The 72,089-nt window shown below is 44.0% G+C and overlaps 1 protein-coding gene across 1 annotated transcript; it reads left to right on the forward strand.

Annotated features, from left to right (window-relative positions):
• Positions 1 to 9,456: 9,456 nt before the first annotated feature.
• LOC308523769 (zinc finger protein 296-like) lies at positions 9,457 to 10,914 on the forward strand (the record flags this gene model as incomplete). Its single annotated transcript, XM_081097789.1, has 1 exon — positions 9,457 to 10,914. One exon carries the CDS (start codon positions 9,457 to 9,459, stop codon positions 10,912 to 10,914), a length of 1,458 nt encoding a protein of 485 aa, XP_080953915.1.
• Between the last annotated feature and the right edge of the window lie 61,175 nt (positions 10,915 to 72,089).

Genomic DNA, 72,089 nt, shown 5'->3' on the forward strand with positions numbered 1-72,089 from the left:
GGTTAGGGTGAGAGTCAGGTGAGCGTTCAAACACTGACTCCACTTTGGGGTTACCTTGAACAGCTTTTTGAGCTCCAGTTCCCTGACCATATTAGAGGTGATAATTATAGGGACTTCATAGTTGGGGTGCAGCTAAAGTGGGATGATAGATACTTAAAAGGACCTGACTTAGTATCAGCCCATAGGGAATGTTCAATAATTATTAGCTGTTGTAATTATGATGGGTGGACATTACTTATATTTCCTCTTTGAATACTAACTCAATAAATGTATATAGGTGCACTGGTTTGAGATGTTCACAAGGGAAGTTGAGTAATGCAATTTAATGGATGGGTTACTCAGGTTTTACTCCTTGACAATCTTTGGAGGCAGAGATGTGTGACCCAGAGTCCTCATTTAAGAAACCTCGAAATGGGCAAGATCGGAGAGTGGGAGGAAGGGAAAATATCCTCCTGAGAACCCTGCCTCCATTGGTGTGAAATTATTTTCTTAAATCAGACTTGCAAATGGTTTTTAAAAATCATTGCTCCCATACAGCCAAGCCTGCAGAACTGGCTCTACCCTCCCCTCAGTTACCAAGAAACCACACCTTCTCCTATCTCTTCTTCCCATTTCTTCTGTGCTCAGCAGCACTTGCACCTGCACCTGCAGAAAAAGGCAAGGGTGACCAGCACATATGATTGCGGAGGGATTTTTGTGACTGTCAGAGCTGTGAGGTTGGGAGTACAATTTCTCACGCTGAAAGAAATCTAAAGGGGATGTCAAACTTTTTATAAAAGTTGCTCCTTCAGACATATTTATTTCTTAAAGCACTCTGTAGAATATAAGATACTGAGGGAAATGGGCAAAAGCCAAGTTATATTTGATTTCTAGGAAGTATTTGATGAACTCAATGATGATTTTGGTAATTGATATTTGGTTAAAGTTTTGGATCCTGATTCCTAAAGTCCAGTTACTTTTTCAGCAATCCAAGTAGCTGTCCCCACATGGCCCCCTTAGAATCTGAGACCCTGACTAGCCCTCATTGAAAAACTTCAGCACCTTGGACAGGACCCGAGCCAGCGTGGTGACTAAATGGTGAGAGACCCTTATTAAGAAAACACATTCCTTGGTCAAAGTGAAATCTTTCTGATTTTAACTTAAGTTCAAGTATTCCCTTTTGTTTCTTTCCCAGCTAGCCAATAACTTTACTATTAAAAATATGAAGGCAGTAACTTAGAAATTCCATAGACATCTCTATGCTAATTCATCCCTGATTCCTTTTATCTTATTTTTTCTTTGAATCAGCTTTAAACTCCATTCTTGACAGGTGTTGGGCTACACACCCCCTTCCCCTGCAGGAGAGCTCCTGGGATAAATGGGGGTAATAGTCCCAGACTCACTGCAGATAATCTGCAAGGCAGAAAATCTAATTGTAGGTAATTAGGAGTTACCCCAAGATTCTTTAGACAGGAGCTTGGTATTGTCTATGGTCATAAGCAACGGAATCTGAATAAAAACTAATTTGAAATAGATTGACTACTAATTTCTATCATTATTTGTACATTTTCAATGAGTTTATTACTATTGCCACGTGTTTAACTGTAGCGTCCTCAAATATGATAGTTACAGATGTCAGAATGTGTTTCATGGGTACTGGGTACCCCGTCTGGAACTATACTGAGATTCTCTCCATACTATTCATATGGTGTTGAGACTCATTAAGACTTTCTAATGGCAAATGGGATGAATGAGCCCTTTATATCTGGAGTAATAATTTATTACTCACCCTCATTTCTGTCTCTTTTCATCCATGCTTTCTTTTTCAAAGCAGAAATAGCTTTTTGTTTTTTATTATGAAAATCTCTCTTACACACATTGAAAAACTCCAGAAAATTGCAAAAAATAAACCACCTTGAACTCACCACCTAGAGACGATCCAAAAAAAATTTTTGGAACAGATCTTTTGTCGATTGACCTGTCTTTGTATATCTCATTGTCTCCTATTCTATTTAGAAACATGAAATTATCCCATATATTCTGTTTTGTAATATGATTTTTATCACTTTGTTAAGTGGTGCTTCATTAAGTATCTTTTAATCATCAATAAATATAGACCTTTATAATCATTTTAAATAACTGTGGAGTAGGACTTTAATAAGATGTGTATTGAACACATCTATCATTACTTTATAATCATTTCATTGCCACCTCTTTCTGTAGCTACTACTGTGGAGACCATTTACCTGGAGGCTTTAACCAGCTTTCTGCAGAAACAGTTCAATGGGAAAATGATAATCTTTTCAATGGATGGTGCTGGAATAACTGAATATTTATATGCAAAAATGAACTTCAATCCTCACCTCATTTCATACACAAATACCAAAGTGAAATAGATCATAGACCTAAATGTAAGATCTGACAATATATAATTTACAGGAAAAATTCCTTTTGATCTTAGGTTAGGCAAAGATTTATTAGATAGGACACAAGAATGATGAACCATAAAATAAATAAGTGATGAATTGGACTTTATCAAAATGAAAGACTTTTCCTTTTCAAAAGATGCCACTAGAAAATGAACAGTTTAGCCATGGAAAGAGAGAAAATATTTCCAAAATATCTGATAAAGAATGTGTATGCCAAGTAAATAAAGAACTCTTACAACTCAATAAAAAAGATGACCCACTAAAATATTGGCAAAATATTAAATAGACATGTCACCAAATAATATATATGAATAGCAAATAAGCACATGAAAAGTTGCTTAACATCATTGGTCCTTAGGGAAATGCAAATTAAAATCACAATGATACCACTTGACATCCCCTAGAAAGGCTAAAATTAAAGACGGACAGTATTAAGTGTTGACAAGGATGGGAATGCAAAATGATATAGCCTTTTTAGAAAACATATAGGCAGTTCTTATAAATATAAAGAGTTCTTACCATATGGCCAAGCAATCTTATCCTTGGATATTTTCCTAAAAGAATTAACAATATATATTCACACAGAGATGTGTATTTGAATGTTCCTAGCAGATTTACTCATATTAACAGCAAGCTGGAAACAACCCAGATGTCCATGGATAAACAACTGGTGTGTCCATACAATTGAATAATATTGTGCAAAAAAAAAAAATAAAGCTGAACAACAAATATATACTCTAAACATGACTAAGCCTCAAAGGCATTATTATAGGTGATATAAGCCAGGGACGAGAAAAGGCAGAAATTATATTGACAGAAAGTAGTTCGGTCATTGCAAAGACCTGGGGTGGGAGTAAGGATTAACTACACAGGGTCATGAGAGATCTTTTTGGGGTGATGAAAATTTTCTGTCATGATTCTGGTAGTGGATTCATGGCAGAACCCATTCAAAATACAACAGTTTCTACTTTTTAAATGATTAAAGTGTACTGTATATAAATTATATGTCAGTAAAGGATATTTAAAAAATAAGGTTTTTATGGGAAACCAAATAGAGGAATGTGCCACAGTTTCTGCTCTTGTAAAATGATTCACACCAGCTTGCAGGTTCAGGGTTCTAGGATCATCCTGCAGCAGCAGCAACACTTTAATAGGCACATCTATAAAACCCACAGATCCACATTGCTGTCAGGACTGGCGATCCTCCTTATGTTAACTCGTCAAGGGGAAAATGTCTTACCAAGAGCACCCTGGGCCTTCTGTCTGCAGGATTAGCACATGGTGAGTGGTGCAGCAAGGGGTCTCTGCTCCACCTCTGAGTGTGTATCTTATTATCTCCTATTTGCAATCTTGTCCATCCTGGTTCATGAAGGATTTTGAGGAGTTGGGAGCAAGCATTTTTCCCTTGACATGCCCCAGCACAGCCAATATTTTAAACAGTGTTGGAACTGTCCTTCCTTTTAGCCTTCTCTTTTTATTCTCCCCGCTTGTCCCCACCCTGCCTCCACCATGGATTTAACTCCATTTTTCTACCATCACCAGCCAACAATCTCCATGTAAAATATTCAGATGTAACTAACAAATTCTGAGATGTTTCGCTCTCTTGGACTGGGACCTTATTTCCCCCAACAATTTATCCTCCATATAGCTTGATACGCATCGTTGGCACTAAATAAATAAGCTGTAATTAATACATATTTGGCTCTTGTGCTGTTTATATTCCTCTTCTGAAAACCAGATTAGAACATGCACCCCTAAATCAAGGGGACTTTTCTACCCCTTCCTTCTTTTGTACTATAGTAAACTAATTATTTTAATGGGGGGAAGGGTGATATTTTCCCAGATCCCTTCCATTTGGATGCTTAACAATTTGACTACTAAAACAATATTCTTGTAGAAGCGAGTGGTTAATGAACAAACCACAATTATGTGCGGAAAGCAAAGAAACAGGAAGTGCCTAGAATCCCAATTTGACTTTAGAAAAGGATCCCCCACAATCAGGGTGTACAGTAGATCCACATCCGTGTGTTGAAGAGCCACACCCAGAAAGAACAACAATATGTCGGGAAGCATCATGAAACAACCCACCACAGTGTATTCTGGCAAGTGGAAGGGAATTGTGTTGTTTATCAGAACAGAAATAGTTGTTCAGTGCTTACTATATACCAACAGCTAAGTACACGTTATATTACCTAATCTTTATAATAACTCTACAACACAGGAACTAACATTATCTTCATTTCACAGATGGGGAGATGGCGCCCCATAGAAGTGAAATAATTTGCCCAACATAAGTGCAGGAGGGTGTGAACCCAGGACTACTTCCTAAGTCTGGGTCCTCAGCTGTCGCTCTTCTGTGACTGGTCCTGTAGAAATTTGCCACCATCATCAAACAGTAGTGTTGGGGTTCACCATCAGGGCTGGCAAAGACTTTCCAGCGGCCAACAATGAGTGGCAGTCGGATAATTAACTCGTATTCCCCGGAGCTCTGTTCATGGGACAGTCTTCAAATGGGGCATGAAAAGGCACTTGGCAAATTGCAAGAGGAAATAACACTTCAAAAATGAAAAATTGATGCCCATTTATCAACCGTGGGTAACAAGAGAGCAGGCACCATCCGTTTGGGGCTATTGCTGGGATCAGTTATGAAGTTGGACTGATGATGGAAATGGTTGCATTCCTGGATGCTAATCTTCTGCCAAAGCAGAGACCATTTCCCAATCATATTGTTCAGGCCTCACTCAGGTTTTCTCTTTCTTTGATTTAGTTGGGTTATTTTGGCTGCTGTTTTAACAGTGGTGAAATTCACTGAGTGTCCTAGCAGGCACTTTCGGTGTGCAATGACAGGATTTTAAAATGCTTTCTTTCAGATCGATTTGAATGTAAAAGCCATTCTTTAATTCGGAGAGAGGGGTTGTCAAAAAGCAGTTTGCGGAGAAACCAAGATGGAGGCATAGGTAAACACTGGAGTTTGCTGCCTCCAACAACCACTTCAAAAATACAACTAAAAGACAGAACGGACATCATCCAGAATCACAGGAAGGCTGGCTGAGTGGAAATTCTACAACTAGATGGAAAGAGAAAAGCATACTGAGACTCAGAGGAGGCGCAGTGCGGAAGTAAAATACTAAGGTACAGAGGTGCACATGGAGTGGGATGGTGGCTGAGGGCCTGGTTGTCGTTTTCAATTGGGAGGGAGTCTCAGGCTCTGAGCTCCAGTTCTGGGCGAGTCTCTGGGGACCCAGACTCATATGGGAGAAGCGGGACTGTCCGGCATCAGTCGGAACTCGAGGGCAGCTTTCTCTCGGAGGGGCTTGCAGCGATTGCCGAGACACTGAGAAGCGGGGCCTCTGAGAGCAGCCATAACTGCTAGCCCTACCCTGTTGATCCCATGAGACCCTCCCCAGCCAAGCCCTGCAGGGAGGCTTTTGCTGGATAGCCTAAGGCAGAGGCTAGATTAGCACCTCCCTAGAGATCCAGGAGCCAATGTACCCAGAGGTCATAGTGGGACCATCCAGTTTTCAGCTCCATGGAACCATAAAGGACACACTCAGTGGGCAGACTCAATGAGCACCAAAGCCCCATTGAAGCAAGTCTTGCCCCGGAGGGGTGTCTCCAGCACAGAAGTTCTCCCACTGCAGACACAGCATATTCTCACAGCCAATTGGCCTGGAGGTCAATTCCTCCCAGTGATACCTACAACAATCAAGGCTTAACTACAACAAGACTGTGCACAAAGACCACAAGGGGGTGCACCAAGAGTGTCCTCCTCAGGTAACTGGGGAGGCTGAACCACTGGGCCCTAGAGGACACTTAGCACAGAAAACCACTGTATCAACACAGGGAAGCATAAAAAGTGCGGAGACAAAGAAAAAGGACACAAATGACAGAAATGGAGGAAAGCAAACTACTGGATATAGAGTTCAAAACCATACTTTTAAGGTTTTTCAAGAATTTTCTAGAAACTGCCGATAAACTTAATGAGATCTACAAGAAATCTAATGAGACCCTCGAGGTTGTGATAAAGGACCAACTAGAAATTAAGCATACACTGACTGAAATAAAGAATATTATACAGACTCCCAACAGTAGACTAGAGGATCGCAAGAATCAAGTCAATGATTTGAAATGCGAGGAAGCAAAAAACACCCAACCGGAAAAGCAAAATGAAAAAAGAATCCAAAAATACGAAGATAGTGTAAGGAGCCTCTGGGACAGCTTCAAGAGTACCAACATCCGAATCATAGGGGTGCCAGAAGAAGAGAGAGAGCAAGATATTGAAAACCTATTTGAAGAAATAATGACAGAAAACTTCCCCTACCTGGTGAAAGAAATAGACTTACAAGTCCAGGAAGTGCAGAGAACCCCAAACAAAAGGAATCCAAAGAGGACCACACCAAGACACATCATAATTAAAATGCCAAGAGCAAAAGATAAAGAGAGAATCTTAAAAGCAGCAAGAGAAAGACAGTCAGTTACCTACAAGGGAGTACCCATACGACTGTCAGCTGATTTCTCAACAGAAACTTTGCAGGCCAGAAGGGAATGGCAAGAAATATTCAAAGTGATGAATGCCAAGAACCTTTAAGAAGAGGGTGAAGAAGAAAAAGGTAAAGATACAAATTATGAACAACAAATACACATCTATCAACAAGTGAATCTGAAAATCAAGTGAATAATCTGATGAACAGAATGAACTGGTGATTATAATAGAATCAGGGGCATAGAAAGGGAGTGGACTGACTATTCTTGGGGGGGAAAGGGGTGAGGGGGATGCAGGAAGAGACTGGACAAAAATCATGCACCTATGGATGAGGACAGTGGGTAGGGAGTGAGGGAGGAGGGTGGGGTGGGAACTGGGTAGAGGGGAGTTATGGGGGAAAAAAGAGGAACAAATGTAATAATAAAGATTTAACTAATAAAGATTTAACTAATCAAAAGAAAAAAAAGCAGTTTGCTCACCTATGTAAATTCGAGTATGGTAATGATTTTTCAGATACAGCACCAAAGGCACTATATATGAAGAAACAATTAATGAGCTGGACTTCATTAAAAGCAAAACCTTTTGGAGTGCTGGAGTGCTGGGCTTGGGGGTCGGGGGGAGGGCAGACTCCGGCCCTGACCTTAAGGAGCCTTGTATAGGGTGGGGGAAGGGAGAGCACAGTCAAGAAAGCCTTCTGTATTATGATGTGGTTGGTGTCTGGAAGAAAAGAAAACTTGTAAAGGTTGGAGGGTGGGGCAGGGTGTTGATGCCACTTCAAACGGTGATCTGAAAGAGCTGCTTTGAGGAGGGAAGTTCAAGGAGGCTGAGTGGAGAGAGGCAAGACAGTTGGCCATTTATTTGGCTTTCATGGCTATTCCCGGTGTAGGAGCAGAGTAGATATGTACACCTGCTGGGGTCCAGCCCCAGTGGGTCCAGGGGTTCCCAAAGGTGTGGACAGAGTCGGAGAAGAATGAATGACACGGAGGCAGTGTTCAGGTGATCATCATAGCCAGGTTCCTCTCTTTATTTTCCTTTTACATCTGTATTTATACTATTTGATCTTAATCCTATCCATTCTATTCCAAAGTTTAGGGCATTTCTTATCTCCATTCCAAGGTTACTCTATTGTTCTATTAAGCTACAAGGAAGTAAGTGAAGGAGGCTATTCTATGTAAAGATTATGTAGCTTAAGGTGATTGTTCGTAGTTAAAGTGATTAACTACCCCTCTGGCACTTAGTTAAAGGGTTTACTGATAAAAATCCTCACCTGGGGAAACAACCTTTCTCAGAAGCGTTAAGAGGGGGAGCAAACATATTAAGAACAGTATGCCATATATGCCATGTCCCTTGAAACATCCCTGCAGCGACTGCATCAAGCAGCCAGGGTGGATCCGCTTCCAGCATACACCATCATAATCCTCTTCTGCTCAAACCCGCCCCCCCCCCCCCGCCCCCAGCAAGACTCACCTCTCCAAAAACCAAGACTTTCAAGTGGTCAAAAGACCCTCTCACAGCTGATTCCATTTTCTCAGAGCTCAACCCCCCCTCCTGTCCGTCTCCTCCCTCCTTGTTATTTTTATTTATTTATTATTATCATTGTTATTATTATTATTATTATTTTGTCTAGCGAAGGTGGAAATTTATTGAAGAACAAGTACAGACTCCCACGTGGGGAGGGGGAAAGAGTCCCCCCTCCTTGTTATTCTTGAACAGAGACTGGCTGACTCCCTCACATCCCTCAGGTCTCAACGCCACCATACTTTGCTTGGTGCAGGGAGAAATTTGAGACCCCCCCCCCCCCCCCACCCCCAACTCACACTGCCCCATTTGTAACCCTTCCTAGCCTTGTTTGGCTCCAGGTGACACAGGTCACCCAGGAAGGCACTCTCTTTTACATAGTTATCTTGTTGAGCATAGTCTCCCTGAACCCGTCAACTCGGGGGCCAGGGATTATGGTCTGTTGGGTTCGCTGCAGTGTCCCCAGTGCTTAGAACAGTGCCTGGTGCACCATAGGCACACAATAGAGGTTTGCCCAGTGAATTTTTATTATGTATTTACTGAAAGAGTCCAAGATACTGATGGGGCACGGTTAGAAACGCAGCCCCTACCATTGTCTCCCTCCTGGGTGTTTGTGGGGTGCTGTGCCTCAGTTTCACCAGCCCTAAAACGGGGTCTGAAGTCGCCGTTCCTATGCTGGCCGCGTGAGCTCGGTGCCCTTAGGTGTAGTCCTTAAGCCAACTGGCCTGGGCAAGGCTCAGACTGAGTTTGACTCCAGCCAGGCCCCTGCGGGTCGCCCCTTCTGCTCCCCTCAGGCCCCGCCCCTGTGGGCGGAGCCACGGCTGGGCTAGCGCGTATAAAAGTTCAAGGCCAGTCACTGCAGTCACTCACCTGAGCATCTCCACAGGAGCGCACAGGCCTCGCGCCTTCGGACCTCCAGCCCCCAGCCCCCAGCCCCCAGCCCGCCAGCCCGCCAGCCCCCCAGCCCACCAGCCCACCAGCCCCCTAGCCCACCAGCCCACCAGCCCCCTAGCCCACCAGCCCGCCGGATCGTCTGCACCAGGACCCATGTCTCGCCGCAAGGCCGGCTGCAAGCCCCGCCGAGTAGACCCCGAGTCCGCCACCCACACCGAGAATGAGACGGAGATGGGGGACCTGGTCATCGACGTGAAGCCCAAGCCACATCCGTGGCCCCTACAGGCCGCGGGGCTGCAGCGGGGTTCTCCAAAGGAAATGCCCGCTCCAGGCGGCCTCGAGGGCGCACCCCGATCCTGCCCTACCCCGGTGCCCGCCGCCGCCCGTTCCCTCCCCGCCCTAGGCTTGCAGAACCAGTCTGCACCATGGACTTCTCTGGTCCCTAATCCTCACTACCGCCAGCCCTGGACTAACAAACACCCAGATACATTGACCTGCGGCCTCTGCCTGCAGACCTTCCCGCTGGAGGCCATCACGGCTTTCATGGACCACAAGAAGCAGGGCTGTCAGCCCTCTCGAGGCCCCAGCCCTGGTCAGGACTCAGAACTTGAGAACCTGAAGGCGTTGACTTGCCTCCGCTGTGGCCGACAGTTTACCGAGGCCTGGACACTGCTGCGCCGTGCCCAGTGGGACCATGGACTGTCCATCTACCGGACGGAATCTGAGGCCCCAGAGACTCCGCTGCTGGGCCCGGCAGAGGTGGCTGCAGCCAGGTCAGCAGTGGTGGGGCAGCAAGTGGAGGCCAAGGGCTCCCGGGCCAACAGGAGCCCCACCTGCCTTGTGTGCATGAAGACCCTCAGCACCTTCAGCAACCTCAAGGTGCACATGCGCTCACACACGGGCCAGCGGCCCTACGCCTGTGACCAGTGTCCTTACGCCTGTGCCCACAGCAGCAGGCTCAACCGCCACAAGAAGACCCACCAGCAGCTGCAACCTCAGAGCCCCTACACGGCCAAGGCCAGTCAGGAACAGGCCTCAGCTGCCCCTCCAGAGCCAGCCGCCCATGACGCTGCCCTAGCCAGGACTCTCCTGTGCAGCCCTGAAGGGGCTGGAGCTGCTGACACAGCAGGTGTGCAGGAACCGGGGGCTCCAGGTGGTGGAGCTCAGGCTGGTCCTGGTGGGGACAGCTGGGGCGACGCCATCAAGGAAGAGGGAATCAACTCTGCCCAGATCCCAGGGAAATTGCCTAAGAAGACTCCAAAGACAGTGGGCAAGAGCCATGGGCCCCGGGGCAGCTGTGAGTTCTGTGGGAAACGTTTCACCGACAGCAGCAATCTGACTGTGCACCGGCGCTCACACACCGGGGAGCGACCCTATACCTGCGACCTCTGCTCCTTTGCCTGTGCCCAGAGGAGCAAGTTTAGCCGCCACCGCCTCATACACGGTCTGGGGCCTGGCGGTGCCCGCTTTGAGTGCCCCCACTGCCGTGTGCCCTTCCGCCTGCGGGCCACCCTGGACAAACACCTGTGGCAGAAGCACCCCAAAGTGCCCTTCCCCCCTGCTGTCCCTGGTACCACTGCTCATGTATCTGTTGATCATGTCCTGCTGTGAATAAATCCTCCCTCCCTCCCTCCCTCCCTTTAGATTGTAAAATATTAAAAAAAAAAAGAAAAGTAAAAAAAAGCAGCTGTTTGCATTTTTCGTTATTTAACTATTATGATAGTGAGATGGGGCCTGATACAATGCCAGGTGCTGTGGGTGCTAGGATGACATAAAGGTGACATCCCGAGGAACTAAGAAAAGGGAGTTTGAGAAGTTTGAGGTGACTGTTGTTTTCCTGTTTGATTTATCTGGGTATCCAGTTGAGCAAACTGAACAATTGCTTCTCCTTTTCTTTCCCCACCTCCTCCACACAGACTTCCCACCTTGTGGGTTTAGGACAGGGGTGGGCAAACTTTTTGACTCGAGGGCCACAATGGGTTCTTAAACTGGACCGGAGGGCCGGAACAAAAGCATGGATGGAGTGTTTGTGTGAACTAATATAAATTCAAAGTAAACATCATTACATAAAAGGGTACGGTCTTTTTTTTTTTTAGTTTTATTCATTTCAAACGGCAGGAGGCCCGCGGGCCGTAGTTTGCCCACGGCTGGTTTAGGACCTAAGTGTGAGGTAAACAGGTCCCAATCCATGAAACTCCGTAGCAGACACGAGCACGGCACGATATTGCCGAGCGGCTGAGACAAGTGTAAGCCTCTGCCTGGTCTCCTTAGCAGGGCAGGAGAATAGGGTGTATTATGCACATTTTAATTAAAGGAAGTAAAAACTGGCCTTAATAATGAAAAGTGAAACTGAACCTTTCTCCCTCAGTAATTAAACACCAACCAACAGCACTCTTAGGGACTGGGAAGAGTTCCGTTTTCTCTTTCCTCCGACGGTTGAATTCAGAGAGGGCTAAGTCTACAAGTGGCCCACTCGACAGTTTTTAAAAATGCCCACCTGGACTCTAAGAGGCTGATCTGAGATTTCCCACTGGATTTCCGTAACTTTTCAGCATTTTCAGTGGTAGAGTTCTCTGTTGCTGTGAATTCCGTGCCAGCACTTGGCATTATGTTGAGTATACACAGCTTTGCCACAAGCTGCTGTGATCGAGAGAAAATAACACGTTTCTAAGTTCTACACACAGAAATACATCTGGTAAATACATGTCTATTTGTGTATAAATGGGATGGAGGAGATTAGCCTATAATATTTTCAGTCTTTCCTTTGCTCTCGCCTTGTAAAAGGAAGTGAATTTTGCTTGGGCATCAGGCCCCGGCTTTCCTCAGTTAAGTAGAATCTGTATAACGAGAAGGGAAAGCAAAAATGAAAGAAGTCAGAGAGGCCCAAGGGAACTACCCAGTGAAACAAACAAACAAACAAAAATGGGCAAAGAGGAGGAAGAAGAACATCAGAAGAACCATGGTGGCTGGGTTGCCAGGGAAGATTTCAGGAGAAGTTTAAGTTTGGGGAACAGTTATTTTCCACGTGGAGGATGGTGAGGGGCAGAAATGGGTACACAGTGTTTTAGATAATGTTTGATATATGAGGATAATATCCTATGTCTTATGAAGACTCATGAGAATGGGGTAAAGATTTGGATCCCTATTGGTTGTATGTTTTGTTGTACTGTTATTTTTTTTTGGATAGACAGGGAAATAGAGTGTCAGCCATGATGACGTGGGCCTCTGGATATATTCATTCATTCACTCACTCACTCATCTTTTTTGGTTTAGTTAGCGTCTTCCGCCTCTTTTGTGTGAAGCATTAAAATGTAGATTTAAAACATAAGATCAGCCGAGACCGGTTTGGCTCAGTGGATAGAGCGTCGGCCTGCGGACTGAGAGGTCCCGGGTTCAATTCCGGTCAAGGGCATGTACCTGGGTTGCGGGCACTTCCCCGGTGGGGGATGTGCAGGAGGCAGCTGATCGATGTTTCTCTCTCATCGATGTTTCTAACTCTCTATCTCTCTCCCTTCCTCCCTGTAAAAAATCAATAAAATATAAAAAAACAACAACAACAAAAAAAACAACAACATAAGATCATCAATTATATGACCTCAGGTGATACCCAAACCCTCCAGAACCCCTCTCTGCACTCTCTCCTGTCTTACAGCTGATTTCCCTTCTGAATAAGAGGGAAGAAGTAGCCTGGGAGTAGCCCAATCTCAGAGTAGGATATGAAGATTTGCTGGACCTGGAGCAGGACGCTGCCCAGAGGATGAAGTGGGATGACCCCTCCCTCCCGGTACGGCTCCTACAGAGGCTCCCATGTAGAACCCAGCTCTGTTGCTGTAGTCTTGGGTATCCAGTCAGTGACGGGAAAGCCTCTCTGGATTAGACTGGACAACCTCCAAGGTCTTTCCAACTTAACAATGCCATGGTTCTGTAATAGAAAAGATTCCTAAAATTATAGATACCATGATTTCCTGAGATTAATGGCGGGAATGAGCAAAGAGCACCTATTAGCTCCACCTGCCAGCTCAGGTGTTGACCTGGGGCATAGCTGATTCAGCTGACATTATTGTAGAGTGTGCTTTTATAGCTCTCATACTGGGTTGTGTTTCGACTGACATTTAGTCAGGATGGCAGAAGTTAAAGGAAGCTTTGTAATTTTTTCCTTACCATTGGAAAGTAAGGACATTTCTCTGTGTACACATGTTCCAACCTTCTCTTGAAGCAGTTTGATGTGTAGTAATAACAACAGAAGAGGGATCTGAATCACGATGGCCATTCAAACCACAGAGCAGAAAATGGTAAACTGGAGTAACTCTGAGACCAACTTAAAGCAAAATCAAGTGGTAAATTATCTTTGTTCTGATAATGCTAACTCTGCATGCTAAGCTTGGATGTTATTATTCTGTAGTTTGTGGATGATATTTGATGCAACACTTTTTAGAAAAAGTTGTCAATACTTAAAACAAGCATATTTTACATAAAGATCTGGAATCCTGGCTTCTCTTAAAAGTGGATCAGTTGCAGTGGAGTAGCTGCTGCTGTTTTTCCTGGGACATGCACTCTCCTGGTCCCCCTGCAAACCCCTCCCCTCCCCTCCCCCCCACGGCCACTCCACTCATGTCCCGCCCTTGTCCTCCACTCAGTCTTGCCCTGCCCTCTGGGGAGCACCTGTCTGGCTCTTTGCTTGGACACCGCTGCTCTCCTCCCCAGCCCGGCTCAAGCTGCCCCTTCCTGGGAGCCTGGCCTGAGTGACTTGATCTTCCTCTTCTCGCGGTGCACCTGAGACAAGGGCTGGTGAGAGGGGGCTGTCCAGGGAGGGAGGAGCACTTTATTAATACTGGTGTTTACAACTTCCAGCATAAGGTGATAAAAAAGCACCGATGGGCTGACTTTTATTTTTTATAATTTTTAATTAATTAATTAATTTAAAGAAAACCTTTACGAACTGACTTTTAACCCCCCACAGACAACGCTCCCACTTCCGAGTGCCCCTGAAGGGGCTCCCCTCCCACTGCCCCGACTTGGCCACCAGACTTCTCACCCAATGTCAGCGCAGTACGTTCACCCAGATGTGTGATCACCTGACTCACACCTGTCTCCCCACCCGCCTGAGGCCTGTGCACTGCTGTGTGCGGAGCTCAGCACGCTGCCCGACTGTCACAGTGCTCGGTGAGCATCTGCTGACTCGATGACAAGGCGAAGGGATAAGTTAGCTTGTCCACTTGAGACATCACGCTGCATCACTGGCCAAGCTGATTGGAAACCAAGTTTCTGAATCTTCCTGTTCCTCCCAGAGAAGATGGACGGTATCAAGCAACTTCTACCTCCTCCTCCTCAAGAGGTAATTAGAAACCAGGAGCCAAATTTGCACCCCTGGATCAATATGTGGCAAAATCTCAGCTCTATCACCTTAAAACCCAGGCAATTAACTAGGTTTGAAAAGGTCAGTGGTGACTGAGCGCTTCTCTGACAGGCTGAGCTGTCCAACAGAACTCCGCTCCAATGAGAAAAGCCTCCGGCACAGTGAGTCAGAGCTCTGTGGAGGTGTCGCTGTCCGGGCTCCGAGCTGCTCTGGGGCGCAGGGAGGGCTCCCTTTTGCCGGTAAATTCTGAATACAGCATGGGACTCTGCCACTACCCATCCCAGAACCTACCCTTCGAAGAAGCTGCTCTTTTTTGAGTGTCTGCACTGGGACAGACAATATAAACCCTTTCATGTGTATTTCCTCCAAACTTGCCATCACCTATGAGGTCAATATCATTAATATTCTTACTTCAAGCAGATGAAACTGAGGCTCAGAGAGGTTAAGCCATTTTCCCAAAGCAACACAGTAAGCGATGGTGGTAAAACCTGGAATGCCTGGTTCTTCCACTTGCCATCTCTTGAATTCTGGATGAGTGTGGTGCATGGTGGTGCAGAAGCCCACCTGAGCCATACCGAGGGCTTCACAGGGGGGCACGGAGCTCCGAGGAGGGGCACAGGGCACTGGCCTGTTGGCTGGGGACCCATTGCCTGGGGCCCTTCACCAGGACTAGAGACCCGATTTACTCCAGCTTCCTTTCTGCATGATCTCTGGAGCACAAAGTCTCTCCGACATTGCTCCAGCCCTGATGCTCTCCCCAGCCCCCCAGCAACAGGAGGGGTGGGGTCCTCTCACTGGGTAGTGGCTCTGCACAGCGAGGCAGGGGTTTCCATGGGCTCCCGACCATGGGACTTGAAGTTCAGCGTATCCTGGCATTTCCCAAAGGGTGGCATCTGTCCCCTGGAGAGCAGACCAGATGCGCTCAGGCGGTACTTGGAAGAGATTAATTGCAATAATTATTTCTTTTAATGAGCATGAGCCCCACGGACCAGGATTTATGGTGGTTATTGCTCAGGGTGAGGCCTCAGCAGCGGAGAGCTTGGGGTCCCACAGATGGGCAACCCTGGCTGATGTAAAGAGATGATTGTGGATGCATTCGAGGTGATTTTAGCATAAAATAAAATGGAGTAACACAGACAGTTATTCTCTTTTCCATTCTCTTCTAATGTTCCTGATTATAGGAGAAAAAAACCATCTCGTTTGGTGCTTGAACAACGGCCAGCGTCCCTTTTGTCAGGGAGACCACAAGAGCGGATGGGAGCCTTCCCTTCCCAGGAGCCGCACCCAGCCAGGGACCAGCATCCAGCCGGAACCCAGGGGCCATGCCGTTTCCACTGCATTTCGTTGTCATGGTTGCTCTCTCTTGATGGCAAGGGATGCTGGCTTCCATTGGCGGTCAGGATTTAACATTTCAATGGAAATGAACTTACTTTGGGAAGACATTGAATTGACTTAGGAAAATTAAGTAAATAATAGAAGAGCCGGGTGTGAGCAGGCAAAGTGAGGAGGTGGCGCCCGGAGGCCGGCGCTGGGGAGCTTGGTCCGCCTCTCCCCGCAGGGAGGGTGTGGACGGTCACGCCGAGCTGCCCCCGGTTGGGTTGTGCCATCCACGGGGGACCGCCTGCTCCTGGACCGTGTGTCCAGCCCACTAGCACTTCCCAGTGACTTTGAATCGGACCCACCAGCCTCTTCTCTCCGGATTCAGATCCCGCAGCCGGCAGCAGCTTCCTGGGGAAACTGTGGTGACCCAATTCCTCCATCTCAGCGGGCTGCTGCCAGCACCCAGGGCCTCATTAACACATGGTCGGAACGGCTGTAAACGTGGCATACAGCGCTGCCCTTTCTAAGAACCGGGATCTGAAGTCAAAACATGTTCCCGGGAATGTCACCAGGTGCAGGTTCGTTTTCGTCTTTCCCTCTCGTGCTCGCACACATTCAGAGACCTGACCCGCCATGCGCGACCTCTGGGGAGAACATCCTGTGACCGGAGGCCACCAGCTCCATCGCCAAGCACCGTGGAGATGCCGGGCAGTGGCAGCGCTGGAAGGAGCCCAGGGGTTGGTTGGTGAGTGGTGCTCCCACAGCTCTGCGGGGCTGGGGCATAACCAGCGGGTCAGGCGATGGCTCTGCTGATGTTTCCGGTTCTCCTGAGTCTCACCATTGGCCTGAGGATCACTGTACACGGCACTTTGGGTCAGGTCGGTTTGGTAAAATGGGGTATTTTCTGATGGAGTTGTAGTGACCATTTACGTTCCTGCACTATTGTATATAGTGCTGGTCGGTAATGTTCCCATTTTGCTGATGAAGAAACTGAGGCCCAAAGAGGTTAAGTCACTTTCCATAGAGCTTGTAATTGGCAGAGCTGGGCTCTGGACCCGTGTTGGTCTGAGTCTATCTCCAGGGCATTTCTCCAGTCCTTTGCTTATGCTCCTGGTGTGTGTGTGTGTGTGTGTGTGGGGGGGGGGGGGGGTACTCTAGGTTTTTAAGAAAACAATTCCAAGGTCCTGAACCTGAGTGTCTGAGGAGTTGCATTTGTGAGCCAGAATCCTAAGGAGCACTCTAAGGAGATGGGTAAAGAGCCAGAGACAGGATTGCTTCTAAGGGCGCAGGCAGGATCACACACGGAAAGAAACAAGGGTTGGTGAAGGGGCCCAGGGGCACCAACAGCCAGAAGCCATTGATTCCTGGGGGCCTGAAGGGGCACAGGAGGGAGTGGACCCTGGAGCCCAGAGAGGCCTGAGGCTACAGGAAGGGGACCTCTCACCTGGAGCTGTGGCCTTGGGTAGAGGAATGCAGTCAGTGTCAAATTGCATTGTAGCTGAGAGGGTTGATAGCAAATCTCCCCTGCCTCCCATTCTCCAGCTTTCTCCTGCTGCCCCCACTGGTCAACCCAAGTAGGAGCCAGAGGGCAAAGGAGCCCGGTGGATGCAGCTCATAAACTTCATGTCCAGGGAAAAAGCAGGGTGGAAAATGGTGGGGATTGAATCTGGAAGGGTCAAGGGTAGCATGTCCAGCCAGAAATCTTAACCTCTCTGACTCAGTGACTGTATTAGTCAGCTATTGGTGCGTAACAAGTCACCACAACACTTAGAGCCTTAAACAATAAACAGCAGTGTGGAAGCCCCTACTTCCAGCCCTTTAGGCCCCATTTCCATTCTGTATATCTGCCATGCTCCCTCCTGCTATAGGACTTAAAAGGGGCATACAAGGGACATGAGGTAAATTGTTTCCTCTTCTGGGTTCCCAGCAGCCCCCCGGCCCTATGCATTGTGTCATATTACATCTTCCTAATGCTTTACTTCTCAACTCATTTCTTAGCTTTTTCTCATCTCCTTGACCAGGCTGTTTGCTTTATGGTGTCTTTTGTATATATTTCTCCCTTGTAATGAATTTTGTACTTGTAATTTTACACTCTCTGTGGGATTATTGGTTTAACGCCTGTCTTCTCTACCACCCTGTACACTCCATGAGGGTAGAATCTGCTCATTTTTGCTCCTATTACACTCCCAGATCCTGGCTCAGTGCCTGCACTACAGTGGGTGTGCAATGAGTATCTGTGGAATGATCGAATCTATGAGTGGATTCTAGGATGTTTTCAATTTTTTGATTATCTTACTGAGTTCCTGATAACAGCTGTGCTAACTTCTAGGAAGAGACGGTGCATGGTATCTAGTCTCCTCTAGTAATGAAATCTGTTTAACATCCTAAATGGAACATTTCCCAACTGATTTTTTGAGCATAAAACTTTTTAACAGCATGACACAGCTATTAACATCTATGGAGTTAGTGTTCTGTGAGAGACAACTTTAGAAATTTCTGTATTATAATTTCCTTGAGGGCATGGATTACATACCATCCATCCATTCATCCATCACCCAAATGTCCATCTATCCAACCACCCATCATCCCACGCAACAAAAGATATCAGAAAACCTGTGATGTATCTGGCTCTAGGGACTCAGAGGTCAACAATACCTGTGTTCATGCTTCTGCCCCTGTCAGAGCCATCCAGGAGGTCCTACCTGAACCTTTTCCACGAGAACCTAGTGGGGTTTCTGAAGGGAAGCCCAGGAAATTGTGGGGCCCCCCTAATATTGCAGCCCCCCTGCTAGTCCATACTCAGCCTCCAACAATCCGTCAAAGTTACCATCTGAGTGTTTCTTCTAATAACGGGTCCAGTGGCCTGTGCTCCTCCAGGTGAGCAGACACTGGCCACAACCCTCTGACGTCCCCGCTGTGTTCAGATGATTAGGATGGCACTGTGCCCTGCAGTCTCAGTTCTTTCGTGGGTCCCATACCAGACATGGACTTTCAGTTTGTTGAGCTTTGTTGTTATAGGAATGGGAGTGACACCTTCCACATTCTTTCCTTGTGGGGGCGGGGCCCAGAGTCAACACATTAACAGCACACATTTACACAGACGAAGACAGTGCAGCTCTGTCCCAGCCACTGCGCAGGACTCCTTGTTCCTGGAGGTCTCTAGGTGCTCCTGGAGAGTTGGGGACATTGACTAGATGGCAAGAAGCTTGTCTTCTCCTGCCTAATCCCATCCTCTGAGCAGGGCTTACCCAGGCTGTGCCAAGGTCTTTAGATTTTGTGCTAGTGTTTGGGAGGTGGGGGTCTGCACTGAACCATATTTCCCTTGGTAACCAGGGCCCAGAGAAAATACCAGCTAGAAATACTAAGTCTATTTGCATCAAAATTAGACCTCCTTAAATTTGCCCAGCCCTTTAGCTACAGAATAAGTGTGAATTTCTGCTCGCAGAGCTAGTTCCTGCTAAGTGGGTCCACTTGGACGCACACAGCAGAGCACTGTGGGTGTAGAAAATTGCGAGAGTTCTTTCTGCTAAACATCTGTGCGGTGGCGGATGATTCTAGAAAGCATCCAGGAAGTCTCTTAAAGGCCCCACACCAGCCTGTTGCAAGGCCGGAACTCTTAGCTATTCCTCCCCTCTCAGCCCCATGGGCTGGATCTTACCCACTCCAGTTGTTCCAACACATGGGGATCCCAGCCTGTGGGCAGAGGGGACCACCAGGCCTGACACCTTCCAAATAGCAGATTGGAAGAGGTCTCACCTTGAGGCCTCTCTGGTGACAAACTACTTGTCAGTCACATGAAAGCCCAGAGGAAGGCTAGAGCTGAGATGACCCCTCCCTCCCCCAGCTAAAAAAATGGCTCCACAGCGCCCTGCTGACCCCTGCGTGTTTGATGATGGGAAGGTCTTTCAATTATTAGGCGAGTGGCTGTTAAAGAGGATTTGAAATCATCTGTGTTCAAAGTTGGCTTTAATTTCTCTAAAGGAGATGGTTTGCCAAAGTGCCTTTGACTATTTAAAGGCTGTTACCTGAGCAAGACATTTGGGTAATTGGGCATTTGATGTTGGTTTGGTGTCACCTTTATGCATATTGATGATCACATGCAGATAAAGGCCTCGTTTCACTTTAATTGGAACCCCTGCTGGGGAGGGGCCGGAGCTCCGCTGGGGTGGAGAGCTTGCTTTGAAGGGTCTGAGTGGCTAAAGAAAGATACCTTTGCATTCTTTTTTCTTCTGTGTTTTATTTCAGATCATTCTGATTGTACGGAAGAGAAACAAACTGAGGGAGCATTGAGCAAAGACAAAATAACAATGGGGAGGGAGGTAATTTTATTCTTGTTTTCAATGTGGCTGTAGCGATGTGTTAAGGAGGTTAAATGTTGAACACGATCAGACCTCATCAGGAACCCAGGCAGCGCCTCTAACCCTCTGCCCTGTCTGCTTTCTTTGCATAGATGTATCTCATGCTTTCATGCCTCCCGGTCAGCTTCCTTGGTTTCTCCACGAACAGGGCAGGAGAAAGCTGTTCCCAGAGCTTGCCAGTTCACCTTATGCTGAGCCACCTCAGTGAAATGCCTGGCTGCGTCTGAATGCTGATCACAGACTCTGAGAGAGAATCTAATCGGACGGCTGCACACCTGTAGAGAACGGGGACCCTGTGGGCGTCATCTTGAGACTCCTGCAACATGAATTTCTAGAATCCCCGTTTTACAGATGAGGAAATGGACACCCAGCCTTCCTCACCAACGTCTCATAGCCACACTTGTCTTTTCTTCTTGAGTAAAGACTGTTTTGATTAAAAAAAAGATTTTTTTGAGGAACTAATTTTATTTTGGATGAAAATTGGTGCAGGTATTTTTAAGGAAGAGATTTATCTTTTAACAGGGACGCAGTGTTTAGCAAAATAATCTTTTTTACATTGTAATTTTGTCAGGAGGAGATAATTTTTTAAAATGAAGTGAGAGTAAATGTGAGTAAAATTTTAGTAGTAAAGGGAATGATTCCTGAAATAATCCAGGACAGTTATGCAATTGTGAGTTCTCTGGTGTCTCTACATTTAAAAAAAAATGAACTGCAAGAAACGAACAAGAAGGGAATACAAATTCTTCATAAAAGTTAAAGCCACACCATTAGCAAAAGATTGAGGCATCCCAAGACTTTTTATAAAAAAGTACTTAAAAACCAACGGGAAGTTGAGCAGAGCATGGAATTAGTTATTAGGGAGAAGGTGGAGGAGAGGCCAGGAATTCCAGAAGCCCTTGTGAGTTCAAAGAAGGTTGTCAATCAAGTGCTGGGTATTTGCCAAGTGGCAAAAGGTGGAGAGTGAGCTCACAGAGAGGCAGCAATCAGAACAATTGTCTGAGCACACCTGTCAGAGGGGGACCCCTCTCTCCACTGAGGGCTGTGCTCAGGAGAGCATGGAAGTGGGGTGTGTGTGTGTGTGAACTATGAAGGTTTTCCTTCTTTTAACAAAAGTGACAAGTTAAAGTGAATTTCTCCAACTCAGATGAAATCTTTGCTCCCAAAGTTTAAACAATTTGGTTCCTTTGTTCTCTTTGTGTGGTTCACAAGGCTCTGAATCTACAGCTCTGAGAAATGTGAGAAAAGAAACGTGAAGTTGGTTAAAATTTGCATTTTTAGATTGTTAGGAGCTATCCAGCTTAATTTTTTTAAGTATCGATAAAAATAATGGATAGGAAAGGTATCAACTGCACAGGAAACTATGATTTTGTTTTTACTTTAGCTTAATTTTTAGAAAACTATGATGGTTTAATATCTTTTATAATTACAGAAATAATACTATAATTTCAGGCCCACATCCACTTCTGAGAAGTTACCGCTTGCAACAGTTTGACATATGCTCTTGAATAGCTTCTTCTTTTAAAAAATATATTTCTATTGACTTTTTTTTTTAGAGAGAGAAAGGCAGAGGGAGAGAGAGAGAAACATTGATGTGAGAGAGCTAAACATCAATCACCAGCTGCCTCTTGCGTGTCCCCCACCAAGGATTGAGCCCGCAACCTGGGCACGTGCCCTGACCGAATTGTCGAACCAGCGACTTCTCGGTGCACAGAAAGACGCCCAAGCAACTGAGCCATACCGGCCAGGGCTTGAAAAGCTTCTCTGATGCACACATAAACCTACACATCCTTGATTGCATGTCTTTTTAAAATGAGATATATTGCAAATCTTTTCTCTTATCAATACAGCATAGCCATCTTTTCATAAAATTCTGTCCATTTTTCAATTTTTTACTCATCCTTCTATCGATTCACATTACAGATGCTGCCTCTTTTGAAAAAGGAAAACAGGGCTGAAAACAGTAATAACTGACCATGTCACATATATCTTATATTGATTTTTCTTATCTTTCTTATCCTTCTGCCCAAATGAAACATTTCACTCTCTTATGATGGTCCAAGGCCCAACATTAAGTCCAATAGTTGTTTGTGATAGCAGTTGACACTCTCCAAATGCCTTTGCTTGTGTGTGTTTTTGTGTGTGTGTGTGTGTGTGTGTGTGTGTGTGTGTATGTGTGTGCGCGCGAGCTATTCTAGCAAAATGTAGAGTTTATTCCTTAAGTGGAGGGGGCCTGTGTGGAACATTCTGTTGCTTAATTACCTCTGAATCTCTTGTTATTGTCCTAATAAAAATGTACATCCATCGCTGTGGATGCTTAATCACATTAGCTTGCAGGGGAGAAGGCTGAGTAGAGAGACAAACGAGAGGTTGTTAAATAAGGTTGTTAAATATCGGGTCTTGTTTAGAAGTCAAAACACTTTCCCCATCCTGGAGCTGAGGCTCATGCCTGTGGGCTGTGGATGGAGAACTGCTGAGTTCCCGGGCCCTTGTCTGAACATGTAGGGGTTGGGGGCAGGCAGCTGGAAGAGAGGGCTGTATTTTTGATTTTACAAATGGATTCTGCTTCTTATAAAATGTCAGGCTCTGGTCTGCTTTCCAGCAACCAGGGAGTATTAAGTTCAACACATAGTTACCCAAACCCTCAAATATGCCAGGCACTTTCTTGGTATCATGATCAAGAGGTGATCAAGACAGAAAAATAATCTGCCTTGCGGAAGCTTCCGTCTGGTGTCAGGAGACAGACTGTCAACAGAGTAACAAATAAACATATAATGTCAATGACAATTGCTGTGCTAAGAAATAAAGTGGGTAGAGGTGAGCGGTCGGAAGGGCTGGAACGGTGAGTGGTCAGGGAAAAGCCCTTTCCAGAGGGCCTGTTGAGCAGAAACTTGAATGAGGTGAGGAGAGAACCAGGCAAGTATCTTGGGGCAGATCATCAGTTTAAGCCCAAAGTGTAACCTGTTCACTTGCCTGGTGAAGGGTCTGTCTTTACTGATTTGATCCTTCGGAGTTTCTTCCCTTTGTAGGGATGCAAAATTTCTGTGAGATTTCCAATCAGTGATTCCCATTTTTGGTGCTACCCATAGAAGTTTTTATCCCCCCACAAAATTCCAATGTTGAAGCCTAATTCCCAGTGTGATGCTATGCCGGGATTCTTGTTCAGGCATCTAGAAGGGTTCAGGAATCTGGAGAAGGCTGTGTATAGATTAAATAGGAGTCCAGAGACTAAGCATAATTTTGAAAGGCATTGGGGGGGTCAGAGGAGCTTAGTTTAAAGGAAACTAAGACCTAAGTTTTAAGTTCTAAGTTTTCCTCGTCTCAGGACCCCATGCTTTTTATTAACACAGTTTGTCCTGAGGCGAGGCAGAGATATACACTTCAAAGGGTCAGGTTTCCTACAGAGTCCATTGTCAGAATGGGGGAATCAGCCTACGGCTGTTCAGGTGTTTGGTCAGTAGGAGGCAATAACATGTAGATTAAGATGCCCTATAGCTGTCTGGCAGCCAACAATCACCCCTTTTCAGATTTGGGGAAATGCCCTCAGCCATTCCCAACAGGTGACTACATGTGTGACCCAACCCTGTTGAGTCCCCAAGTTCCATCAACCTTTTGATGAAACTTGAAATTATGACATGCTAGAATTGGCTTCCGGCAATGCTACTTGGAGGTGGGGCCTTAGGAAGTGGTCGTTAGGCGCCATCCTCATGAACGGCATCAGTGCCCTTATCCAAGAGACTCCAGAGAGACCCTTTGCCCCTTCATCATGTGAGGACAGTGAGAAGATGGCCACCCATGAACCAGGAGTCCTTACCAGACACTGAGTCTTCCAGTGGTCTTGAACTTCCCTGCCTCAAGACCTTTGAGAAATAAATTTCTGTTGTTCTGTGTTGCTTACCCAGTCTATGGTATTCTGTTATAGTGGCTCAAACAGACTAAGTTAGCTGGATTCCCTACGGCTTTTCTATCCAGAGCAAGTGCTCAACATCCACATGTGCCAAGTGGTACCATATTGGACAATAAAAATACGGAGCCTTCATATCATCATGGGAAATTCTGTTGGACAGTGTTGTCCAGGAGGATTTTTAGTGGCTAGATTCACTTTTGCCAATAACAACAACACGGATGATGATGATAAAGATAGAAATGGTAATGGTAGAGATATCATTTACCATTTACTGGGCATGTACTATATACAGGGCACTTTACATATATTATCTCATGCCAACCTCACTTAAACTCTAAGGAAGTGTATTTACTCTCAGTTTACAAATGAAAATCCACAGAGGAGGGCAAATAAGTTACTCAAGGTTGTACCAGTGAAGGGAGGACCTGGGGTTAGAACACGATCTTGGCTGATATGAATGTCCGTGTCCTTAGTCACTATAGTTTACTGCTTCTACATCCATGGATTAGTTCTCAGGGCTGGAAAAAATTCCTGAAGGGGCAGCCCAGATAGCTTCCAGTGGGAATAGTGAATCTTTATTCCATTATGCAACTAGTGGATACTCATTTGGCATATTTCAACCACTTTTTGCTTCTCTGTAGCCAAAGGTTTATTTATGAAATTACAAACAATGTCCCGTCTCAATACGCTTTTCTGGATTTGTTGGGTACTTGTTAGAACTCTACAACTGTGTAGTGTCTATAAAGTGATAGGTACCTTCTTGGAGTCATACAAAAAACATCCAGAACAGTCACAGGTGGTGGCTCAGATGTATTTGGTCGTTTGTCAAGTGTAGGGAGACCTTATTTTAAATCTTAAAAGTGAGTGACTGAGAGGATTGTCAAGAAAAGTAAACTATTTAACAGGTGCTTTTCAGTGATTCCTGCAGAAACCGCCCCCACACCCTGATATTTCAGGGCTGGGACTCATTCCCACTCTATAGACTTTTGGTGGCATGATTCAGCTATCATGGGGCCCAATACTGAAGGTGTAATTTGTCTCTGAAGCCCACAGTCATCAAATATTAGGGCTGAACAGATCCAGAGAAAGGAAGGTGGATGCAGGAAAGAAGAACAGGAAGAGGGAATAATCTAGAATCCATTTATTTCCTCATCTTTCATTGAGTTCCTTTATTTATCAGTCACTGGAGAAGTTGCTTTACTGGTGATGGCATCTCATCTTTGCCACAATCCTGTAAAGTTGTTTTGTTACTTAAATTTACAGATGAGGAAATAAACTGTTATGGTTAGTAAGTGCAGTAGCCAGCACTAGAACCTAAGTATTCCTGATCACAAAGTCATAGTCTTCCTTTGAGCCTATATAGGAGGAAGTGAATGCCAAAGCACAGTGTTCAGTTGGTAGGGGAAACAATGGGTGACCCTTATTAGAAACAAGGATAAAAATTAGTAAATTAAATAAAAAATAAAAACAGCCCTCATGTTTTTATTTTTTAAATATATTTTTATTGATTTCAGAGAGGAAGGAAGAGGAAGAGAGAGATAGAAACATCAATGATGAAAGAGACACATCAAAATTACACATAAAATACAGAAGAACCATTATTCAGAACTACCTGAAATCTGGCTGAATGTACGGAAGTCCTACAACTAGAGAAGTAAGGCAGAAAGCACATTGAGACTGGAAAGAGGGATGGAGGAATGGAACAGGCTGGTCCGACACCCACCTGTGGCATTTTTTAACTGGAAGGGATATCTCCAAGGCCCCTGTTGAGAAGCAGGGTGTCCCAACCCTACACCAGACCCCTAGCACAAGGTTCCAGAGCTGGGAAGAGTAGTCCGGTAACTTTGGTCTATAAAACCAATGGAGATTGTAGCTGAGTGACATAGGAGCTGCAGAAGTCCCAGGTGTTGCCCTTAAAGGGCCCACACATGAACTTACACAGTCCTACTTCCTTTGAGCTCCTGCAATTGGCGGTGGCTTTCAGGGAATGTAGGGACACATGGGGAGGAACTGGACCATCTGAAATCTGGACAAGAATGCAGGGGTGGCTTTCTCCCAGACAGGGGTGCTTGCAGGGGTCATTGTTCCTGTGCTGGGACCTCCCCCATCACAGAGCTGACTGGCAGCCATATCTTAGTTTCCATAAGCATAGTTGGCACTATTCACTCCATCCTAGTGATTCCCAGAGACCCAGCCCTATCCAATTTGTAGGCCCACCCAAGCTGTTTGCAGTAGCTTTTCCATATGAATGGCCTGTCCTAGCTCAGGCTTCAGACTTTGCTAAAATTTCTCAAACAAGCAGCACCTGGCATCAAACCTATAATACCTGGCACTAGCACCAAGCTGCCTTACTTCACAGCTGGGCTTTGCCTGGGCACTTCCTAGCTCAATACAAGTAACAGCCATCTGCATATCTCTCTGTAGTTCTTGCCAAGTGGCCCCAGACACTGGCTGACTTTGCACCTCCTGTAAGGCCCCAGACCCAGTGCACTAGGTGGACAGCTTCAGACCATACCATATTACAACTGTACACATCCACAAGTAACATACACAGTGAGCACCAAAACCCCACTGAAGCAAGTCCTACCACATAGGGGTGTCTCCTGCATAGCAGCTCTTCCATTGTAGACACAGCTGGTCCTCACAGCCAGTTGGCCTGGAGGTCAATTCCTCTTAGTGATACCAACAGCAATCAAGCAATCCAGACTATAACAAGTCTGTGCACATAGCCCACACAGGGGCACACCTAGAGTGTCCAGCTCAGATGACTGGGGAGACTGAGCCACTGGGCTCTACAGGATACATAGTGCACAAGACCACTGTACCAATTCAAGGACACATAACAGCTCTATCTAATACATAGATATAAACACAGGGAAGCAGCCAAAATGCAAAGAAACATGTCACAAATGAAAGAAATGGAAGCAAGCAAACTACTGCATACAGAGTTCAAAACAATGTTTATAAGGTTACTCAGAGATCTTTTTAAAAAATATATTTTTATTGATTTTAGAGAAGAAGGGAGAGGGAGAGAGAGATAAAAACATTAATGATGAGAGAGAATCATTAATTGGCTGCCTCCTGCACAGCCTACACTGAGGAACAAGCTTGCAATCCAGGAATGTGCCATGACTTGGAATCGAACTGTGACTTCCTGATTCACATTTTGACAGTGAGCCACTGAGCCATGCCAGCCCCAGGCTCAAGGATCTTAATGAGAGTTTCAAGGCACTTAATGAGAGCTTCAAGGGAATTAATGAGAGCTTCAAGGGACTTAATGAAAATTTCAAGGATCTTAGTGAGAATGTCAAAGTTATGAAAAAGGACCAGTCAGAAATTAAGCATACACTAATTGAAATAAAGTATAACTTACAGGGATTTAACAGCAGAGCAGAGTATGCTGAGAATCAAATCAATGATTTGGAATATTAAGAAGCAAAAAACACCCAACCAGAAGAGCAAAAAGAAAAAAGAATTCAAAAATATGAAAATAGTGTAAGGAGCTTCTTCAAGCATACCAACTTCAAGTGTGCGAATATTTTCATTATGGGGGTGCCAGAAGAAGAAGAGAGAGAGCAAGATACTGAAAACCTATTTAAAGAGGTAATGACAGAAAACTTCCCCTACCTGGTGAAAGAAATAGACTTACAAGCCCAAGAAGCACAGAGAACCCCAAACAAGAGGATCCAAAGAGGACCACACCAAGACACATCATAAGTAAAATGCCAAGGGCTAAAGACAAAGAGAGAAGCTTAAAAGCAGCAAGAGAAAAGCAGTTAGTTACCTTCAAGGGAGTTCCCATATGACTGTCAGCTGATTTCTCAACAGAATACTTTGAAGGCCAGAAGGGAGTGGCAAGAATTATTTAAAGTGATGAATGGCTAGGACCTACAACCAAGATTACTCTACCCAGCAAAGCTATCATTCAGAATTGAAGGTCAGATAAAGAGCTTCACAGACAAGAAAAAGCTAAAGGAGTTCATCACCACCAAACCAGTATTATATGAAATGCTGAAGGGTATTCTTGAAGAAGAAGGAGGAGGAGGAGGAGGAGGAGGAGGAGGAGGAGGAGGAGAAGAAGAAGAAGAAGAAGAAGAAGAAGAAGAAGAAGAAGAAGAAGAAGAAGAAATGAACAACAAAATGGCAATAAATTAATATCATCAACAATTGAATCTAAAAATCAAAATAAATGAACAAGAAATCTCATGAACAAAATAAACTAGTGAATAAAATAGAACCAGAAGCATGAAAACATGGAACAGACTGATGAATCTCAGAAGAATGGGGTGAGTGTGGTGCTGGAAGAGATTAACCAAAGATCTTATATGCATATATGCATTACCTATGGACACAGACAATAGGGTGGTAAAGGCCAGGGGTGGGGCAGGAACCAGGTGGAGGGGGAAATGGGGGAGAAAGGGGAACATCTGTAATACTCTCAATAATAAAGATTAAAAAAACGAAGAGCAATAATCATCGATCAGCTGCCTCCAGCATGTCCCTTATTGGGGATCGAGCCCGAAACCCCGAGCATGTGCCCTGATGGAGAATTGATGCGTGAATTCATGGTTCATAGGTTGACACTCAACCACTGAGCAACAGCAGCTGTGCTCTTATATTTTTATTTTACTTAAAAAAATGAGTACAAGTGTAAAAGTTGAGACAGAGATCTGCATGTCTACGATGAAAGACTGATTATCCTCCTTCCTGAAAAAAAATAAGAGACAAAATATGGAAAATGAGTTTTCAAGACACTGACACATTCAGTCAGTGAAGGACAGTGGTCCTTGGGATGGAATCTAAAAAGGTGAGTCTGCATCTGCCTCAGTTTTACTACCTTGAGAATGTTTCCAGACTGTGACACCAAGAGAAGGAACCCAGCTGGAGCCCAGCAGATTCCCTGAGTTGGGATGATGGAACTGAGAATGAGTAGAATTTTCAGGATCAAGTGGCAGTGAAGAGAGAGCTACACAAGAGAGTATGGCAGAGATCCGCAGAAGGCCTCTCTTTGAATATTCAGCTGAATACTGACTAGCACAGGCAAATTTAGAATAGAAGGAAACTTCTATTTTAGGAATATCTACTAAAAATCTACATCTGATATCATACTTAATGGTGAAAGACTGAATTATTTTACAGAACCTACAAAAAGGCAACTATCATTAATAAGTAAATTTAGCAAGTTCGTAGGTTTGAGGTCAACATACAAAAATCAATTGGATTTTATATTTTTGCTAAATACATTTGGAAATTGCAGTTAAAAACAATATGATTTACAGTAGCATTACAAATATTAAATACTTAGTGATAAATATTACAAAAATGTGAAAGACCAGTGAATTGAAACTATAAGAATGAAACATTTGTGTATGAAAACTATAGAACATTGTTGAAAGAAATTAATGATCTAAATAAGTGGAGAGAAATATACCATGTTCATGGTTGGGAAACTCAACTTAAGATGTGAACTCTCCAGTTCTTATCTATGTTTTCAGCCTAATCCCAATAAAAAGTTCAACAGGAATTTTTGTAGAAATCAATAAGATGATTCCAATCTTACATATAAGTGCAAAGGATCTACAGCAGTCAAAACAACTTTGGAAAAGAACAAAATTGGTTGACAAACATTACTTGATTTCAAGGCTTATTCCAGATCTATAGTAATCAAGATAGTATGAAAAGATAATAAAGGCAGGCAGGAAGAAAGATAAATATATTAATGGGAGGGATTAGAGTTTGGAAATAGACCCTGGCATATATGGACAACTAATTTTTGACAAAGGTACAAAGCCAAAACAGTGGAGAAAAGGTAGTCTTTTCAACTAATTGGCTGAAATTTTGAATATCCATACATACATAAATAAATTTTGCTCCATACCTCTGACCACATAAAAAAATTAACTTAAACTGGATCACAGATCTAAATTAAAAACCTAAAATTATAAAATTTTGAGAAGGAAAAACCATAAGAAACCTGTTGAGACCAGAATGGGCAGAGATTCTTAGATACTAGATCAAAAGAGTTACCTATAAAAACAAAAACAATTAATGTATTCAACTTCATCAAAATGAAAAATGTATCTTTTTAAAAAGACACTCGTAAGAGAATGAGAAGACAAGCTACACACCAGAAGCAAATATTTGTAGGTCATATATCTTGCCGAGAGCAGCTACAGCATTCTGACAGGATCAAGCCTTGGACTGACTTGTGGCAAAGCCACATACAAGTCTCAGCTTGGAGGGCAAAGCCCTCCAAGCACAATTATAGCCAAAAGGCTATGGTTGTAAGCTTGACCTTGTAGTCGGACCCTGCAGCCCTAAGTAGCTAAGGAATGTGGGCTGTGGGAGGTGCAGCAAGTGCTGCCAAAACAAAGTTTGATAGAGTTCAGAGAATGACAACAACAGGAAAGAAGCAGATTTGAAACTTGCAAGAACATTGTAAACACCTACCCTTGTTTTGCTTTGTGTAATCTGACTATAAAATAAAGATCCTGCTTACAGGCAGCATCACTGTTTCCTCATCCAGGCATAGTGGTCCACCTGGCCCCAACAGTATTCTCTTGTCTGTTTTCTTTAATCCTTCACCCCCTCCTCAAGTTCACCGCTGACTGTGCTGGACGCAGTTCAATATCTAATAAAAAACTTAAGTCCAGATTATCTAAGAACCTTCAAAACTCATTAATGAGAAGTCAAAGAACCCAATTTAAAAAGTGGGCAGCCCAGTTGGCATGCTCAGTGGTTGAGTGTTGACCTATGAACCAGGAGGTCACGGTTTGATTCCAGGTCAGGGTACATACCCGAGTTGGGGGCTCAATCCCAATGTGGGGTGTGCAGGAGGCAGCCAGTCTATGATTTTCTCTTATCATTGATGTTTCTATATCTCTCTCCCTCTCCCTTCCTCTCTGAAATCAGTAAAAATATATTTAAAAAAAAGTGGACAAAAGATTTGAAAAGAGACTTCACCAAAGAAGATATAATCTCACACATGAAAAGATGCTCAGCAGCATTAGTCAATATGAAAATGCAAATTTAAACCATATTTCGATACTACTGCGCACCTATGGCTAAAATGAAAAAGACTGGCCAAGCAAAGTTTCATCCTATGTAATAAAAGGGTAATATGCAAATCAACCAATCGGCAGAACGTCCGGTTGCTATGACGTGCACTGACCACCAAGGGGAAGATACTCAACATAAGAGCTGCCCCCTGGTGGTCAGTGCACTCCCACAGGGTGAGTGCCACTCAGCCAAAAGCCCTGAGCCTAGCTCATGGCTGGCGAGTGCAGTGGCTGTGGCAGGAGCCTCTCCTGCCTCTATGGCAGCACTAAAGATGTCCGACTGCTGGCTTAGACCTGCTCCTTTCGGGGAGTGGGCCTAAGCCAGCAGTTGGACACCCCCCGAGGGCTCCCAGACTGTGAGAGGGTGCAGGCTGGGCTGAGGGCTCCCCCACCTCCAAGTGCATGAAGTTCGTGCATCAGGTCTCTAGTCTCTCTATATAAAAACCTAAGCAACTGAATGACTGAACAAAGCCCGGTCAACTGGTCACTATGACGCACCCTGACCACCAGGGGGAAGACGTTTAATGCAGGACCAATCGGAGCCAGATGCAGGGCTCATAGCTGGCGAATGCTGCTGTGATGGCGGGGGCCTCTCCTGATCGGGACTCACCGGGCGGGAGCCCGCAGCAGGCCAACAGGGCCGGGATGAGCGGGAGTGGCAGGCAGGAGCAGCAGGTGGCATTGGACTGCTGGTTTTGGCCTGATCCCCGCAGGCCAGGATCAGGCTGAAACCAGTAGTCTGACATCCCCCAAGGGGTCCCAGATTGTGAGAAGGTGCAGGCCAGGCTGAGGGACCCTACGAGTCCACGAATCTGTGCACCTGTCTTCTAGTTTATAATAAAGGGCTATTTATTGTATGTCACTTATAACTCCTAAAGCTATTAACAAAAAGAGCTGATGATGATCAACAGGTTTCTAGAGACCAAATTGTCACTTCTGATTATGGGTATGCTGTCTTTTAAAAAAAATTATTATTGATTTCTAGAGGGGGGAGGGGAAGGGGAGGAAGGAAGGGGACAGAGAGAAGAGAGAGAAACATTGATTTGTTGTTCCACTTATTTATGCATTCATTGGTTGATTCTTGAATATGCTCTGACTGGAAATTGAACCCATAACCTTGGCGTATCCAGACAATGCTCTAACCAGCTGAGCTACCTGGCTAGGGCCTGCCATTTTTTAATTTTCAAACGCAATGATTGCTCTGGATGATTTGGCTCAGTGGATAGAGCGTCGGCCTGCGGACTGAGTGGTCAAGGGCACATGCCTGGGTGGGCCCAATCCCCAGTAGGGGGCATGCTGGAGACAGATGCTCAATGATTCTCTCTCATCATTGATTTTCTATCTCTCCCTTCCTCTCCCTTCCTCTCTGAAATCAATAAAAATATACATTTTTTAAAAAAAAGCAATGATCACCATCATTGTTCATATGGGTTTATACCATGCCAGACACTGTTTTAATAGTTTTGCATGCATTAATTTATTTAATCCTCATTACCACCCCAAAGGAAGGCACTATTATGTCCCTATCTACCCATAAGGAAACTGAGTCACCACAAGGTTTGAGAACCAGTACCTGGCAAAATTGGGGTTTTACAAAACCCAGCAGCCCCGCATCCATTTCCATATTCTGACCCATTGACGGTACCTCCTGGGTCAGAACTAGCCACCTAAAGATACATTGTACACTTGGGTGAAGGTGGAGCAGAAAGGATACACTTCTCCCATAAACATGATTTCACTTCTTTCTTCCTCCCCAGCTTTATTGAGATATGGTTGACAAATAAAAATTGTATATATTTACATTGATTTTTTTTAAGGTGTGACAATGTGATGCTTTCATATATGGAATGTTATGAGATGATTGCTACAATCAAGTTAATTAACACCGCTCATAGTTACTGTATTTTTGTGTGTGGTGAGAACATTTAAGATCTATTCTCTTAACTAATTTCAAGTATTTAGTCTTGAGAAAAGGATTGAGCCGTAGAGAAAACCTTCATTCTTCAGGCAGAAGTCGAAATCTGTAGAGGGGTACTAGCAACTGGGTAGGTTTTTCTTTCTTAATTTCTATGAGGTTTCATCTCTTATTGAATAATCTTTTCACTTTAGCCTGTTTGGCTCAGTGGATAGAGTGTTGGCCCACATACTGAAGGGTATGGAGTTTGATTCTGGTTAAGGGTACATACCTCATTTGCAGGCTCCATGGAGGGCGGGGGCGGGGGGAGGTAGGAGGAAGGAAAGAATGGGGGGGGAGAGAGAAAATGGGGGAGGGTGCATGCGGGAGGCAACCAATGGATGTGTCTCTGTCACATAGATGTCTCTCTTTCTCTCTCTCTCTCTCTCCCTCCATTCCACTCTCTCTAAAAATCAATAGGAAAATATCCTCAGGTGAGGATTAACTATATTTTCTCTAAAAATCAAAAGGAAAGAAACATCTTTCCTTTTTCCATCTCAACTTCCCTCCTTCCTCTGCACTCTCAAAGCTCCCATGCTGATCGATATCAGGGGATTTATCACAAAGGGTTGGGATTGCTGTTCTTGCTTCTTTTGTTTGTATTGGTCTGAGGCTTCCTAGAAAAATACTAGTAAACATGATAGAGGGCCTGACTATGTATGTCAGCCACTCTTCTAAGTATTTTACGTATGTTAATGCTTATGATGTTTGCTGGACTCTACGTAGATTGTTATCATCTGCTTTTTGCAAATGAGAAAAGTCACCTGATGTCAGAATAGGAAAGTGGACAAAACCTTGACCTTCCGGCTCCAGAGCTGGATTCCTAGTCATTGCTGGGGGTTGTGTCTTCCTTATCTTCCTATTCTCAGAACCCAGCACATAGTAGGCAATTAACAAACAATAGGTCACCACGGGTATGAGCCTCACACTTTTTATTAGTGTCTAAAATATGACACCAGCACCATTTCGTTGAATAGAACACAGGGCTGTGGGGATGGAAAGATAAGAGGAACAAGGAAATTAAATATTGATGAACACTAACAGTAGAGGGGTTGGGGTTCGGAGAATATGTGGGGTCTGTGGGCAGAGGTTTTTATTTGTCTTTGCACGGTCCTCCTGGCTCCATCTTCCCCAGTCTCCGGTCTCTGTAGCTGAGAATAATTCACGCTTTATTTTAAACCCTCTCTGTGTGCGCTGGCCCTGGCAGTATTTCTCTCATTATGTTCCAGGCCTCTTTTTAATCATGTCCCTGGTAGAGGAGAGAAATCCCGCACTCGGGCGAAGGTTGGGTCTCCTCTAATGACAAGAACATTTCCAGGACACAGGAAGGATCCCCAGCCCACTTCCTTTTTGTTCCTTTGTAATTGAAATCCATCAATTAGATGCTATTAAAGAGCTCCATACAAATTGTAAAATTTCTCTGTAGGAAATGAGCCTTTCCCTGAAAATAAAAGTCTCTAACTTGAATATTGCTCTTTGCACTGGAGCACCCAGCCTCAGCCCCCAGACCCCATTTGCTGCATTATTCAGAGGCGCTTTGCAAAAGGGTCTCTGGCTTACTGCTCATGAAGCCGAGGGACCCTAAGTGGCTGACTTAAAACCGTCCCTTTCTGAAAGATAAATATCACATGATCTCACTCATTTGTGCAATACAATGAACAACATAAACAGATCCAGAGACATGGAAGTGTGGAACAGCTCCTCAAATCTCAGAGGGAAGGCAGAGGAGGATGGGGTGGTAAGAGGTCAACCAAAGGACTTGTATCCATGCATATGAGCATGAGCAATGGACCCAGACAATAGGGGGTGGGGGCCTTGGCTGTTGGGGGGAGGGGGAGTGGACGGGGAGAGGTCAATGGAGGAAAAAGGAGACATATGTAAACTTTCAACAATAAAGAATTTAAAAAAGCCTCTAAACCCCCTAAACAAATAAACAAACAAAAAATCCTGTCCCTTTCACCATGGCTGGTGTTGCTTAATGGTTAGAGTGCTGGCCCATGCACTGAAAGACATGTACCTGGGTTGTAGGTTCTCTCCAGGGCTCGGGCGCATGCGAGAGACAATCAATTGATGTTTCTTCTCTCCCATCCTCCTCCTCCTCCTCCTCCTCCTCCTCCTCCTCCTCCTCCTCCTCCTCTTCCTCTCCCTTCTCCCTCCCTCCCTTCCACTTTCTCTAAAAATCAATGGAGAAAAATACCTTTGACTGAGGATTAACAAAAAACAAAACCAAAAACCCCCATCCCTTTCCCTCCCCAGGCTTCAAAACCTGCCCTGGACCACAGTTAGGGGCCTCTGGGCATGTCACCATGTCCCTCCTCACTCTGTTTCCTCCAAGCAGAAGCCCTGGCCTCCTGGAAGCTCTGCTAAACACAGATTCACCATAAATGGCCTCAGTCACTGATGAGGCGGAGAACCAGCAGACAGACAGAGCAGCCAACCCACCCCGGCAGGGAAATCAGCAGCCCTGTGACAGTGCGGGCTTCCCAGTCGGACAGCCTCAGGTGATTTGGAGGGGTCCTGTGGCGAGCCATTCAGCAGGTGTTCCAAGGCACTCAAGGCTCCTCTGGGTTCCACTCCACGTTCATTCACTGGGGCCGAGACTCTCTAAGCCCCAAAGACGTAGACTTATGTAGATACTTACAATTTCCGTAAACATCTCCTTGGAGAATATCTTGAGACCCTAGATATATGGAATTGTTTAAAACCTGCTTGTTTGCTTGCTCTGGGGGATTTTCTTCATGATTAAAGGCTTCATTTTATTTAAGGCTTGTGATTGAACTTCACTCAGATTTCTGTGTTCCAGCTATTAAAGCAGGAAATGCCAGCGTGCCAACAGCTGAAAGCCAGCCAGGCATTTGTGGTGGAATTAGACTATCTGTGGCCACCGGTGACTACTTCAATGGGAGCCTGGCCAGAGAAAGCTGGGAATCCCACCTCTCTTCCCTGTGCAGGCAGGCAGGAGAAATTTCCTTCCTCTGCACTGGGGGGTGGGTGGGGGGTGGAGGGCACCGGGTCCCCTGGAACCTCTTCTCCTCTCAGCTGCTGTGCTTGCCTCAGTTTCTGACGGAGCAGCTGTGGGAGAGAAACGTCTGCTTTCAGAAGCCAGAGAGCAATGCCCTGTGACAGGGAGGTGGGGACAGACTCAGCTGCTCAGCGCGCTGCTGCCTGTGGCTGCTCCCCATCCTGCTCCTTCTCCTCTTCTCTGCTCTCTCCTTGCTCCTCTCCTCCTTCTCTTTCCCATCCTTTCCTCACCTCCCTCCCCCTTTCCTTCCTCATCTCCTCTTTTCCAGGTCCCAGTTATTCCTTACGTATTTATTTGGCAGGTGCTATATGCCAGGGAGTCCTTCAGTTACTGAAGGACTGGGGGGTATGGTTAGTGATGGAAATGAGACTGGAATCAGAAGCATTCAGGGCTCACAATTCTTCCCTTCATAAGAATAAAAGTCAGACCATCCCTTTCTTGGCTGGAGGATTTGCCTGGTTAACTCTAGACCCGGGTGTTCCCCACCATGGGCTGGAGCACTTCTGTTTTGGGGGCCACCATGTGCGCTGTCCGATGTTTGGCAGTGTCCCTGTTCTCTACTTACTAGAGACCAGTAACATCCCTATCCCCTACGTCCTGCCAACCAAACATTTCTCCAGACATTGCAGCATGGGCCCGGGGGGCAGAAGGCCCCCACGTGGACAGCCACTGGTTTAGAGGCTGGCCCAAGTGGTGGGGAGATCCCCTCTGCCATTACCTTCTCCCCACCTCCATCAACAGCCACAGTGGGTCAGACCCTGTGAGCATGAGGAGTCCACCTTTATGGGGAGGGTTAAATGCAGTGTGCGCTGAATGTAGATCTTTGCTTTTGATAGGGAAAAGGGGCGGTGTAACTCCATCCTGGCTCTTTGCCTCTCCCTGCCATTTCTAAGGTATTGTGTTTAAAATATCCTCAATCCAGTATTGTTTAAAGAGAGAGAGGGCATCCCTAAATTTGGAACATTCCACACCAGGGCCTTCTCAGCCCAACTGAAATGATAGCATATAGATGTTCCCACTGCTAAAAAGATAGACGAAGCTAAATGAGCATCTGTGTGGATTTCCACGTGAGTAAAATAAATTGCATCAGTGCATAGATTTGCTCCCAATGTAATTTATTAATTAATCTCATTACCAGCGTATCTTGCAAATGGCAGTGGGCCTCTCTGTCCTCCACAGCCTTTCCCTCTCACACCAGGATTCACGGCAGAAAATGTTCACTCACCACGTGGCTGTCCCCTCCCGTGTGGGCAGTGATGGGAAGTGACCTGCTGATCCGAACGTAAGCACTGAATACAGATTCTCGAAGCCACCTTGAACCTTTAAGAATAATACCGAATTATACCTAGTCTGTAAATAGGAGATGAGGTGTTCCCGCCCTTTAGTGGCTTTCCACAGACTTTAATATCCGAGCGAGTGATTTATAACACTGGCGGCAAGCCGCAGCACAGCTTGAAATTTCTTATAACGGCTGTAGTACCGCATCTATCATAATGAAAAATGTCGACGAGATCATTTTCTGCCAAAGAACATCTTCCCCGATTCTATTAAGAACTTGCCATCTCCATGAACGCCACCTATGGTCGGAATACGTTGCTGAAAGTGGCCCTCAGGGGCGGGGCCTCTGGGGTGACTGACATCCCAATCAGGGGCAATCAGTGAAGACACGGTTGGTGAGAGTTCCCAGAGGAGAAAATGTGGGCAAGAAGAGGTGGTGAGAAAATGTACTCTTTTGTGAAAAACAGATCATGCCGGGATATTACTGAGTCTGCCAATTGGATGGATTTAGATCCTACTGTGTTTGCAGTTGTTGTCACATTTACCTAGGAGTCATCAACTTCCTGCTGGTCCCAATTTTTAAAAGAACATAACAGTCCCACCTGCGCGGTGTCACTGTATTCTATTTGTGGTTATCTCTGCCCCCAGGAAAGGAGCGGGCTTTCACCTTGAATCTCGCCCTTGTTCGGTGACGTGTCCTCTGAACTAAGGGGACCTGCAGCTGGCCGTCAGTGTCAGATACCAGTGAGCCCCAAACAGCGCATCCCTGGAGAAGGTTTCTATGGGGTGCTTTTTCTTTTAGATTACTTAATTTTGATTGGCCAGATAGAGCTCGGGAACAAACAGGATCATGACATATTTCACAGTTGTACGCATCTTACCTAGGAGCTTCTGGAAGTTCTCTTTGTTTCTAAAAGACATTGACTTTTTTTTGTCTAGACCTTTGTGGGTATGTACCTCCCTTTCTGTCTATCCCCAACCCTGTGCTGATGCTGTATATGTAAAAGGTTGTTCATGAGTGTCATTGATCAGAGAACAAAGATTTAGAACAAAGGTTGTGGAACTCTAAGTCAGCATCGAGAGCAAAAGTGAGCATGCATTGGTACCTATTTCGTGTCAAGGATGCAACATCCCTTATCTCATTTATTCCTTATCACAACCCTGGAGGAGATCAACAAGGGTTAAAACTAGGTTAAATCAGTGAAATTAAATGATGCATTATTTGTCACATAGCTGGAAATAAAAACCGGGTCTGTGGGGCTTTATAGTCAATGGTTTTTCTAGTATACCAGCCATACCAGGGCCAGGTTTGGGGATAAGGGTCCCGAAATCAGTCCATCCACCTCTGTGGTTGTGGTTACAGTTGATTACTCTCTGAGAATAGTCACTACTACTAGCTAGTTTGCCCTTTGAATTCCAAAAATTCCATATTTCCTTCCTACCAAAGCATTTAAGTGCATTTAAATTTAAATGATCAGAGATACATAATGTGGCTACTAATCGTTTGTGGTAGTAAAACCACACACACACAAATTCACATTGGACTTGGGATTCGTAAATTAAAAATTTGTTTTGCATGTGCCAACTCATTTGATTTTTGCTGTAACCCTGAGAGGCAGGGAGGGTGGGGCATTTTGGGCCCTTTTTCTAGAAGAGGCGGCTGAGCTCAGGTCACGGGGCTTGCTCATGTGGCTGTCAGTCATACCTGCTCCTCCCAGTGAAGCTGTGCTCCCTCTCTGCATGAGGCTTGTTAGTGTTCTCAAGGCTCCAAGTCCTTAAAATATGTCTCATTCATTTGGGAATATTTGCATTTTGTCTAGTTTTGACTTATTGTTGAGTTTGTTGTATTGCCTATTTTTGTGTGTGCTTGAGTCTGGTGTAACCAGTACCAAGGGTGTGGCTCATTCTGTAACTCTGACAACCATTGTTGAGGAAGCAGCACTCCTCACTCCCCGGACAATCTGACTCATTGAGTTTACTCTGCAAGACTTTGGTTCAGATAACAGTTTCCTTGCATATTCCAGCTCTGGGAAGTTCTTCAGAGTTTTTACATTGTTTGGGTAGTATTACCCTATCCTATATAATAAGGAGCTAAATTAGACCGGATGGTGGAATGACCTTCTGGAATGACCATTGGGTGGGGAATGGGGCCAGCTAGCCTGCACCACCAGACCACCCATGGCGGTCCCGGCACCACACCTTCCACAGAGGTGGCAGGAGAGGGGGTGGCGTGGTCCCGGCACCTCCACAGAGGCTGGACAGGGAAAGACTGTGGTGTCTCAACCTCCAACTGCCCCCCCCCCCCCAGCTGGCCCGGCCTCCGATCAGCCCCCCCTCCACCAGTGGGCAGGGGGCAGGGACAACACTAAGGAGCAGTGAGCCTGGCTTCTGGTTGAGCAGCGCTCCTACCCCCCCCCCCCCCCCAGCTGCCGGCTTAGGCCTGCTCCCCACAGAGATTGGGCCTAAGCCGTCAGTCGGACATCCCGCCGAGAGCTCCCAGACTGCGAGAGGGCGCAGGCCGGACTGAGGGGACCCCTCTCCCCCCCAGTGCAAGAATTTTGTGCACTGGGCCTCTAGTTTTAGAATAAAGAAACACACAATTCTATGCATGTATTCATACATATATTGCATGTATAACAAAGTTAAGATGATATGAATATCAAGTATTCTCTACTGCTTTTGTATTTTATATTATGCCATGAATATTTCCATACGTTATTAAATATTGTATGAAAATGTGATTTTTTTATTGGCTACATTCATAATGTTCTGTTAAAGGGACGTATGTACCTTCTGCATTGTTAGAAATTTTTATTGTTTTCTGTTTTTTATTAAATTCTTTAACTCTAATATTTTGGTGCACTTAAAAATATTTCTTTAGGACAGATTCCAGGAAGTTTAGTAAAAAGAAGAGAGATTGGAAGGAAACTGACTAACAGTGGGTAGTGACATTGCAAATGAATAGAGTCCCCAGGTCCTCACCACAGTTGAGATGTGCTTAGGGCACTTTATGATGACACTGGAGGGAAGACTAAGTCTGGGTTACTCTGAGCTGATGGAAATCAAGGAGGGCTCCCTGGAGGAGAAGACTCCTGGACTTCCTCAGAAGGTAGGTGGGAGCTTGCCAGATGAAGGATGAGCTCCTTGTATGTGATACATTCAGATCCTTGATCCTCAAATGCTTGTGGAATTGTGTCTGATTCTGGTATAATTTTTGTTACTTGGATTCCCTGGCCTAAAAATGGTAAGCCTCAGTGCTTTTGTAGAGTTGTTATTCCTTGAAACTTAAAAAATATATTAGCAGAAGTTAATCCAGATTTATTTTGGTGAGTTTGAGAATTTGGACTGGTGATGTCAGGAAAGTGATGAGGAATAGAGCTTGCTAGGGTGGGATGAAAAGCCATGCAAGCACTTTCATGAATGGAAACTCCTTCTCTCACCCAACATCCTGCTCTTTGCAGGGCTTTGCACATTGTTGGAAAACATGCCCAAGCTCACTGCTTAATTCTCTGCTCACTGCTTAATGCTCTACTTACTGCTGGGGGTTTTGGTCATGTAATAAACTTGTCTCAAGTCAAGATTGTGTATTTATTACAGGATCTAATTTAGAAGTATGAAGGAGACCTTTCTCAGCTGTCAAAAAGATGTGATGGAATGAAGAAATTCTATAGTGACATTCTAGTAAATGTTGTATTTAAAAAATAATTCGCATCAATCTTACTTTAAGAAAATCTATAAAATCTTTAAACTTTCAAATTTCTAAAATTGTTTCAGTATGTTGGGTTCATATTAAAAATGTGAATAGCATTGGAGGATTTTAATGTGGATGAGGGATTCCAGATCTCATTTTTATTTAATATATGAAGAATGAAATGCTTTCAATTAGCACTTGGATTCTTGTCATAAAGTATTATTTAGAGCAAATGGAGTTCAGAGACCTTTTAAAAGAAGAAAGACCAAATCTTTTTCACGATTCAGCGGCATAAAACGGTTAGCTCTGAGAACCCGTATCTTTCTGTGATGCAATTGAATTGATGTGAATTTGATGAGTTTGGGATGACCCAGGTGACCTCTGTCAGAACAAAACCAGAAGATTAAAAGGGTCTGCAATCAGAGAAATTTAGTAATGTTTGACTGAAATTATTCCTGTGATAAAGGAAGTACAGAGGGCTGCTGATGTCTCTAAACGACTAAAAGACAGATTTTAAATCTCACACAACATGGACAATAGTAGCAACAACAACGGCTGTTTTGTTGAGTTTTCTCTCCTGCCAGGCCTTGTGCTACCCACTTTATACACATGATCTTCATGCCTCCCCACAGCTCTCTGAGGGGAACATGTGACTCTGTAGATGAAGACATTGGAAGAGGTTAATTAAGATGCTTACCTAGTAACACTCAGCCCACAGGTGGTGGAGCGGGATTCAGACTCTGATTTTCTTGTGAGCACCATGCTCTTCTCTACTTACCGTTCATTCTCACCACTGCTGTGAGTTAGCTGCTCTTAGGATTCCTGCTTTTTAGATGAGGAAACCAAGCACAGAATGGTTAAGTAACTTGCGTAAGTCACACAGTGAGTGAACAGTGGAAGCGGGATGAGACCCCAGGCACTGTGGTTCCAGAGTTAGCCACGTGCTATTTGCTACCCTACGCGAATCTAGAAGACATTCATGTGACCAGCGGTCCGTTACGTGTAAAGGAAGATGACAAGGTGGTGCAGCCCCTGGAGGAACTGGTGAGGATTTCCATTCAGGGGCCAGTGATATAGACTGGAAATAACAGTCGCTTAAACAAAATAGGTGGTTCTTGATGGAGGTGTTTCTGCAGGGGTTGCAAGCAGAGGCGCTGACAGCTTGTTCTGCAGTGTCCTCCCCAGGATATCTTTGCAAACAGCCTGGGAAGGTAGAGATAGAGCCTCGCTCTGGGGCACAGCGAAGACCTGTCTGCTGTGCAGTAGAAAGATAATGTCTCTCTTCAGGGTCAAGGTGGGACAGGTTTGCTCACAGCCTGTTAGAAAAAGCCGGGATTCCTAAGTTTGGGCTTCCAGGTTGCCCCTCATTGCTTTGACACAACCATCCATGCTGCCTGCTGAGTGTGAATAATAAAGTCCTTTGTCTCTGACCCGGGAGTCTCATGTCTTCTGCCTAATCCTGGAAACTGTGGCAGGCTCACTTGTTAATCTTGCGTGTAGGGGTCTGCTATCTCACTTGCTATCCTTGCTTTGCAAAACGCAAAGGGTCTGAAATAGCAGACCCTTCATGGTCCTTGACAGTTTTTTTCTCTCTCTCAGACGTAAAAGAGGGCTATGGCCAGGCAGACGATAGTTGGTGTTAAGCCAGTAGGTATGCTGCTCCTCCAGCTTTTGGCTGCACCGGCTAACACTTCCGGAGGCCAGCAGCTGCCCGCTGGTGCTCAGGTGGGAGCTGGAAAAGGTGGGTGCAAGAGCTTCTGCAAAGTGACATCTCTGTCCCTCAGTAGTGACCGAAGCTCGAGGAGGGCTGGGAGACGTGGTCACGTGGCGGAGCGCAGTTCCACTCAGTGTATGATCACTGTTCTGTTACAAAGGAGAGTGGATTTGGGCAAGCGGAAAGCCATGTCAGCTGTGGCGATGTAGGCACTGCCCTGGGTGTAGGCTGAACAGGGTGGTTTTGTGTGAAGCTTTCCAGCATAAATAAATATTTTATTCCAAGCTCCCCCGCTCCTGGCTTTGCACAATGAAAAGTGTCGTGGTTGCAGGCAGACCCTGTTTTTGTGCGCATGGCCCGCCTGCTGGGGGAGCCCCTGGTGTGCACGAGGCATCGGGTAGTGGACAGTGCAGGCTAACGATGGAGCGAGGAGTCAGTGCCCTGCAGCTGCCTCTGCACCTGTAATGACCCTTGTGAACCATTAATCTGCAAGAGATGCCCTGTCTCCAGGTCACTGCCTCACAAACCGAGTTCAGCAAGGGCTGCCAGGGCATGCTCAGTATTTCTTTGGATGGAACCATGGCGGCTGGTCTGTTTGATGAGAAAGTGCATTGGTTGGGGGCGTGTGTGAGAGCGAACTCCTGAGACTGGAAGGGCTGTCGAGTCTCTCTCTGATACTGGTGCGCTCCAGGCAAGCGCTCGACACCAGTGTCCCCGGCACTATCGCGTGGCCCTTTCCAGGGGTCTGGCTGAACTCGGTCATGCTCGGGCATGCTCTAAGCCAGGGGTGGGGAATGGCCAGCCTGCAGGCCATATAGGGCCCACAAAATCACTTGGTCTGGATCAGCCAAGGCAGGAGGGGCGACTTAATTAAACGTTTGACCACCTACAACAGGCTAACTTTTAAGCTGGTAATTTTGTATGGCCCTAGAACAGCCGTGGGCAAACTACAGCCCGCGGGCCGGATCCGGCCCGTTTGAAATGAATAAAACTAAAAAAAAAAAAAGACCGTACCCTTTTATGTAATGATGTTTACTTTGAATTTATATTAGTTCACACAAACACTCCATCCATGCTTTTGTTCCGGCCCTCTGGTCCAGTTTAAGAACCCATTGTGGCCCTGAGTCAAAAAGTTTGCCCACCCCTGCCATAGAATGATGTTAAATACCCAAATGGCCCGTGGCAGAAAAAAGGTTCCCCACCCTTGCTCTAAACACCGGCGAGGCAAGTCTTGGCTGTTAATAATATGTTATAGTAGCTTTCAGTGTCACAAACGGAAGAGCCTTCAATCAATCAATCCTTTCCTTCCATTTTTTTCTTTTTTCTTGCTCCCTTTCTTTCTTCTTTCCTCTCTCCTTTTAACTGCAGAAACAATGAAAAATATCCTTTAATACCATCCTTGCCATTTTTATTTTTTTACCTGACTTTCCAAGTCTGCTTCTTTGTTTTTATCGTCCATGCCATCCGCATTCCCTGGTGTTTACTCTGTGCCAGGTGCCAGGGTGAATGACACCGATCAGAGTCCCGATAATTGTGTAGCAGCACATCCTCACGCATTCTCGTTCTCTGGTATCCATTCACCAGGAATCATTTCCCCATCACTGTACTTTTCATAATGATCATTTTTAATGTCCTCATAATATTCCATCATATTAATGAACCATAATTACCTTCACTATTCCGTTGTGTTGAGCAATGAGGTTGTCTTCAATGATTTTCTGTTAGAGATAACAAGCACCTTTAGTCCTTTTCCAAAAAATATCATAAATGTAAATGATTCTTCAAGGAATGTATTTATGCCTATAGGGTTATCCCTTTGTTACTTTTACTTGGGAAAAACATTCCCTAGAGTTCAATTACTGGGGAAAAGGGAAAGTACATTTCCATTATTTCTCAGAAGTGTTAGTAATGAAACGTTAGTATGTGCAGGTACTTTACACAAATATCTCAGGTAATTGATAGGGGGACTTATAATCTGGTAGGTAGCGCACCTGAATTAATCTGAAAAATAATCATATTGTTTTAAATCTTAGAATACACATACTTATGTGAATAGGGGGTTAAATTTTTCTTAAGTTGTCTTTCAAGGCATGTGCAAAGCAATTGAGGAGGTGACTCAGCTGTGAATCCAGCAAGCAGAACTGATAAGCATGGTCAGACAGACCCGCCAGAAGTCAAAACATCATCTCATCGCCTAATGACTAAGTACAATAGCTGATATCTATGGACCTCCAGGGCTGCACGTAGCTGCATTCCGATCCCAGCCTCACCCCCTCACCCTAGCCCCTTCCCCTTTATAATCCTGTCCCCTGCACTTTGCTGTAAGACAAGATTTGAATGCTTGTAAGCTCCCTGCCTTCTTGGTTGGCTGGTCTTCTCAATAAACACTTTATATGATTCAGCCCTGCTTTCGTTATTGGACACAGTGACAGGCAGTCCAAGCCCACCTGGGAGTTTTCCCAGTAAACATAATCTTCACAAGAAACTTGAAGGGAAAAGTAATTATCCCATAGTCATGATCTGGTACATAGAAGAGCCATCTTTTTCAAGGTTCAAAAGAGCCAAAATCCATTTTTTTAAAAAAATTTATCTTTATTTTGGAGAGTATTACAGATATCCTCCATTTCCCCCCATTGTCCCTCTCCTCCCCACTCCCTCTCCCTCCCCAGGCCTTTAGGGCACTATAGTCCGAATCCATGGGTTATGCATATCCTATCTAATAAAAGGGTAATATGCAAATTAACCATTACTCTCTCACAAAGATGGCGATGCCCATAGCCACAAGATGGCGGCACCCAGTCTCCTCAGCCCCGCTGCTGGATGTCTGGTCCCACTGGGGGGGAGTGGTGGCCAAGTGGCGCAGCTGGATCCACCCTTAGGCAACGAGCCCCAGCATCCCATGCACCCCAGCCTGTGGAGGGGGGAGGGTGGGAAGGCGGGCCTCTAGCCAGAGGCTGGCTGGGGCACAGGATGGTGGCATTGTTGCAGGCCAAGCTGAGGGAACCCCCCCTCCTATGCATGAATTTCATGCACTGGGCCTCTAGTCTTTAATAATAATAAAAGCATAATATGCTAATTAAACTGGACATCCTTCTGGACATCCTTCTGGATGAAGCCGGGGCTATGAGAGAAGTTTGGGTCCTGGGTGCCAGAGGGAAGCCGGTGCCGGCAGCTGGGAAAAGGAAGGCCTACTCTTGCATGAATTTTGTGCATTGGGCCTCAATATGCATATTAAGTTCTTTGGTTAATCTCTTCTGATCTCCCTCCCCTCTGCCCTCTGATATTTGTCAGTCTGTTACATGTTTCCATTTCTCTGGATTTATTTTATTCATCAATTGATTTTGTTCATTAGATTCCCCAGAAAAGTGAGATCATGTGCTATTTGTCTTTCTCTGACTGGCTTATTTTGCTTAGCATAGTATTCTCCAGGTCTCTCCATGCTGTCTCAAAGGATAAGAGTTCCTTCTTTTTCACAGGTGCATAGTATCCCAGTGTGTAAATGTACAAGCTTGACACAGTATCCAACCAGCTTATGTTTCTGGCATCACTCACTCATTTTCTTTATGAGTCAAGGGTAGAATTTCTTTTAACTGATGTTGAGAAGCAAGGCAAAATGTCTGCCTCAGAGATGTTTCTAACTCTATGTTCACCAGTTCATGCCTTCTGTGGTTGAACTAGTGTAATGGTTATAGGAGGTAATCCATGAGAACAATTTAAACACTCAATAAATGGTAGTCATTCATCATCGTCATAACCATTATTGATTTGCTGTGAGATTAAGGTCTCCATTCCTTACTTTGGTCTTTTTACTGGACATTGTGGTGAACCAGACACTTTGGGAACAGATTTGATGGAGTTACCAAGGGGCAAGAGTGATCTCTCTCTCTCTCTCTCTCTCTCTCTCTCTCTCTCTCTCTTTCTCATTAAATGCCTTCTGAGAGTTGATGCAAGTTTATAGAATGTTCTAGGGATCACAGGAATCTGGGGTGCAATCAGGAAGTATGCTACATAGCATTTCTGATATCGCTAAAGAGATCTTAGAATAAAAGGTTGTGAATCTCTCAATCTCCAGAAAATTATTGTAATTTCTTTTGTCAACCAAAGTAAATACTCACTTTGTCTCCAATTTTGTATTTAAAATTTTGTCTTCCTTATTTTAAAAAAAGGCACTCAGTTGAATAAATTTCTGGCTCCCACAAAATTCATATTCTCTCCTGGAGTCCCGTATTGGGAAATGGACAAAACAAATCTCATTCGCCTCACCAATAAAACGGGGATAAAACTAGGACCTCCCTGAGAGGTTGCTCTGAACATGAACTAAGAAGGTACATGGGAAGCACTGAGGAGATAGTAGGCATTTGTAGAATGGTCACTTTCACATTTGCTCATAATGCTGTAGGACAACTTCCTCACGCATAGTTTAGCTCAGCTGAGTTGCCAGGAAGATCTAGAGATTTTGGATTTAGATAAAAAAATTTAATTACTTACTTAGTTAATGTATTTAGTCATTAATTTACTGCATATTTCCTGAGCACCGTATATGTTGGCCATGCACTGGGTCCTGGGATAAAGTAGTGAGCAAAGGGTCCCTGTACCGAACATTAAGGTGCCGGTTGGAAAGAAGGCTTACGACTGGCCTCCTCCTCTGGGTCACCTGGCTGAATGGGAACTGAGGTGTCACTGGGACTGGGTTTGGTGACTCCAGATGGCCCTGGGTGATTAACCTCAGGGACCAGTTGGGGCCCACAGGGCACTTTGAATTTCCTTGGTACTGAATGTTCATGAGTGTTCAGGATAACTCCTACTGATTTATGAGAATTATTTTGTTTGTTTGTTTTGTTTTGATGAGATTATTTAGGTCCTTCTCCACTAAATGAACATGAGTCTGACATAATTATAGCCCCAAATGTTTTCAGTGTTAACTCTTCCTGCCAGGATGCTAGGGCTGGAGAACAGCCCGTTAAACGATGGGACCCGGACAGAAGTGCTCAGTCTGACGGTGTCCCAACTGTTCCTGTTTCTCAGATGACTTCCCAAGAGGTCAATTTATTCTGTTGTTTATAACAGCACCAGGGGCACCACTCTAAGGGAATATAGCTTGCATTGCGGAAAACCTACATGCTTGAATATACCTGCCAAAGGAAAACAGTACAATGATTTTCTTTTGTCATTTCAGGAACAGTTTGGGGAACAGCCTGGCCTGGATTCCTTGGGGTGTTTGTGGGGACTTCAGCTTTTTTTTTTTTTTAAAGTATATTTTATTGATTTTTTTTACAGAGAGAAAGGGAGAGGGATATAGAGTTAGAACCATCGATCTGCTGCCTCTTGCACACTCCCTACTGGGTATGTGCCCGCAACCAAGGTACGTACCCTTGGCCGGAATCTAACCTGGGACTCTTGAGTCCACAGGCCGACACTCTATCCACTGAGCCAAACTGATTAGGGTGGGATTTTAGCTGTTATCTGACAGTTGAGGGGAGCCCATGCAAGCACGGCTGTGAACTTGGCAATGAGGTTTCCCAGTTCCTGGTACCTGCCTGGCAATGTAACTGTTGCTTACCACTCATTTGTTCATTCGTGGAATCTCGTGTTATTAAGTGAACTTGTACAGTGACGCTAGAGGAACGTCCAATGACATTACTCTCAACTTGATTCAGAGAGGCAGCAACACCGAGGCCAAGGGTCGCCCTTCTCAGAATAACTTAAGGAGTCTGGTTAACATCAGAAGCAAAGAAAAATAACTGTATTTGAAATTTGACTCAGATCAGATTTGAAAAGTGGTTAAAAGATCAGATTCCAAAACCCCATGGGTTAAGGGCCATGTCCTAGATCTGACATGCAGCCGTGTGTGTGACCTGAGTCTTTGCTTATCCTTTATACAGAATTGTGGTAATGGCCAGATTGAATGGAGAAAACTTAAGGCACTCTGGGCACAGAGGAAGACTTCAAAAATTTATTGTTGATTAGATTCCACATATAAGTGAGATCATATAGTATATTTCACTTAGCATAATACTCTACTGGTCCATCTATGCTGTCACAAAAGGCTGGGTGGAGGTGGGCAAAGGTGGTGAAATTAGGGACATCTGCAATAGTTAAACAATAAAAATAAAGTTAAAAGGCCCTTAACCGGTTTGGCTCAGTGAATAGAGCGTCAGTCTGCGGACTGAAGGGTCCTAGGTTCGATTCCGGTCAAGGGCATGTACCTTGGTTGGGGGCACAACCCCAGTAGGGAGTGTGCAGGAGGCAGCTGATCGATGTTTCTAACTCTATATCTCTCTCCCTTCCTCTCTGTAAAAAAGTCAATAAAATATATTAAAAAAAGTTAAAAAACCCCGAATATTGTGAACTTGGAAGTAGGAAAGGCAAGTCCAGGAATAGCCATAGGAAAAAAAAAATTATTGTTGAGTGAATGAGTGAAAAAAATGAAAGAAATAATGAATGAATGAATGAATGAATAAAAACAGTTTTTGGATACCTTTCACCAAATTGCATTAGTGACTAGACATGCATTATATGGAGTCAGACGCGCTACCGTTGCGCCACGAGGTCCTTAGACATGCATTATAATCAGTGACTCTTACATTCAGTGTTGGCTTCATAATTGTGGGCCCAGTGCAAAATGCAAGTGTGGCGCTCCTTGTTCAATAACTAAGAACTTCAAGATGGCAACACTGAGCATGTAGCCAAGGGCAGGCTCTGTGCCTGGGACTGTGGGTAATTCACTGCTCGCCCATGAGGCCCGCCTTGCTTCTTCTTCAACAGTGTCAATCATTGACTTATCTACTTTATGAATGTTTCCCACACTCCTTTGTAATCTTTGTCAAGACCTGCAAAACAACAGGTGTGATTAAAATCTTTGAAATGCCTGGTGTTCTGCTTTCAGTTTAGGTAGGAGATCTCTTCTGGGGAAAAAATGGAATTTTGTTTTATCTACATAGATGACATGGTTGGAAGAGAAAAAAGAATATGCACAATGTCATGATTCCTGCGCTCTCTTTTCATTTCCCCATATTATATAGTTTGGAAATGATTTCCATTTTTCTTACTAAGTAGTGCGTTATCTGCCTTGTAAAGGAGATCACAGCAGCCTGTGCTCATTGAAGGTGTAGGAGGCTTCATATACATTTCATTAATCTACAGCCCCGAAGAAGGATGTCTAATGACAAGAGGTTAACTTGGGACAAAGGCTAACTCTTTGCTCTCCTAATGATCACTTTCCCAGTGTGAATTGCTACCATTTCAAAAGGACAAGGACACTATTTTTCCTGCTCTTCCAGCAGACAGATCTGCAGCAAGACATTTCAGTTGGTTAAGGCTCGAGCTAATGAGGCCAAGGTCAGGAGCCTGATCCCTATGTAGAGAAATTAGTTAACCGCAAAATGAAATCCAGACTACTCCTTCCACTTTAGGCAGCCACTCCACAATTCCTGACACAGGGGACATGTGGGGATATATGGACGAAGTAACAAATCGGTCAGCTTGCAGGGATAGCAGATTCTGGTTGATGTGCTGTAGCCCTTCTTCCCTATGCCTTCGGCAGACATTACTAATTGATTCGACAGCCTTTCCTCCTGAGCTCATACAGAGCCTCAGAATCCTTCTCAACACACTGTCCTAGGTCTGGGTTCAACCAGTTATGGCCGGTGGGGCTGAATCTGGCCCACCGCTTGTTTTTTAGAAATAAAGTTTTATTGAAACACAGCCCTGTTCATTAGTTTACATATCGTCTGTGGCTGATTTTGTACCATAAAAGCAGAGTTGAGAAGTTGTGACAGAGATCCAGTGGCTCACAGAGCCTAAAATACTTGTTCCCCAGCCTTTCACAGGACAAGTTTGCTGACTTCTGATCTAGGTGGTCTCCGAATCAGGACGGGTTGTCACCTATTTTTTATCCCTGGATTTAGAAGTGGTTATTCACTTTACAAAAATTTTTTTTTTTTTGAGAAAGAATGTCTCCCATAGAAGGAAACTCCCTTTAGCACATTTTCAAATCATTTAGAAATAATAAACTATTTACTTATTTGCTTTATTTATTGACTTTTAATGCAAAAATGATTTAAGAATTGGGAAACTTTGGGCTCGTTTTTAAAGAGCCATGATTTGTAAAAGAAATGAAAGGTCTTTGAGGTTTTACTGTGAGTTTTACTACTGGTCAGCTTATCCACTAATCTTTAATTAAAGAAAGGGAGTGTCTATTGAAAAAATATGGAAGCCTGTGTCCTACTGAAGAAAGATCAACTTTTCCATTTGGTATGTAAACAGGATAGTGACTCATTTGTTATTTTGATTTTATCATGTGCTTTTAATGTTCCTTTCATGCATTCCGCATGGATCCAAAAGTTCTGCGATGCTGAAGCCTCTTCATTCACACCTTCTTCGATGTGCCTTCCCCAGACTTATTGTTTGACCTAACACTAGCACCCATGTAATTCCAGCTGATTGAAATGGCCTCAGAGTGTTTGGGTTAGTCGCCTAGGACAGACAGAAAAATCATGTACAAAATTAAGAACCCTCTTTTTTTTTTTTCTGAAGAAAAGTCCGTCTAATAATAGATCCTGGGTTGTGGAGTCCAAACCCTTTTTAACAGGCATTTTTTTCCTTTGGCTAAGAAGAAAGTCTTTCTTACGGTAATAGTATCCTTCATTTCCTTTAAGGAACCAGTCCCCTCCCCCAATAAAAGGAGCCCTGTTCTTTACTCCAAGGGGGGCCAGATCTAACCAATCTTGGACTCAAACACTCCTGGCCACAGCGACTGGTCCAGGGGAGACACATGATCCTTGATGGCCCATTTTGAGAGAATCACAGGACTTGTGAAGGAAGAACCAGCAAGGGAATCTATTTCTTACTATCTGTAACTTGCGATGATGTAAGTCTAGAGCCACTGGGGACCACAGTGTGAACCTGAGGGTGGGATCCAAGGCAGGGAAGAAAGGGAGAGAGAAGCCAAGTTATGCTACCATCACGTGAGTCCTAGACATAGCTGTCCAGCCTCCCTTGGATGTGTTAGTTATGTCATAAATTGTCTCTTTTGTTTAAGACAGTTCGAACTGGGGTTTCTGTCACTTACAATGAATAGCAATGCTGAATTCTCTAAGCAAAGATGGCCAGCTTTGTAGAAGTCGTGATCCTGGAAAGTAATTCCAGTATTATTCACCTTAGACTTGCCCTCTCTGTGGAGCTTCCGGAGTATTTCTGTTAAGTTTATTAGTCCTTTGGTGTCCCTCGTGAAAAGATCAAACTGAAAAAAGATGTGGAAATCCAATACAGTAATCAACGCTATATAGTTTTTTAACTTGCTGGCAATTTTCTGTGGATCATTAAATCCCCCAAATATGAAACTCCTTCATTGATATGTGGATCATGTAAAACAGCCTTGAATGCAATTGCTATTTCCATGGTATCCAGATCCCTGAGGCCCTGGACAGAATTTGCGCTGGTCATAATAATTTTTCTGTGTCTACCTCTGGTTTAACTCTTTAGCATGGGGTGGTCCAGTGCATTTAATGAAATGATTTCTGTAACACTGCGTGTGTATGCACATGCAAACCCACAAATATTTTGTTTTCTTTTCCAGACTGACTTGGTGGCAGTCAGAAAGTGTCTTGTCACAGTTGTCAGTGCCAGCATCTGCACTGATACACCACCAGGTTGTTCGTTTTCAGAAGTCATTGCACTTTGGGGTCTTGGGAAAACCCAGAAGATAGATGATCAAGATGAATTGCTTTTGTAGTGACATGGGAATTTTGGACATCTTACAGCACCCAGAGAGCCTCAAGGAAGGTGGGGTTACCCCGTAAAAGCTGTACCATTTCAGGAGTTGTGACAGTCATAAGACCACTGTTACCCAGCAGAGCCTGCATTCCTCCTCCATTTTGTCTCTATTAGGCACAGAGACTTCGTATTGTGCAATTAGAAATGGTGGGCAGGAAAGATGGGGTGCATCTCTTACCCATACATCTCTAACTCCTCTGCAGCTTCTTCCAGTCCTGTTCTAATTTCTCGGTATCTTGTGAGAGTCTGTCTGTAATCAGTGTGGCGGCTTTCTGATGTTTTCATCTGCCCAATACTTCTTTTGTCTTACTTTGGCAAGAGCATCTTTGCACATTGCCTCTTCCCACATTCCATCCACATGCATGACCCCACCCCACAAGGCCTTAGGATTGGTCACATGACCAAGTCCTGATCAATCAGCATATTTCATGCCTTTGGCCATGGAGATTGGGTCAAGGATAGACTTGCGTTCCAAATCAGTCCATTAAGTAAATCCAGGATTTCTCTTGAAACTATTGAGAAGGAAATTTACATTTTGATGGAAATGTAAGCATAGCGTTCTTATGTGCCATCTTGCTACCATCAGAAGACACCTGAGAACTGAGTCAATGCAAAGGAAAGTAGCACCGAGTCAGAGACTAGGTCACGATGACATTATTTGAACCCCTGGGTGTAGCTATTCCTGAAGTCAGCTTATCGCTCTAGGTTTTTCAGGTAGGTGAGTCAATAAATATTTTTTCCTTAAACTAGTCTGAATTGGATTTCTGTCACTTGTGGCAACAAGAGCCCTGAGTTATACAAACAATCAGAGAACCAAGCTTTATTTGCTAGGGTCCCTCACCTGTGTCCAGCATCAATAAGTCGGCAAATGAAATACTCAGGATTACATAGACAGGAACTAGAGGAAATGTGAAAAGCAATTTAACACAAAAGGAGTAGAATAATTCCACAAAAGGGGGCTCCATTTAATAGGGAAGGAAATGAAAGCAGAGTGCTGTAAATTGCTTACTTGGAGAGCGAGTGGAATTCTACAGAATAACTGGGGCACTCAGCATATAAACACATTCTTCCCAAAGATAGCCCAAGCTCAGGCTTTCATTGTGAATCTACGTTAGTGGATGCTTCATTGATGGGGCTTTCCAATTCCTTCAGTTGTTTCAATGGTTTGTTCTATTGGAGGCACATCCAAATTGTCCTCAGGTAGCCTCCCACAGGGGGCTGGGAGCTCCTCTAAGGTGGGGACCATCCCTCACTCAACTTAGTTTACCAGCTGTATATGCAACACCATTTCTTAATGTTTAAGAGCAAGAGCGTGAGAGCTAAAGAACCAAGTTCAAGACCCTCCTCTGTAACTTTGGGTAAGTGAGTTAATTAGTCTGAGTCCCAGTTTTCTTCTCTATGAAATGCAGGTGGTATTAGCACCTACTTTGTGGGTCTTGGTAATAATTAACTTGGTAATAATTAATGGAGACAATTTACTCTTTCAGTCATAGGGGTGATACATATACAGTTCTCAAACCATGACTGGCACAGAAGGATGCTCCATAAGAGAACTGAGGGCCCTTACTTGAAGGCACTTGGTATTCCATTCACATCTTTGACTTTAACTCCACCATCTTTCCCATTTTTTCCTCAAATGTTAAAGATAATAAGCATTATAAATATTAACACAATAACATGCATTATTATTGGGATGACTTCTATTTTTTGAATTCCCAGTCTTTTCCAGGCACGGCATGACACTCTTACGGGTTCTGTCTCATCAGGCACATTTGACAAATGAGGAAATGTTGGCTCAGAGAAGATGGAGATTTGTTGAAGGTCATACAGCCAAGCAGAGATTGGGTTCAAACCCAAGTCTATCTGATTTTAATGCCAGTGATTTTCCATGATGTAAGTTTTATATTCAAAATGTGACCCATTGTCTGGAATGTAAACTCCAGACTTACTGAATTAGAATTTGCCCCCAAAGGGGGCTTCTGTGCACACTGATTTTGTGAAGCTCTTTGTACCTGACCTTTCAACTCTGTGTCAATGTATCCACAAAATGTAGAATGTTTCAGTATTGCTTTTCAACATGACATGGGAGGTTTTATTTTTGACATTTTCCAATTATTTTCAGATAGCAATGGGACTGTGCTTAAGATCATGTTTAAAGATATGCGTTTGATAGTTCATCCCCTATGGTCAACATTTCTTGATTTCCAAAAAAACTTCTCTTCTAATTGTTGGTGGCAAATGAGTTGAGGTGCTCTGGGGGCACTTGTCAGCTGAGGAAGTAGATTAAAAAATGAGTCTTTTGACCATTCCATGATGGATCCAGTTCTAGCATGTGGCTTATGGGCCAGAATTCTTGTCAGGTTCAGAATTACTTTAATGATGTGAAATTGGAGGTTATCGATTGAATCTAAATCTCTTCCCGCCCCCCAAATATAAAAACTTGTTGTTTGGAAAATTCCATGCCAATTGAAAATGCTCAGATGAAGGGAAAAAACACCCTTGATTTATAGGAACCATTTCTCCTTCCTGCTCCCCTATTACTTTCTACTGTTGTAAGTTTTAAAGAGCATTCATGGCTTAAAGGCTTCTTGCACAGTTTTTAGATGAAAAAAGGAAAAAAGGTAAGGAAAAAGTCACCACAAAGTATTGCATCTTAAGAAGAAGCTTCAGTCTGTTAAGGACGAGGCAGTGGGGGAGGAGGTGGATTCTGGAGCCATCCACCCAGGTTTGACTCCTCACCCCCCTTTTAACCAGGTGGACAGACTTGGACAGATGACTTAATCTTTCCTTGCCCCTATCTCCCTTAACGTAAAATGAGCACAATACCACCTGCCTCTTAGTTGTCAGGGAGGTCAAAAGACTTTGAAATGTGTGAGCACTCAGAAAAGCACTGAATAAATATGAAACCTCAAGATGCATCTCACATTGACTCACGGTGCATCAGACCTCCAGGTCTGTCTACTCAACTCCACCTACATTTATGAATTCCTGAAGGATAACTGTCCTGAATCCAAGGGACAGATAACTGGCAGCAGCTCCCAAGTACACCAGTCACAGTTACATAGCAGACTACCCGAGTTCAAATCCTGCCTCTGCCACTTACTTACCAACAAGTTTTCCAACTCTTGGGTTAGTGTCTTCATCTGTTTGTGGGAATGGTGGGACTTATAGCGTTGCTGGAAGGATTCTACAAAAACACATGCAAAGCATAGGTGACATTACCTTGTAAGTAGTGTGTACTCATCAACTGGCAGCTATCATCCTTACTGGTGTTTTTGTTATGAATTATATCCCCTTGTGAAATTTCTATCATAGCTCCTACACACCATCAATTCTCATTGAATGCAGTGTTAAAAAATGCCAACAAAATTTGGACATAAGATTAGAAATGAAAACAAGGCTTAGGGAACATATCACATTTTAATATTTTTGTAGATTAATTTTTAGTTAACTTTGGCATGGAAAATGGTGCTGATAGCAATAAAAGAAGAAATGGAAAATAATAAATGTCCACCAGTCAAAAAGAAAGCAATAAAATGTTCCACAAGGGTGGCGAAGCTGCTCACATGCCTTCAAATTGGCATCTTCTATTATCTCCTTAAACCATATCAACTGGCAAATGGGAAAATGTCACTTACAAACACAAAACAAATGGGGGGGAAACCCGAGAGCTACAAAATTAAGTCATCTAAAGCAGGAGACAAATGTCTTGAATTCTAAAATTTTAGGAAATAGTTGAGCTGAAGATGAGTTGCATAATGTAACATACTGATAGGTAGCAATACATGCTGTAATGCAGTGGTTCTCAACCGTCTGGCCCGTTAAATACAGTTCCTCATGTTGTGACCCAACCATAAAATTATTTTTGTTGCTACTTCATAACTGTAATGTTGCTACTGTTATGAATTGTAATGTAAATATCTGATATGCAGGATGGTCTTAGGCGACCCCTGTGAAAGGGTCGTTCAACTGCCAAAGGGGTCACAACCCACAGGTTGAGAACCGTTGCTGTAATGAGACATATAAAACAGAAAGTAGGAATCAAAAGTTGACCCAGAGAAAGAAGGAGTTTTGGGTAGAAGACTCAGGAATGTCCTCTCTGAAGAAAGGATATGGAGATGCGGATGACACAAGGAAGTGAGTAAAGATAGTGGGGCTAAACAGCTTGCTGGGCAAAAGGAAATGCATATGCAAAGGCCCTGAGGTAGGATGATGCTTGGAGCCACTCAGGAGGCCAGGTTAGCAGCAGCAGAATGAGCGATTGTGTGCGATAGTGAGAGGAGCTTGAGCTTGACAGTCAGACAAGCCTTTTTGGATGCTGAGTAATTTGGGAGAGTTATGGAATTTCTCAAAGGCTTTGTTTGTTTTTGTCTTTTGGTTTGTTTGTTTATCTTTTGGCCTCCCCGACAACTAAGATGCAGGTGGTATTATGCTCATTTTACGTTAAGGGAGATAGAGGCAAGGAAAGACTAAGTCACCATATCACCAGCATGATTCTCGTCAATGAAATAATTTGTGGAACATGCCCGATAAAACTCTTGCAGGGTAGCAGGTGCCCCAGAAATTACAGCTGAAAAACAAAACAAAATGGGAAAACCACAGGTTTAGCAAGGGCAAATAGCTGAACCGACCTCACACTCAGTTCCTCTGTGTTCATTTCATATTCACTATGTGCAACGTGTGTGGTCACAACGGTAGGTCCATGGATGCCTTTGTTCTCCAGGAGCTCTGTCTGGTGGAGGTGACAGATGCCTAGGAAAGAAGGACTTGGGTTCCACATGGGACTGCAAATTCTCTGAGGCTCCTGCTTCATAGGGTCACTTTGATTTCTTTATTTAAAAAAAATCCTCCCTTGAGGATATGCTTTTCATTGATTCTAGAGAGAGAGGAAGGAAGAGGGAGAGCAAAACATCAATGTGAGAGAGAAACATTGATCAGTTGCCTCATGCATGTGCCCTGCCCAAGGATTGAACCTGCAACGTGGGTGTGTGCCCTGATGGGGAATCTAACCTGGGATCTTTGAGTGCACAGGATGACACTCTAACCACTGAAAAACATGGGCCAGGGCCCTTTAATTTCTGGACAGGGAGATTTTGCAAAGATGCTATTGTCATAGGAAACTGAATATAGGTCTTAATAGAATTTGTATTGATGGTTTAGGATTTGATAAGTAACCTTTCCATTTTTCTACCAGCAAAATGGGGAGGGGAATCTGCCAATACTTCCCATTTCCAGGTTTATCATGGGGTTAGGTGAGAAAATCAGAGGCATTGTAATACCACAGACTTGGTGAGTAAACTAAAGGATATCTGGGTGACACTGGAGGAGGGAGCCAGCCGAAGACATTCTGCAGAGCAGTATTTAGTATTCATGAGTTTCTCCAGTGATCGGCTGATGCTCTTAATAAAAACAGCACATGTTACTGAGGCCAGGAAATACATTTAATTCTTTAAAGTAGCCTGGGACCATGCAAAGGATGAGAAATGTGCTTTGAAAATAAACGTTCCCAGAAGCTCTAAGCATAAGAACTGTCTTCTCAAATGTCCTCAAATGTGTTGCTTCTGTAGCAATAAAGTGGGGCTTTGAGGCAATATGACTGACTTTTAACAAACATTCCAAAATTAATACATGAAAAAAATGCTATGCCTGCCAGAATAATGTTTGGGTGGAGCACAACCTCTACTCTTCGCCTCTCCAAGGAGTGGTCACTGCATTTGGAGAATAGATGGGCTCTTAACTCAGGGTGAATGAAACTGTGGGGTGTTTCAATGCATTTGCTGAGAGGGAAAGTCTGTAGGTTTTCTAAATTATCAAGGATAATTTAAAAATATTAAGAACGGATAACTTAGAAGCTGATCATTGTCAATGGTGGAATTTTTTTTTCTTTGAAAGTAGACTTGATGTTTAGAAAGATCTGGAAGCCATTTACTAGTAGGATCTTCTCTGATGACCTGAACACCTGGCAGGAACCTAAACTCCCCTATCTAATGGAACTCGAACCCTCCCAGCCATACTTAATTCTTTGACCACCTGTCCACCTGCTGTAGGTACATAGATGCTTTGAGGGGCAGATAGTAACAGATTTTGAGGGGGTCTGAGGCTTACATAATCTGAGGGCATTCCATTTTTAAAAATATACACAAATATCTTGCCTTTGTAAATGTTAACAACCATATGACCTCGCGAACTTATTAAGACCCTTACGAAAGCCTGGGATGGGGTCTCTCTGCAAGGAACCCCATCCAAGTTCAAGTGCCATGAACTTAAGATCCATGGCTTCATGGCAAGCCCACCTCCACCTGGCAGGTGTCCACTCCCATCTTCAGCATCCAATTCTGCATTTTTTATTTAAAAAATACACCTCAAATGCGTACATTTCTCTCCACAGTAAGTAGAGTTCTCTTGTCCCAGCTGCGATCCTTTTGCCTGGGTCACTGTAATAGGCTCCTTCCTGGCATCCTCAAGCCCACTTTTGTGCTTTGTCCCCTTTTTCAAAGAGCATCCTGAATGTCTGGTTGAAAATGTAAATCTGTTCCTCTCTTCCCAGCTTAAAACCCTGCAGCGTTTCCCTGTGCATTTACGAGAGTATTGTCCACCGGGATCTGAGTAGGAGTGTTCCCTAAAATTATTCTCTATTACTATGTCATGTTCATTGTCTTTGTAGCATTTGTCAGAGTGTGCAATTATCTACTTATCTGCTGGATTTTCTTGGTCACTTGTTATTGTTTGTCTCTCTGTTATGTTCTCAGTGCCAGAATGTCAGGGAGCCTATCTATTTAATTTGAATGCATACTCAGTTGAGCATAGCTGTTGATACATAACATACTAAGTGTACTATTGAATAAAGAAGAGATTTAACAAGCTGAGTGTGGCTGTATTGTTCACAAACAAGGGTAGTCTGTAAGAAAAATGAGAGGCTTTCCAGGGTGAATGGCTGGACTGCTCTGAAAGCAATCCCCAGAGTGAAGATTCAAGAATGACTTGACAAATGGTCTCACCCTTTGGAGGAAGTATGCCGCCTTTGTATGTGGCCACGTGGAAAAAAACCCACAAAACCAAACCCAGCACACAGCCTGGCAGTAGATAGGTTTCGGTGTGTGGCAAAAAGTCAGCTTCCTGTCTCTACAGTCACACTGTTTATCATTTGAAGGGTTTTGAAAAGGGACGTGAAACAGGAAACCTGAGCCAGGGCATGTGTGGCAGAATAGAAGAAGGTTTGCAAGGGAGGATGAGTTCCATTGCAGTGGGAATAATAGGTAGCCCAGCTGGCATGGCTCAGTGGTTGAGTGTCAACCTATGAACCAGGAAGTCATGGTTCAATTTCTGGTCGGGGTATCTGCCTGGGTTGTGGGCTTGATCCCCGGTGTGGGGTGTGCAGGAGGCAGGCGATCAATGACACTCTTATCATTGATGTTTCTATCTCTCTCTCCCTCTCCCTTCCTCTCTGAAATTAATACAAGTATTTAAAAACAGAATAATATGTAGTGTTTTTGAATGCTAACCACATGGTGGGCATTGTACTGGGTGCTTCATCCAATCTGTCAACAGCCCTAGGACATAGTAGCATTGTTTTCTCCGTTTTGTAGATGAAGATGCTGAGGCTTTGATAGCTTAAGGACCTTGTCTGAAGTCCCAGAGCTAAAGTCCCAGGGTCTAAAGTCACATTCTGCAGAGCACTATTTAGTATTCATGGATTCAAGGAGCCAGATTTAACCTGCCACTCCCCATAAGTACTTCACTTCATATAAAGAAACTTACATCAGTTAAGTTAAAAAAGCTGAACAAATAACAAGCATGAGTTATCCTGGCTCCTTTCAATTTTTTGAAAAGTTCAGACACATCTTCCTCTCTCAGGAGGATAGGTAGGCATGGCCAATAAACCTAATTTATAAAGTCTACAAGTTCCCAGTTATCTCTTTGGCAACTTATTACTAACATAAAAATATCCTGCTCACCAAAATACTATTGCTCTCTTATTTCCAAAGCTGTTAACAAGAGAAATTGCTGCTATTTTAAGAACTTGCTTAAAATATTGTCAAGAATTGCTGCCTTCCTCTTCAACGTATAATTTTCTCATTATAAATATCCTTTGATTTTTTTCTCTCTCTTTCAAACTTTCTTCTGCTCTTGGAATGACACATTATTGATGCTGATGATAATGATGACAAACAGATTGAGTCACTGCTTCCAAAAAAGTCCAGAAGAAGGCTGAAAGTGAGTCAGGTACATCCAGTTATACACATTGACTTCAAAAACTGTCAGAGAACCAAGGCCATTCACTTAAGATTCTCCAAGTGACCACATCTCTTTTCATGCCATTGGGCCAAGAAATCTTTGAACCAATGAATGCTCTGAGCATTTTGAGTTTTGTTTAAGATTCCTTTATGAGTGATAGCATTGTGACTTGGGCATACCTTGATTTCTTATTTGGCTGTCTAAATTTAAAAACTCAAGTGGTGCCCTGGCCTGGTGGCTCAGTCAGTCGGAGCATTGTCCCATACACCGAAAGGTTGTGTGGGTTTGATTCCCAGTCAGGTCGTATACCTATGTTACATACAGGAGGCAACTGATTGATGTTTCTCTCTCTCTCTCTCTCTCTCTCTCTCTCTCTCTCTCTCCCCCCCCCCCTTCCTCTCTCTCTAAAATCAATAAAAACACCTTTAGGTGAGGATTAAAAAAACACACATGCAAATGGTGACAAAAACAACAACAAACAAAAGATTTCTTTTTATTCTGGAGCTCCCATTGCTAGAGTCCCCTTATCAAAAGAGAGAATGAATGTAATATTTTCAAAGGCAGCAGGCCTTATAGCTTGGGAAGCCCCAACCCAACCGTCTGGCTTATAAAAAAGGAAGGTCTGGCATATTAGCACCTCCAGAGGTTCCCTCAAGAGTCTTGTCTCTGTGTTTTTCTTGAGGACCATGGCTAACGATTGCCTTAGGCCAGTGATGGCGAACCTATGTCACCTCTGACACGCGAACTCATTTTTTTGGTTGATTTTTCTTTGTTAAATGGCATTTAAATATATAAAATAAATATCAAAAATATAAGTCTTTGTTTTACTATGGTTGCAAATATCAAAAAATTTCTATATGTGACTTGGAACCAGAGTTAAGTTAGGGTTTTTCAAAATGCTGACACGCCGAGCTCTAAAGGTTCGCCATCACTGCCTTAGGGCTAAGGGTTGTGCCTAGGTACATGCCAAACCTTTGGTGCCTTATTAGTCAGTTTAACAATTGCCTTTGCTTCTTCGTCAAACATTGGTTGGCTCTCTTTATGCCGGTCTGTTTCTGGGTTTTGTATGCTACTCCATTGGCTCTTTCACCAATACTGCACTGTCCTGATTACTGCAGCTTTCTAGTAAGTCTTGAAATCAGTGTGAGTCTTCAGATTTGTTTGTCATCTTTAGTATTGTGTTGGCTAGGCTTTTGCCTTTCCACATAAACTTTAGAATCAGTTTACCATGCTCTATAAGCTAGCTTGCTGGAATTTTGATTGAATTACATTGAGTCTATAGATCAAGCTGTAGATAATTAACATCTTAACAACCTTGAACCTTTCAATCCATGAACATGAAATATGTCTCCATTTATTTTGTTTTTCTTTGATACCTTTCATCAGAGTTTTGTAGGTTTGTTGTTGTTCTCCCCCCCCCCCCCCATAAAGATCCTGTTTATATTTGGTTACATTGATCTGTAAGGATTTATTTTGGGTGCTATTGTAAATGGTATTGCTTTTGTAATTTCAAATTCTAGTTGTTTATTGCTGATATATAAGAAAGAAATTGGCCTTTGTATATTAACCTCATATCTGGAAATCTTTCTATTTGTACTTGCTTATTAGTTCCAGGAAGGTTTTTCTTTTTGTGTTTTTAGTTACTCCTTTCAGATTTTCTACATAGACAAGCATGTCATTTATAAATAAAGACAGTTTTAACTTATCTCTTTCTAATCTATATGCCTTTTATTTCCATTTCTTGTCTTATTGCATTAGCCAGGACTTGCTGTATGATATTGTATTGGGAGTGGTAAGAGAAGACAGTCTTGCTTTGTTCTCCATATTAGAGGTGAAAGCATCTACGCTGCTTTTCACACTGAAGTATGATCTGAGTAGTAGATTTTTTGTAGATGTTCATGAATTTATTTTCCTTCTATCCCCTAGTTTACTGAGAGTTTTATCACAAGTGGGTGTTGGATATTGTCACTTGCTTTGTGTCAAATTTATATGATTATATGATTTTTTTCTTTATCTGGTTAATGTGGTAGGTTACAACAATTGATTTTCAAATGTCAAACCAGATTTATATATCTGGAATAAATCCCACTTAGTTGTGAGATTTGTATTCATTGATGAATATGATTTGCTGATATTTGCTGAAGATTTTTGCACATATTGGTCCATAGTTCCCCTTTCTTAAACTTCTTCATCTAGTTTTCATATTAGAATGTGGTAAGAAATGTTTTCTCTGTTTTTAATTTTTTGAATAAATTATAGAAACTTGATGTCATTTCTTCCTTTACTATTTTGTAGAATTCACCAGTGAGACCATATATGCCTGGTGCTTCCTTTCTTAGAAGATAATTAGTTTTTGATTCAATTAGTAGATGAAGGCATACTGAGTTTATCAATTTCCACTTGTGTAAATTCTGGAAGTTTGTACCTTTTAAGGATTTGGTCCACTTTATCTATGTCATCATATTTGTGGGCAAGTAGTTGTTCATAATAGGAAATCATATTTTTAACACATTTAATTTTAGATTGATGTTCAAATGTGTTTTGTAGTCTACATGCCAACTTTTTGTTCTTAAATTTTTACTTAGTCATCATGAAAAAGAATAGGACTTGAATAAATGCTGATACAACGGTGAAAAATGAAGAAATATTTAACAAAGATATTCAAAGTCCAAAGTGATGTGAGTTTTTTAAAAGGAGATCTCTATGAGGATACATATTATATTGGGAAATTAGTAAATTTTTGACCATAATCCTCTCTGACTCTGTTCTTATCAGTTAAGATAGAGGAATTTCCCTTCATTTAGAATATTTTTGAAAGAAACAGCCATAGGAAAAGGGCCCAGTTAATAACCTAGTTGTAATACAAGATGTAAATTTAGATTAGCTACTGGTCAATACTAATCCAGAATACCAATGAAGAAATGAAAATAGAGCCCAACGTAAAGGCAGTGTATTCCTTTTCAAATTCATCCAGCTTTTGTTCTTGACATCTTTGTAGCTGCACTTTGAACTCCATCTTTTCCATCTTGGTTAACCGTTCATGAAGTTTTCATTCTGGCATAAAATAACTCATGGAATTATCCATTCATCAAGAAATAGCTTAGCCAGAGAGAATTTGGCTTGGTGGAGTGTAATGGGAGGCATTTATTCCTTCCTCACTGTTATCTCTCCTTCATCCATGCCAGCCCACACTCATGGACTTATAAAGTTTTAACATGCACATGAAGAAGTTTATAAATAGCATCAATTAGAAATAGTAGCTTGTATTTATTGAGTATGTGCCAGGCATCATGACACATGCTTTATGTGCTGCCTCATTTAACACTTACAACAACACTGAGATAGGTTTTGTATTATTATCTACTAGAGGCCCAGTGTAGGAAATTCTTGCACTTGGGGGTGGGAGGAGAGGTGTCCCTCAGCCTGGCCTGTGCCCTCACAGTCCAGGAACCCTCGAGGGATGTCTGACTGATGGCTTTGAAGCTCCTCTTGCCATGGAGAGGAGGCTATTTTCCCTCTGAACCAGGGCTTGCTGTGTGACCTGTTTTGGCTAACAGAATGTGAGGAATGTGACTATAGGTGGAAGGATGCATGGCCCTATTTCCCATCATTCTTAGTGACCCACCCAGGATATTTCTAGTCCCACCCCAGCTACTTTGGGTTCTTCTTGGGCATGAGTACCTCCTTGAATTTTGCATCTTGGCACTTTATTTGCCTCATTTTAGCCCCAGCCCTCATCCACATTATTACTCGGCTCATAGTTTTATTGTTAACTGACTTAAAGTCTGTTTTCCACTTCCAAACTTCCAAGATAGTAGGATTGAGGGAGTAGAGTGTAGCAGCTACCAGGAGTTAGACTCCTGGGTTCCAGTCCAGCTTGCCCACACGCAGATCGTCTGCGCTTGGACTGATACTTAGCTCTCTGGACCATAGTTAGTTTCTCTAAAATGGCAGTAATTATCATTCTAATCCTATGAGTCTGAGAAGGAGGTTAAATGAGGGAATACATGTAATAGGCATATCACAGTAGCAGGCACAGTAAGTACTCAGACACTGCTAGTTATAATGTTTATTGTTATTACTATAACAGTTACTACCACTGTCACTAGTAAGCTATGATTCCTTCTTAGGGGGTCTTGGGAAGATTTAATGAGGTTATGTTAGCTTGGTGCTCAGTGGATGCTTGATAAGTGGTTGTTATTAAGTTAAACACAAATGCCAGTAAAAAGGGCCACACATTAAGCTTATTGTTATCTATTTTACAAAGCTGCCAAATACAGGACATCCACGCATATAGGCAGTATTTCTGTTTCTGTTGCTCTGTCATCATCGTCATGTTAGTTAATATTCTTTGACACATTTACAGTGTGCCAAGCCCTCCACACATATTACTTCATTTAATCCTCAGGCCAATTCCGGAGGTAAATGCTACGATTATCGCCATTTTTCAGATGAGGAAACTAAGGTCAAGTTTAACACGTTAACGGTCTTCCTCTAGTGCCTGTGCATTTAACCACTTTCTTGTCCACATTATAAGCTCATCACCATGGATTGTTTACTAGGCACTTCTCTGAGACAAAGAGGAAGGGAGGGCCTTCGCATGGCGAGGGCATGTGGAAGGAGGTAGGTCCAGAAGGTGACTATGATTTATCCAAATCCTAAGTCTTAACAATAGGCAGTTAAGTAAGCTAGTATCAGATACAAGACCTTTCCAAGTTTAACTTCATTCCAGTTAGTCCCATTGTAGCCCCTCTGTCATTCCACTTCTCATGCAATGTATTTGATGGGATGGCCAAGCGAACCCTTGTGCCCTTTTGCTGTGGTTTACTTTGTTCTGGAAGAACAGTGCGTGCTGAGAAAGCCACAAAAGTTATTACCAAAAGTAATAAGAAGTAAAAGGTAATTATACATTGATATTAAATCTCTCTGATCCCCATTTTATTAGCTGCTAGGTTGCATAAATCAGAGGTGGAGTGATTACTGGGAATGTCGCTCATAGTTTGAGGCCCCAGATTTTAACTTTCAGTCTGAAAAGCTTTCCAGTCCTGGCAAAATATAAACGGTCACCCCCATGACTTGTTTCAGAGGTCGCGTGTAGATTGTATCGGTTCTGTGTGTGTATTAATGCAAGGGCAGAACTGTGCTCTGTTAAAATTTCATAGCATAATTGATCTTTGAACTATAAATTACTGTCATTTCCTGAAATAATTTAGGGAAAGTAATTGTGGGGACAAGATGGTCTCAAGTAACACCTAGAACTTTCTACTCAGTGCCACCTTTCTGTAATTTCCTATTTAGAGGTGAAATCTACACAGTGCTCAAGCTTGAAGGCACTCATAGACTTTAGAGAAGAATACATCCAGGCTCAGAAGTGCGCAGTGATTCCCTGAAGTCATATAGACACAAAATCTCTTGTGCTCATTGATTCACTCACTCATTCACAAATATTACTGTCCACTGTGTATGAGGAACTTGTCCTGGGCCTCAGGGTCAATGCAGAATGAAACAGGCCTGACCCCTGATTCATGGAAGTTGCCAACTAGTGGGGGAAAAGGAAAATAAGCTAATAATCATACTAATAACATCTAATGTTTCTGATGAATCCTATGATTAAAAAGTGCAAAGGTGCCTGGCCGATGTGGCTCAGTGGTTGAGCATCGACCCATGTACCAGGAGGTTGCTGGTTTGATTCCTGATCAGGGCACATGCCCGGATTTCAGGCTCGATCCCCAGCAGGTGGCATGCAGGAGGTGGCTGGTTGATGTTGATGTTTCTTTCTCACTGATGTTTCCATCTCTCTCTCCTTTTCCTTTCCTCTCTCTTGAAAATCAACAAAAAACCATTTTTTTTTTTAAAAGTGCAGCGTTAACATTTATCTTCCTAGAAGTGGAGGATGAAGAAAGGCATTTGAACTGAATTGCAAAGATGCACCACTCAATCTGGTAGTCCCTGGCCACATGTGGTTATTTAAAGTTAAACAAAATTTAAATTTCAGTTCCTCAGTTGCATTAGCCACATTTCAAGAGCTCAGTGGCTACTGGCTGCCATCTTGGACAGTGCAGATCTAGAACATTCCTATTATCATGGGACGTTCTGTTGGACGGTGGTGCTTGCGAGAATGATTGGGATTTGACCAAGTGATGAGGGTGAGGGTTGTAGGATTAGAGACTATTTAATGTGCAGTTCCCTTGGGGACCCGCGGGGAACTGTGGATGGAGAGGTAGGGGGAGTCAGAAGCTCTGCAGTGCTGGGTTGAGCCTTGGTTTCTTCTATGGGCAACAGGAACAGCGCCTGGTTCTAAGCCGAGGAGGCTGCTCTTAGCCATTGGAGGAGAGATGAAGGAATCAAGGGAACCACAGGGAATGAAGTCCAGCCCAGCAGGGCTCCTCTGAGCCAGCACTGACATCCCTGAAGCATGTTCTGGGGACTAAGTGGACACCGTGGCCCAGTTTGAGTGCTCTCATTTGTCACAAAGCTCTCCTTCACTGGCTAACGGACTACGTGTGCTGCCCATTCTCCCTTCTCATCTCTGACCTCGTACTGGAGCTGTGCCTTGTGATTCTTCTACTATGACCTTGACCGCCTTTGCCAAGGCCAAGTCTACTTTCTAACCCCGGCAGGACTCTCCCAGCTGGCTTGGATAACGTCTGCCCTGATGTGGCTCCTGGAGTCTTTCACTCTCCATTCTTAAGCCCATCTTCAGAGATAACTTTTCCTCCTTGCTTATTTCCTGCCTTCATCTTGAGGGCAGAGGTCTGGACAATATGTAGATTGGGACTTAACAGACACGTACATTTGGGTGAGTAGAAATCGGCAGAGGACACTGTTCTCATGCAGAGTTAACTTGTGTGCATGCCCTACAACACAGCAGGCTGAAGACCAAGGTGTTAGCTACTGAGGGGTTTATGACCAAGGTGCTGACTTCCAGAATCTATTAATTCACCTGCTCATTTAACAACAAAATTATTGACTTCCTACTGTGTGCCAGGCATTTGCTCATACAAATATGAGCAAGACTGAGATGATCACAGGGCTCATGGAGTTCCCAAACTATCAGAAAATAGAATATTCTGGTTAATAGTAATTAAGACAATGAATAAGAAAAGCAAAACTAGTGGGTCTGGGAGGGGAGGGCAATCTGGGGTGGGGAAGGAGTTCCATGAGGAGGTGCCATTTAAGAATCCTGAGGAAATGTGGGAGTGGCCTGGGGAAAGGGGTGAGGTGGGCGTGGGGAGGCATCATTTCTGGCAGTGGCACGGGTGTGCACATAGGCCTGCATGGGAACAGTCAAGGGTGGATGTGAAGGGCTGCGTGGACTCAGCTTGTGCGGCTGGACAAGGAGCGTGAAGAGCACAGAGGAGTGCGCCCTGCGCTGAGGGGGGGGTGATGAGTGGACATCGCAGGTCAGAGGAGGACTTGGGGTTTTACCTACCGGCAACGGGAAGCTAATGAAACACTTTCATCAGGGGAATGGTACAGTCAAACATGAGTTTTTAAACGCCCTCTGGCACTGGTCAGGAAAAGGGGATCCCTGGATTCAGGGTGACCTGTTAGAAAGCCCTGCAGTCCCCCGGTGAGCAATGGTGGTTGGTGATGAACATGGAGAAGGGGAAGCCGGTCTTCTAGAAGAAATTCTAGGGGACCATTGAAATGTGCCCACTCCCACCTCTGGACAAGGCAGAGATTCCCTGTTTCTGCCGTCTTGTCATCATAGACTCAGATACTGTGTGTGGAACTATAGCAATGATGCCTTACTTATTCCAAAGAAAGTTACAATTTCAGAACTTTGTGCCTGGAGGAGAAATGAAAAGGGGACTTCAAGCACTTGAGAAGGAGGGTGTTCAAGGTGGTGAAGTGAATATTGAACACCCAGGAGGGTGTCTGAAAGAGCTTGATGACACTTTTCTCTCCCCTGTTTCATCTGTCAAACAGGCCACATCCTGAGACCAAAGCCAGATGACTTTGTAGATTCTCTTTATGAAGATATTTTCAACCATCTCCCTTAGAAAAGCCTGCCTCCTGTCGGTCTGAAGTTCAGAGGGTGGGTGTACACAGCAGATTTCTTCCAGGTTGTGTGTGCATGTGTGTACATGTGTGTGCATGTATGTGTGCACGTGTGTGTATGTGAGAATATGCCCACACACATACAGATTCAACAGTTTGTACAGAACTTGAGAATAACTCCTGAGTGTTTGTTTTGTTCTGTTGACAGGACAGTGTTTCCATAGCAATGTGAACTTGAGTTTTCAAGAGGCTGTTTTGAGGGGCTTTGGAAAACCAGGTGAAATCATTAATTGTGCACCACGAGTCTGGCTTCTTTGGTGCTGGCTTGTTATAAAGGAAGCTGTAGGTGGACTGGATTGATGGGCTTCAGAATGACACCTGTAGGCCCCACAGACATCTGGAATGGAAACCATGTCCTTCCTTCCCTTCAATACTGTGGCTTGGCTCCTTCCCTGTGCTGCCCACATTGGGCACAGAGCAACAGGAGGTACAGGCAGCAAGGATTTGCTTCTTTGGGCAAAGATTTGGGGACTGCTGGGCTCACTATTGATTACATTTCATCATTCTAATTGTCTCTGTTAAGGGCATCCTTTCTCTCAACTCATTTGAGATGAAGTCCTTACCCCATTGCCCTCCAAAGGCCACTCTGTGCCCACACAGGCCTTTCTTGTCACCGCACTGAGTCAGACTGGCCTCCTAATTCACACTTCCTTGTAAACATCTGGTGAGAGCTGAAAATACGAAAAGATCACTTGGCAAATGTTCATTTCATGTCAATTACCTAAATGCAGATAGTTTATTTGCCCCTGTATCTTTTTACTCTTTTCTACTGGAAGCAAAATACAACCTTACTTATTACTACAGAGATTTTGTTGCCAGGGGCAGAAATCCAACTTGATCCACTCTGAATGTAAAAAAGATGTATGGGGTCTTCCGAGGAAGAGACATCTCTGGCCTGTCCCCAGGAGCCCAAGTCCCAACAATTCTGCCCACTGTGTGTTGATATCAGAGTCGCCAAGGAAAACACACCACAGTCAAGCCTTGATGGAACGATCTTTCCTCACGCGGAGAAGAGACACACACTAACTTCAGTAGTGGGTGTCAGTCCCCACGGCCACGGTCCCTCACAGCAGCCTCCTCAGGGCCATTGGCGTGCATGTACCCATTTTGTGCTCCAGCTTGTTTGTTACAAAGGAGTCTGTAGGGAGACTGGATTGTTGGGCTTCTCACCACAGCAGTGGGGTTTCCGGGTGCCACATGACACACATGCTTAAGTAGAACAGAGGAGCACACACTGAGTTTGCAATGGAGAGAAAGTCCCACACAAGGAAATAAGCCTAGGACAGGCTTTGAAGACTTGTCTTGTGAAGGGAGTGCTTCAGGCCCAAGGACCATCCTTCTCTGGCCTCGAGGGGGCTCAGAAGACCGCATTTCCCAATGGGCTCCATTTTGGTCAAGGCCTGATATGGAGGGGGTCCCATGTATGTGAGCAGACATAGGAAGAAAATTTTAATCTCTATTTATCTGTTTCTTGTCTAAGTTTCCGTAACTTGGCATCATTCTCTAACACTGCCGCCCAAGAAAACATCCACCAGCTGGCCTCAGTTCCTGCTCACCCAGGTGCCCTGAAGGCAAAGGCAGGATCCTTTTTCTTCTGCTTCCAAATATCAAATCCTCATGGGCTTACTCTGATGGGGTTTGCTTGGATCAATCATCATGGCCAAGAGCATGGAGCATCATGATTGGCATGGCCAGGGTAACAGGCCCTTTTTGGGGAATAGGAGGAAGGTACTATGATCAGCATTGCCCCTGTTGATCATGGCATTGAAATGGAATGAGAGCAACTTTCCAGTGGACAGGCATGTGCTTGCATGTAAAAGAAGATGATCACTATGCTCAGCAGGCACGACTTAATCCAAGGGCACCTCTCCCATCTTCAAAATCAAAAGCTATTCACATGGGGCTGAACATTAAGATCACCAAAGAAGCTTTAATATGGATTTCCAGGACTCCATTTTCAGAGTATTTGATCCAGTGGTTCTGGGCTTGCCTGCTGAATCTATAACATTTTTAATGCTTTCTGGTTATCCCGATTAATATATTATTCTGAGAAACATGGTGCGAACAATTGCAGTAGGATGACAAAGTGTAGAATGACAGTCTTCCAAAAAGATTAAATTGAGCTACTGTATATTCAGTGTGTGATATTTAATTGCATTTAAATTCTCCAGAAATCATAGCTTATTTTTGGTAGATAATGCCTGCTTCTTCCCATGCTGATGGAGAGGCAGGAGGGGAATCAGGCTTACGGATGAAAAAGTGGAGAAGGGTCATGGAAGTGTAAGGAAGGGGGAGTAGTGAAGGTGCACAATATTTTTGGCTATCTGCACTTGAACCCCTTTCCATTTGGGGGGAATTACACATCTTTCGAGTCTTGGTGAGAGGAATAATCACCTCTCACTTCAGAAGCTGAAAATGCCAGGAACATACCTGTTCAGCATCCCTTGCAGCTATGGCTGAGATGTAGGTCCCACCAATGAGATGAGGTTGTGACATTAAATAGCATGGCCTGTGGCTAAGGGGAGAGCACGATTACCTGGTTGGAGCAGAATCGTCAGGAGATGGTTTGGATGTTTCTCCGAGACAGAGTGAAACACTTGAGGCTAGAGATTTTGCATGATTCAAGCGTTTTGATTGGCTGGATGGGTTTGATCCAGACCATATAAACAGTTGTGAGTTTGGAATTAGCATATGTTATTTTCCATTCAGACTTCCATCAGCTGGCCTCATTTCCATATCCTGGCCCCCAACAATTTACTATGTAAATCTATGAGTTAGCTTGAGATCTTGTAAAATGTAGAGCTTCAGTGGGTAATAAGAAAGTTACCACAAAGAAGCCTCTCTATGACAGAGATCTTGAAATGCTTCTTTAAAGTAAAACAATAAAAAATAAAGAGGATGCCAAGGTAGTTCTGGGGCTATATGTAGCCCATGGCCATGTTTTAGAAAGCCCACAGCTATTTTTTTAACATGTTGCTAATGTCTAAAAGTGGGGGTTTCACACAAAAAAATCTGAATTTACTTTTCTATGGAAAAATAAAATACTTGGCATTACTAG

Source organism: Myotis nattereri (genome assembly GCF_964212035.1).
Source record: "Myotis nattereri genome assembly, chromosome: 8".
NCBI lineage: Eukaryota > Metazoa > Chordata > Mammalia > Chiroptera > Vespertilionidae > Myotis > Myotis nattereri.